The 72,089-nt window shown below is 38.3% G+C and overlaps 1 protein-coding gene across 1 annotated transcript; it reads right to left on the bottom strand.

Moving 5' to 3' along the window:
- Window positions 1-24,210: 24,210 nt before the first annotated feature.
- Window positions 24,211-47,904, bottom strand: HNF4G (hepatocyte nuclear factor 4 gamma; the record flags this gene model as incomplete). The annotated part of the gene is made up of 10 exons (XM_081111662.1): window positions 24,211-24,332; window positions 28,211-28,333; window positions 29,680-29,916; window positions 30,045-30,197; window positions 31,711-31,798; window positions 34,988-35,143; window positions 36,794-36,900; window positions 39,986-40,080; window positions 43,827-43,998; window positions 47,769-47,904. 10 exons carry the CDS (start codon window positions 47,902-47,904, stop codon window positions 24,211-24,213), a joined length of 1,389 nt encoding a protein of 462 aa, XP_080967788.1.
- Window positions 47,905-72,089: the final 24,185 nt, after the last annotated feature.

The following is a 72,089-nucleotide window of genomic DNA, read 5'->3' as shown; positions in this document are numbered from 1 at the left end:
AAAAGCTTTTGCTATATTGTGATGGTTTGGTGTGAATTAGTTACAGTAGTAACCCTTTTATAAAATTCTCCAGAATCTCCTTGACTAGTTTTGGCCATTCTGTCAGGAAATGAATGGAAAAGACAGAACAGAGGAAGAGCATTTTCTTGATATTTTATTCCAGGTCCTGCAGGCTAATTTGAAAATTTCAAAGTCCAACATTTCCTGTCTGCTCCATGCTCATAGAACTTTGGCATATACGGCATATACCCTAATTCCAGAAATTTGAGATCAAAATTAATTTTCTTTCATCCATCTTTCTTAAAACATAGCAATAAAATACAGTGATAACATAGTGTCATGCATGTTTTAAACTTATAACAAAATTCAGTTTTCATCAGTTTCTCCTCATTTGTCATGATCTTGCCGGTCAGATTATTGAACAATGTCATGACACTATTAAATCACTTAGTTGTGTTTGCCACATAAAACCAATATCCGAAATGCCCAGGAACTCAAGCGTGGATAATACACACTGGCTTCAAAGAGCTTCGCAGTGTAAAATGTGCTTTCTCCTCTAGAGTGGCTCTCAGCCTTGTTCTCTCTCTCTCTTCCTCTCTCTTTAGATCAGCAACAGGGGCACTGCAACAGTTTCAAACAGCAACTGTTAGAAAAAGTAAACTATTCTTCATTATACCTGGGCAGTGTCTATAACTCCTGATTATTTAAACCCCTAACCTTTTGAGACAAACGTGTCTCCTGCTCATGACCATGTGGAAGACGATATAATTCTCCCGACCCTCCTCCTTTATTCCAACAGGGCCCGAGGGCCGGGGTGTGGGCAGCTCTGCTCCTTGACGAGGCTACGGCAGAGGCTGGAACCTGCTCCATGGCGTGCGTTCCCTGCAGCAGTTCCCATGTATTTCGCTTGAAAAGACAAAATGCACTCTCGAAGCTGTGCAAAATAGGAAGCCTAAAACAAGCAGACACTGACCTGATTTGAAAAATGCAAAGCAAAAGCAAAAATTTGGAAAATCTCTGCAGAGGCACGTGCTGGTTGGATGGAGCCGGGCCATGGGGGAGGCATGACTAAGTGGGGCAGAGGACCTTTCAGTCATTTAGAAAAAGAGAGCTGGGATGAGGTCGGACTGTTTTGCACTGAGGAGAGTTGTGTTCAGGCAGCGGCCAGGGCGGCAAGACAGACAACAGTGAAATCCCGACACCTGGCGACTGTGCTTGAAGGGATGATTGACAGCCAAGGTGGGCACACAGCTCTAGAGAAAGCAGCAATATGGCTACCAGGCAGTATTTTGGAACATGTGCAACAAGAAGTGCAAAGCTGTAAGGCTCACTAAAAGAACTTGTATAAATCTGTATTTGTCATGGGAGTTCGTGGAATTAATAGTAGGGTTTTTTTCTGCATAGATTGGATAAGGGTAGCTGAGGATGGAACAGCTAGCTGAGATGGTGGGTCATATATTGAGCAGGAACAAAAGCTTTTCACTTGTTTAGATACCAAAATTACTGTCTTGGTTCCTTATACGGGCCGAGGATACTCACAGGAGGCTGCCAGTATAATGGTTGGCTGACTTCTTCCACCTTCACACGGAGCTCGTTTGCCCTTCCCAGGCTCTGTCCAGAAACATGTCTTGCATTTAGTTCACTTCACTTTAAGCTCCTTTCATTCGCTCATAAGCTTGAGATGATGGTCTGGGTCCTCAAGGGTCAACCTTCTCAACATTAGCCAAAAGGCTTATGTATATCCACACATGGTTTGGGACCATAAAATGTTTGTAATAGAAAATGGAAAAATGTGCCCTGACTGGTTTGGCTCAATGGATAGAGCATCGGCCTATGAACTGAAGGGTTCCAGGTTCGATTCCTTCCGGTCAGGGGCATGTACCTTGGTTGCGGGCACATCTCCAGTGGGAGGTGTGCGGATCTATGTTTCTCTCTCATCGAAGTTTCTGACTCTCTGTCCCTCTCCCTTCCTCTCTGTAAAAAAATCAATAAAAAATATTTTTTAAAAAAAGAAAGAAAGAAAATGGAAAAATGGAATAGGAGTTCTATTCCCCCTACACCCCCCGCCCGCTGGGAAAGAACATCAATTTTGACCATCACCCATGGGCAAGATGACTTTGTGGAAGTCTGGAGTCAAGTGGAGAAGTTACAAAAAAAACCATTGGAGCAAAATATCTGAGATTGGACTAATTGATAAGATTAAAAGGAACAGTTTCACTTTACCTATGTCACCTCTCCACCCTCACCCCACCCCCACCCCCAACCCAAGACAGCAGAACCTAATGCCAAGGGTGGTCTCCCAACAAAGAATAGTGCAGGATCTGATTGTGTTACTGGTGAATTCTGCCAAACATTTAAAGGAGCATTAATGCCAAGCATTCCAAAATGTTGAATAGAAGGGAACAATAAATTCATTGTATGAGGCCAGCATTTTCCTTATACCAAAGCCAGACAAGGATACCACAAGAAGAAAAAAATAGAAGCCTATATCGCTGATGAACATACATGCAAAAATCCTCAACAAAATACTAGCAAACAGAATATAACAGCACATTAAAATGATCATACACAATGATCAAGTGGGATTTATCAAGTAGGATTCATCCTTGGAATGCAAGCACTGTTCAACCTACACAAATCAACCAATGTGAGACACCAACATTAATAAAATGAGGGATAAATCATATGTCATCTCAATTGATGCAGAAAACGCATTTGACAAAATTCAACATCCTTCCCTGTTAAAAACTCTCACCAAATTAAGTATAGGAGGAATATATTCTCAATACTATAAAGACAATATTTTAGAAGCCCATAACTAACGTCCTACTAAGATCAGAAAAAAGACTAGGATACCCACTCTTGCCACTTCTATTCAACATTGTACTAGAAGACCTAATTCAATCAATTAGTCAAGAAAAAGAAGTAAAGGTATCTAAATTGGAAAGAAAGAAGTAAAATTGTCTCTGGTTGCATATGACATGAATTTATACATAGAAAACCCAAAGATTCTACCAGAAGAATTGTTGAAAGTAATAAATAAATTTAGGAAAGTTACAGGACACAAACTATATTACAAAGCTCTAGGAATCAAAACAGTGTGGTACTAGCATAACAACAAACACACAGACTAATAGAACAGAGTAGAGAGTCCAGATATAAACCCAGATATACAGTTTACTAAGATTTGACAAGGGCACTAAGAATACAATAAGAAAGGAAAGTCTCTTCAAATGGTGTTGAAAACTGGATAGCCACATGCAAAAGAATAAAACTGGATGCTTATCTGATTCACTCACACAAATTAACTTGAAATGGATTAAAACTTAACTGTAAGACCTGAACCATAAAACCCCTAGAAGAAATCATAGGGAAGATGCTCCTTGACATTGGTCTTGGCAGTGAATTTTTGGACATGACACCAAAGCACAGTCAACAAAATAAAAAATGAATAAGTGGATCTACACCAAACAAAAAAATCATCTGCACAGTGAAGGAAATAATCAACAAAATGAAAAGGCAATCTATGGAATAGAAGAAAAATATTTGAAAATCACATATCTGATAAGGCATTAGTATTCAAAACATATTAAGAACTTAACAGCAACACAAAACAACACCAAAACACAAATCCTAGTTAAAAATGGCCAAAGAACCTAAATAGACATCCTATATAATAAAAGCCTAATGTGCAAATTGTCCCCTTGGGTGGTCATTGACTGGGAGTTTGACCACTTGCTATGACATGCGCTGACCACCAGGGGCCGGTGCGGAACATGGCAGGCATCAGCGACACGGCGCTGGCAGCAGGTGGCAGTGGGGGCGCTGCCGGCCCTGATGGGTTCCGATGGGCCCAGGACAGCAGCAGGATAGTGGAGCAGGTGAGCGGGCAGCGTCAGGCCAAGGCGGGGTGCCAGGTGGGGCTGTAGGGTTGCGAGCCTGGGGGCGCAAGCTAGGGCCCAATCTCCAAGGGCCACCCCAGGGACCCCACCCGTTCATGAATTTCGTGCACCAGGCCTCTATTTTTTCCATAAAAGATACACAAATGATCAACAGGTACTGAAAACATTCTCCACATCACTAATTATCAGGGAATGCAAATTAAACTACAATGAGATATCACCCCACAATGGATAACAAGTTCTGGCAAGGATGTGGAGAAAAGGGAACCTTTGTATACTAGTGGGTGGTAATGTAGAATGGTGCAGTATGGAGGTTTCTCAAAAAATTAAAATTAAACTACCATATGATCAGCAATTTCTGGGTATATATATTCAAGGGAAACAAAATCAGTGTACTGAGGAGATATCTGCACTCTATGATCAGTGGAGCATCATTCACAATAACCAAGATATCGAAACAACCTATGTTCCCATTGATACATGAATAGATAATGAAGATAAAATTATATATACTAGAAGCCCGGTGCATGAATTCATGCACGGGTGGGGTCTCTCCGCCTGGCTGGTGATCAGGGCCAATCAGGGCCATTTTGCCCAGTCTGTGGGGAGGGACTGCAGGAGGTTGGAGGGCCCGGGGGGGGGGGCGGGGGGGGAGGGGGGGGGAGGAGTGAGTGCACTGACCACTAGGGGGCAGCTCCTGCGTTGAGTGCATATCATAGTGACTGGTCAACTGATCGTTTGGTTGTCCGGTTGTAACAGTCATTTCGGCATATATATTGCATTTTATTATTTCATATAATATTGCATATTATTCATCCATGAAAAAGTAGGAAATCCTGCCATTTGCAACAACATGGATGAACCTAGAGGATATCATGCTAACTGAAATTAACCAAATAGAGAAAGATAAAAACTGCATGATCTCATTTATATGTGGAACCTAAAAAAAAAAGTAGGACTCATAGAAATAGAGAGTACAATGGTGGTTACTGGGAGCTGGGGGTGGGTGGGTGGGGAGGTGTAGGAGATGGCAGATGCTGGTCAAAGGGTTCAAGCCTTCAGTTACCAAATGAATATTCCCTGGGGATCTAGAAACTGCACAGTGACTATAGTTAATGATAGCGTGTGGTACATATATTTGACATTTGCTGAGAGTAGACATTAAGCCACACACAAAAAGAGGTAAGTATGTGAGGTGATGGATGTGCTACGTAACCTGATTGTGGTCATTTCACAAAGGCTATATAAGTAAAATTTTCACATTATGCACCTTAAGTATGTGCAATTTTGTCAATTATGCCTCAATAAAGCTAAAAAAGAAAACTATCTGATTAACATTCCCATGTAAAGCATTTGGGGAAAAGCGGGGGGAAATAAAGCAATGGGAGAACATAGAAGACTAGCAATTATTGGGCACAGCGCTTAAGAGTCAAGGAAAAATTATCTTTATAGATATTTTTGGAAAAGCAAAGATTGGGATGTTTAGTCACAAATAAAAGCCATTTAGCTAGTTGATGTATTGTGACTATCTTACATAACAGGCAGAAACAATTAAAAATATTATGTGCCGAAACCGGTTTGGCTCAGTGGATAGCCTGCGGACTGAAAGGTCCCAGGTTCAATTCCGGTCAAGGGCATGTACCTTGGTTGCGGGCGCATCCCCGGTGGGGAGTGTGCAGGAGGCAGCTGGTCGATGTTTCTCTCTCATCGATGTTTCTAACTCTCTATCTCTCTCCCTTCCTCTCTGTAAAAACTCAATAAAATATATTTTTTTAAAAAAATAAAATAAATAAAAATAAAAATATTATGTACTGAAATACCCTTTAGTTAGCCTATTAATCACACACTGAATCTAAACATTTTCATCATAGACACCCTCCCAACAGAATAACACAAAAATTATTCTAACATGCAAATTAGCTTCCCATTTCCTCTAATTGATTTTGTTCCCACCCACAAATTTTAGTTAAGCTCGGAATAGTCCTAGTACATTTACTCCTCTAAGGGAATGCAGCTACTAAGAGGAAATTTTTTGTTGGCTTGGATTTTGTTTTTATTTTATTTTGTTTTCAGCAAAGGTTGGGAACATCTGTGAGTTATATTTAGGGGTTTAGGCATCTCTTTGCAAGCTAATATGAAACACAACATTTACATCTTCAAGGTTCCAGGAAGACTATACCTAACTCAGAAGTACATGGCATGTTAGAGCGTCTGAGGCTTAAATGACTAACTTAAAATGCTCTTTGTTTCTCAAAGAGTATTCTAAAAGTTCCAAACATTCATTACATTTCTTTGGTTAGTGCTCACCATGATGTTCTTCAAGAGATGTTTTAATAAGATCTCGCGATTGTGAATGGACACAAGTCTTTACAGACGGTAAAGCAACAAACTGTGGTTAACTGTGATGCCGCATGTGGCTCACTCACCTTGTTGTTGCAGGATATTCTACTCTGTTCCCTTTTCTCCACATCCTTGCCAGCACTTTACAATGGAAAACCAGAATCAAATACAGTAGCGCTCACCCATTAAGATTGGAGACTGAGTTAACTCTTCTGTTTCTCATGCTTGAATTGTTACCATACTTAATTGTTTTCACTGATATGCCCATTCATTTACTGAACTGCTTCGGAAGACACAGAAACACTATTCTAGAGTTGATACATATCTCAAGTCCCCAAATAAATATTTTATGAAGTAGGATTGAAAATAATTTTCTAATTTGTAATTTTCCATTGTCTGTATTTTCTTATTAGGCTCTTCAATGTCAGTATTACTTGTTTGCTTTGCTTCTCTTTGTGAAGATCTGTTCCCTCTCCCACCCCACCCCACCTTCTCTCGCTCTCATAAAATAATCACGATTACCATTTATAAATGAACAAAACTGAATTCATTTCCAACTATCAACCTGTTACTATATCCTATTCCTATGAGTCCTCATGCCTTTTTCTGTGTGAGGATCAATTGGCATACTCTGCATTTTGATGGAAATAAAATTTAACTCTACCTTTCATCCTATTGTTATCATTCCCTCTAGTTACTTAATTATTACTCTCTAGTTTAAATTAGGAGTTTTAAATCTATTTTCAAAACTTTGATCACATAAATTTTGTATAAAATTGGGGGGGTATGGTCATGTGTAGGTTACTATGGGTCCATTGATTTCATAGGATTTTCAGAATTTTTAGTTGGTTAATCTTTTATGAATATCTTAAATAACAGGGGCAATTGGCAAAATTATGAACTAAAATGTCCCTTTATTAGCCATCTGATAACACACTGAATCTTAACTATTTTATCATATACATGTACTCAAAACCCCCACAAATGATTAACCTAACATGCAAATTAGCTTCATGTTTCTTTTTATTGATACTTTTTGTTTTAAAAAGTTGAAAATCACAGGTTAATACTCAATGCAACAAGTATTACTAGGAATGATACTGAACACATAAGAAATAATTGAGAATATAAATAGTGAAGATGACAGTGAACAGAAGGAAACAAATATTTCTCTACTTGATTTTGCTGAAAACTTTTTAACGATTTATATACCACCATATAAGCTTTTTTTGGTCCACATATGAACTATTAATGGTTGCCACATTTTTAAAAAATACGACAATCTCGCGGAGAATGTTATTTTTTCCATTAGAACTCAAGCCATTAAATCCATTATCCATTTTTGTTTCCTTGTCAACGCGATCTGTCTCTTTGCTTTGCCCCTATTAACGCCATATTGAAAAATTGAATCTATTCCTTAAGTTAGTCTCTAATCTCTTTTATTATTTGAAAGAGAGTTTAGTGCTTGGAAACTTGCTCAGGGAAATAGAAATCCCTTCCTAAAATTTCCCACAGCACAAACATCAGTAGTGCAAGGGTGTACACCAGTGAGCCCCTGGCGTGCTTTTGAAGAATTGTTGAGCAAAATGACTGAGGTCAATACAAGGCCTCTCAGAGGCTCAGCTAATTCATGTGTTACAGTTGATGCTGATCCCTCAGACTACAAGAAAAAGCCATTGCTGTCTAAGACCCACCGCATGCACAATTACGGTATCTGGGAGGGTGTTTGTTCTATTCACCTTCTGGACCCAAAGAGAAAAAGCTTAATAAACTCAATGTGAGTTTCAGATACCTTAAAACATATTTCCTTTTTAGTCCAAGGTAGAGTCCGTCTTCCCATATTAAATCATGTTATTTATTGCTTGACAACATTAATGAATATCATTATACGTGATTTTTACATATTGGATAAACTAGAATAATTTGGATGCTCAATATTGAACATGTATTGTGGATGAGGTAATCGAAATAACAAATGAAGTTTCCCCCCTCAGCTGTATGGGAAGACTAATGAGCAAATTTCAATCACCTCAGCCGCCCTGAATTCTGTTCTGTCTCCTGAACTCAACTCGGTGAAAGCACATGTGTCTGTTTCAAATTCCTCTCCCCACACCACTGCCTACAGAGCTAGACTGTCCCCAAGGAAGGAGTCGAGGAGATTGTAGGACTCACATCATTTTCCCCCTAAGGAATCATAATCCTGCACTTTCTGCTCTGAAGCCAGTAGTTTCATTTATTTTGTCCAGTTTTCTGTCTTACTGTGGGAGAGTAAGTCCGTTTTCTCAGAGTCCCTCATGACAAGATGTGGCAACCCCTTCATTCATTTAAGAAGTACAGCAGGTCCTGGAATAATTAAAATGTTGATGAGATGGCTAGGAACTTATCTGTATCAATGAGCCCTTTGGTGAAATTGGTTTTATTATATATCATTTTACTTAAATTTGCAGAATCTATCAGCAACGTTAAGTGAGGACTTTCTATATAAACCTTCTAGTTAGATATAGCTCACATACACAAAGGTGCGCAAACCATGAACACAAAGACTAATTTTCATAAAAGAAATGTATCAGATATAGCATCCAGATAAAATATATCAGCGCCAAGCCCGGCCTGCCCCCCTCCAACCACTGTAGCCACTATTTGTCCTTGAACACCACTGGTGACCTATGCTTGTCTTTATTTTATTTATTTGTTTGTTTATTTAAAATATATTTATATTGATTTCAGAGAGGAAGGGAGAGGAAAGAGAGAGACATCAATGATGAGAGAGGATCATTGATCAGCTGCCTCCTGCACACCTCCCTAGTGGAGATCGAGCCTGCAACCGGGCATATGCCCTTGACCGGAATCAAACCTGGGACCCTTCAGTCCACAGGCTGATGCTCTATCCACTGAGCCAAACAAGCTAGGGCTGTGCTTGTTTTTAAAGTGACGTGCGGTACATGCTCTTTTATGCCTGAGTTCTTTTGCCAGGCATATTTTTGTGGTTAACTGTGATGCTGCATGTGGCTCATTCACCTTATGGTTGCAGGATATTCTGCTCTGTTCTCTTGTGTATCTACATCGCAGCTGGGCAGTCTGTGCTTTGGAGCGCTCACAAAGGTCCCCTGCCACTATAACCTTCCTCAAGGGCTTGTTTCCACAGCATCTGTACCCAAGGTGTTAGGAATGGACCTAGAAATTAAATCGTTGGGTCACAAGGTAGATATTTATTTAACACAACTATATACTGGAAAATAATTTTACAAAGTAAATTGTTTACACGTTCATTAACAGTGTATACTATTTCCTCAAAAGCACCCTCAATATTTGATCCACACCCTCAAACACACCAAGTATTTCCCGTCTGTTTCATTGAGCTACCAGGGTCGGTGTGCGTGGGACTGCAGGATGGTTTTAAATTCCTTTTCCTGGTGCCTGCTCAAGTTGACATTTTCCCATGTTTCCTGGCCAAGTGGGTATCCCCTTCTGTGAGATCTTGTGTAAGTCTTTTGCACATTTTATAGTGGCTTGCTTCCTGTTTTTGAAAATTGATTTGTTGGAATTCCGTATATATTCTTCTTTGAATCATTTGGCAGGTATATGGATGGCAGATATCCCATTCTATAGCTTGTCTCCTCCCCTCCCCCCGTGCCACACACACACACACACACACACACACTATTTTAATGTTCTTTTGATGCAAATATTTTTTTCTTTTAATTCAGTGTAAGTTGCTCTTTTTCTCCTACTGGTTGGATTTTATATCTTTTTTTTAAAGCTTTGCTTAAACTAAATCATTATTGTCACTCTCGTTTTATTTTCCTAAAAAAGTTTTGTTGCTTTACCTTGAATATTCTGATTTTGATTTTTCATACGGGTCAAGTCAGGCTCTTGATTCATGTTGTTCATAAGACTATCCAATTACACAACACAAGTTATTGAAGACATCATTTCCTCACCATTCTGAATGTTACCTTGTGATAATATAGATGCGTTAGTCTGTTTCTAGACTCTATTCTGTCCATTGTTTTATTTTTCTATCTTTTCAGCCATCTCTGCACCCTTAATTTTTTGACCTTTAAAGTGGGTTGGTACTATGGTGGTAGTATAATCCCCAAAAGTAAGAAGCTTAGTTGTACCACATCCAAGCAAATTAGACTTCAAGGCAACAAGCATTGGGAGAGGTGAACAAGGCATTTTCCAAAGATGAAAGGTTGGCAGCTGAGAAAGGCATTTGGCAGAGAAAGGTCTCTCATTTTGTGCTTTAAGTTTGTCTTGCTTGTTGTTGATCTTTTGCATTCTTGAGAGCATGTTTGGAGGTTCTAGCAGGGGAGTATAGCTACTCATATATCCTTGACCCTTGACCAAAGACCGGTCCTCTCCTCTGGGGGGAAGTTCCTCTTCTCTGACCAAACTCCCAGCTTGGGGAGGGATGCGCATGGATCGGTAAGGGAGGAGACGGACACTTGCCTAGCCAGCCAGGCCAGCCCTGGCTTCAATGGGGTGACAGATGTCGCAGCCAGATCACCCTCACAGCCCGTTTGCATTTCTGTATAAATTTTAGATTCATCTTATCCAGTGCCAGAAAAATATTTTGTGGGGATTTTTATTAGAATTGAATTGAGCCTAAACATATTTGGGGGGGAAACTGATTTCAATTATTTATAATACTGAATCTTCTAGTCAGTGAACTCAGTATAGGTTAAGTTTTTCATTTCTATTTACATTTTATGGTTTTCTATATGTGAATACAAATGAATCCATGTGTAGGAAAGCACCCAAATCTTGGGTAATACTATAACCCAAGTGATACTATTTTTACAATCACTTGCATCAGCAAATAAGTTGTTAACTTGTAAAATGGATTATATTTGGTAAGCTTTGTCTTCTATGAACTTTGAGACAGTTTTAAGTTTTAAGTTGATATGACAATATGAAATCCCATTTACTCATGTGTGTGGTTTCAAGCTGACAGGCTTAACTTCTCTCTACCCTTCCTTGAAAGATGCAAAATTACAAGTTTGTTGAAGTCATTGTGTGGAGGTCAGTAATAGGGCTGGAGGGTTACCACAGGAGTGAGGAATCTCACAAAGCTGTAACACTGTATTTTGATGTGTAAAAGTAAAAAGAAGGTTTTATCACATTGTGATGTTGAAAGTGTGATGAATACGTGGCTGTTTTTGCACCGTCTGCTTTCAGTCCCCTTCCCTTTATGTGACTCACGGGAACAGACATAGCTGAGCACTGGTACAAAGCTTAAATATTAACTGGGCCGAACGATTGTTTCGGTGGATCTAATTGGCCAACAGGGATTATGGAAGAAAATGTTCAGAAAGTTGAATGTGATCAATCCAGGTCTCTATTTGGAGATCACTTCTGTTCCTTAAACTCTTCCCCTACTCCACACTATCCAAGACCCAGACCAGTTCTCTCTGTCACTTTGCTTTTTGTGTATAGATATTGCCTCAGTGTTTTGCAGTACCATCTATGCAGTTACTAGGTAAATGATGATATATGGCTATATAATTATATTTATAAAATTATGTAAATAAAATAATATAAATATATAGCTATGTATATAATCATATATGACCTAAGGATAACTCCGATATTCTGTGTCATAAATAAAACCTTAATTGAACCCTATAACCCACAGGTTTCTGATTGCACATTCCCAAGCCCAAAGTCCAACCCAACAAATGAGTTACAACTAACTACCAAGAAATACTGTTGAAAGTTTCTATATAAACAAATTAGTGCTCATATTTTTATTCTAAAATTGCCAATTCACCCTAAAGATGGTCCTGTTTATACACTAAGTAAACTAAGGAAAATATCTGCTTGGTAAAGGAAAAATGCTGTTCATGTATTGGTGTAGATATTTTCAATAAGTCCTATTACGAGGTTGAATTGCCATGGTGATTATCTAGGTTGTCTAATCGGTTTACCTAATTAGACATCCAGTTCCTACTCTGGGCTCCTCTCACCTATCTCAGATCACTCCCCTTCCTGTTCCTGGTTCTTACTATAACTTATATTTTCACTCCCTGATTGGGAAATCTCCTCTTAGGAATCAGATTGTAATTAGAATTTTTCAGCATAATGTAATACAAGTAAACGTATTGACATTTCACTCGGTCAGACTCTTGCTGTGAAAGGTTTAGCCTCAAGCACAAAGTAAGAGATGATTACAAATGTGTGTACCTTAGAGTCTCATGAAGGTTCTTATTTGAGAGGTTGGCAACATCTCACTGGAGCTACAGAAGAGCTAGGTCACCAGGACCCAGTGTAGGTCATCAGGGTCCCAGGGTAAGACTCTGTACCTCAGTCCCCGGTGAAAATACAGATGGATCTGGAAGTGAACACTGGACTTCAGAAAAGAGAAAATTGTCAATTGAAGAAACAGTCATGGAAAATCAAAAGGATAATATTAAGCAAATTTTAAATTACCTGAAAAATATTTCTACTAGGCAGTAATGTCAGGAATTATATTTAGAATACAGTTTTAAGAAAAATTTTCTTTCGTTAAAATATTTTTATGGAAAAACCTTCAAACTATTCTTTTGAAGATTTTAGTTTTCTTTTTCTTCTCTTTTTAAATTTAATTATAGTTGGTATGCAATCTTATATTAGTTATATTAGTTTCTGTTTATATTATTTTGACATTTTTATACCTTACAATGTATATAATCACATAGTCAGCATTCTATTGGCTTTATTTTTATTATTTCAGTTGCTTTTCCTTTCCTATTTCTTGTAATTTTTATGAATAATATATATCTTTGTCTTTACCGCTCGTTGCTTCTCTCCCTCCTCCTCCTTCCCCTCCCCCTCCTCCTCCTCCTCCTCCTCCTCCTCCTCCTCCTCCTCCTCCTCTTCCTCTTTGTCTTTCTCCTTTTTCTCATCCTTTCCTTTTCTTCCTCTTCCTTTTCCTTTTTTGACTAGTATTGCATACAATCTATATAGCAGTATAGGGAGAATTAAAATTCTAACACTATTGAATATTCCAGTTTTCAACTTGGTATATTTTCCTCTCTACTTTTTCTCAGAAAATATTTTGTAGCACTCATTATAGAGGTCTTGCATGACTTTTTTTTTCTTTTTTCTCTTTATTGATTAAGGTATTACATATGTGTCCTTATCCCCCCCATTCCCCCACCCCACCCCCCACATTCATGCCCTCACCCCTCTGGTGTCTGTGTCCATTGGTTAGGCTTATATGTATGCATACAAATCCTTTGGTTGATCTCTCCCCTTTACCCACATCCTCCCCTACCTTCCCTCTGAGGTTTGACATTCTGATTGATGCTTCTCTGTCTCTGGATCTATTTTTGTTCATCAGTTTATGTTGTTCATTATATTCCACAAATGAGTGAGATCATGTAATATTTATCTTTCTCTGATTGGCTTATTTCACTTAGCATAATGCTCTCCAGTACAGAAAACTTCCCTGATGTGGGGAAGAAAAAAGTCACACAAGCTCAGAGAGTCCCAAACAAGATGAACCCGAAAAGACTCACACCAAGACGCGTAGTAATTACAATGGCAGACGTTCAGGACAAAGAGAAAATCATAAAGGCTGCAAGAGAGAGACAGAAAGTTATGTACAAGGGATCTCCCATTAGATTATCAAGTGATTTCTCAACAGAAACACATCAGGCCATAAAGGAATGGAAAGAAATTTATCAAGTGATGCAATGCAAGGTGGCTGAGTCCAAGAATACTCTATCCAGCAAGGCTATCATTCTTGTATGACTTTTGTTTGATTTATGTTTCATTAAGTTTTGATGCTATCATAAATCATATTTTTATTTCATTTCCCAACTGTTACTTGATTATTATATAAAAGTAAATTTTTTGTTTATATTATAATGACAGTTTTCTTTCTTTACCATCTTCATGTCACTTTTTATGGACTAGAGGCCCGGTGCATGACATTCATGCCATTCGGGAGAGGGGGCCCCTCAGCCTGGCCTGCACCCTTCTCACAGTCCGGGACCACTCGGGGGATGTCTGAATGTCTGACTGCTGGCTTAGGCCCACACCTCGGGGAGTGGGCCTAAGCTGGTTGTTGGACATCCCCCAAGGGGTCCTTAGCGCTCCTGCCACTGTCACTGTCCTTGCCAGCCATGTGCCCGGCTTCTGGCTGATCAGTGCTCCCCCTGTGGGAGCACACTGATCACCAGGGGGCAGCTCCTGTGTTGAGCATCTGCCCCCTGGTGGTCAGTGTGCATCATAGTGACTGGTTGTTCTGCCATTTGGTTGATTTGCATATTAGCCTTTTATTATAGGATTTAACTTCCAATGCAATTTTGAATAGAAGTGGTGAGTGGATATTTTTAACTAGCTTCTTTCAAGAGGAGAATGACTGATATTTTATCTTTTTTATTTTTTTCAGATTGAACAAGTATCACTTTTTTTCTGAGATTTTAAGAATAAATTTTATTAGTTTTTTTCTGCACCATTGAGATTATCAAAGGAATTCCTCCTTTATTCTGTTAATGTGCTTAATTACATTTAATGAATGTTGACACAACCTTGCATACCTGGGATAAATTGCAAATAAACAAATAAAATAATAGTTATAAATAATAAACTAGTTGAGATACATTTTTAAAGGCATTTATTGTAGTGATGGGAGAAAAGATAACTCAAGGAAAGTCTCTCTGAAAAGGTGGCATAAGAGCTGAGAGTGGTCTGTTAGCAACATGTTAACATGAGAAAAGTATTCAGAATAGAGAAAACAGCATGGTCAAAAGCCCTAAGTTCCACTAACCAAAATGACGATGATGACGATAATGATGATGATAATGATGATGATGATGCCAGACCAGTCTAGTGAGTCAAGAGGGTCCAATGTTAAGTGATTAGTTTAGAGAGACAAAATGTATACATTAAATAGGGTCTGGGGGGCATATCATGGAATTTAAATTTTATTCAGAGAGTAATGGGAAGCTATTAAAGCAGTGGTTCTCAACCTTCCTAATGCCACGACCCTTTAATACAGTTCCTCATGTTGTGGTGACCCCCAACCATAAAATTATTTTTGTTGCTACTTCATAACTGTAATTTTGCTACTGTTATGAATTGTAATGTAAATATCTGATATGCAGGATGTATTTTCATTATTACAAATGGAACATAATTAAAGCATAGTGATTAATCACAAAAACAATATGTAATTATATATGTGTTTTCCGATGGTCTTAGGCAACCCCTGTGAAAGGGTCGTTCGACCCCCAAAGGGGTCGCAACCCACAGGTTGAGAACCGCTGTATTAAAGAGTTTTTAAAAAGGAGGCGGGGCATGATCATTTATATTTGATTATGACATGCGAATACAAACTTCCAACAGAACTCCTTTTCTCATTCTACTTTAACATCTTAGTCCAGTTTTATGGTTTACCAAGGCATCTTTCTGAGCCAAATAATTTAAAAAATGACTACCTCTTTTAAAAGATAATTTTAAAAAACCAAAATATTTTCACTTGCATGAACTGTAATTTCATTGATTAAAATGTAAATTTAAGTAAATATCTTCTTTTTATACTTACTACTACTGAAATGCCATGCTTTTTTAGCTGGGAAAATATAGAAGTTGAAGAATCACTTTGCAGTTTTTCCAAAGTTTTCCTAAGAACGGCTATGTATGCTGTGTGTCTGCTTTTATCTGAATCCACTTGGGAGTCAGGAAACGGTCATGGCCCCAGAGTGAATTGCTGTAAATACTTGGCCAGATCTCAAAAGCCATGTGTGACAAGCACTTTGAGCTTGCTGTGATTACAGAAAATTCTCAACCTTTAGGAATTAGCTTAGAGTGATTCTCATTTATAGCACTCTTGCAATTCCACCTGTGTAATTATTTACGGGACTTAGAGCAGCAAGAGCACAGGCTATGTCACTCAGGCTGTCTGGGTCTTAAGTATTGCCACATAAAACCTGAACCCCTGAGCTCTGCCTCAGGGTCACTCCCACTACCTGTTTCAGGCGCATCATCAATTCCAGGATGAGAGTTAACCATTTCTTTGCATATCTATCATTCCCTTTTCAGCCAGGTATTTTTTAAATAGTAATAAAAGTATGTATTAAAGCCATATATATATATATAAAATTTATAAATTTAAAACACTTTTTGGTATATAATATATAGATGTTTGTTTGTCATTTTATAGTTCAATAATGATAATGTTTCTAGTCATATTTATAAAATGTTGGTCAGTAAGTCCTTGGGAAGTATAGGTAGCACACTGCAATGCTTTATCAGAATATAAAAATAGCATTGTCATCTTAGACTACCATCTAAAGAAGTAATAATCAATATGTTTCAAAATTCCTATGTATACTCGTTATAATCAATACCCGACTATGTGGATTACTTTTAGAAGGTGGGATGTAACCCGAGAATTTGTTTAACTGTTTAAAAAGCCTGGCAGGCATGGCTGAGTGGTTGAGCATTGACCTGTGAACCAGGAGGTCATGGTTTGATTCCTGGCTGGGGCACATTCCTGGGTAGCGGGCTCGATCCCCAGTGTGGAGTGTACAGGAGGCAGCTGATCAATGATTCTCTCTCACCATTCATGTTTTTATCTCCCTCTCCTTCTTCCTAAGCAATAAAAATAAAAATATATAGATTTATTCATCTAAGCTCTTAAAAGTAATCTGACAGCATTAAGATGATTTATTATAAACTAGGGGCTCAGTGCATGAATTTGTGCACCTTGAAAGAAACTGTGGGCCATGAGGCTGCGGTGGGTACAAGGGTGGGTCTTGGCCCATCCTCTGCGCCCCCACCTGGCCCCTCCCTCCACAGCCCCTGGTCCCCCGTCTTCTGGCAGCCCCACTCCCACTGCTGCTGCTCCCATGCGCTGATGGCGCCAGCCCTGCTTGCACCCACTGACGGTGCGGAGCAATTGGGGCCAGCACAGTCAGTGGGTGCAAGCAGCGGCTGCTGCCCCGATCACCCCTCAGGAGCAGGGGGAAGCCCCTCAGGAGCAGGGGGAGGTGGAGAAGCCCTGAGGGGTGATCGAGTCCAGCAGCCGCTGCTTGCACCTGCTGATGGCACCAAGCGATCGGGACTGGCGCCAGGTGCCAGTAGCAGGTGTGAGTGGCAGCTCTGGCGCTGACAGTGGGTGCAAGCGCTCAATGGGACTGCAGTGTGCGGGAGCAAAGAATTTTCAGTAATCACCAGAGGCTCACCCCAATGACAGTGACTGGTGCCCCGCCTTGGTCTGGCGCCCCGCTCACCTGCTCCACCATCCCTCCATGGCCTATGCCAGTCATGTTCCATGCTCTGTCGCCTGCTGCCAACACCCGCCATGTTCCACGTGCACCCCTGGTGGTCAGTGCATGTCATAGTGACCAGTTGTTTGGTTGTTCTGCCTTTCGGTCTATTTGCATAATAGGGTTTTATATATATAGGTAGCCTGAAAAAGACTCATTATTTTTCAAAATGACATCTTAAAGAGAAATTTCTCCAAAATATGTTCTAAGAAACTAGGGGAAGAGATACATATGTTAAAATATAATTGAGACAACAATCTAATATCTACATTAGATCATGACTTTGAAATAACATCACAATACTTAATATCAGAAATCATTGATTTTTAAAAAATGTATTAGAGAGAGAGGAAAAGAGAGAGAAGCTTGATTTGTTGTTCCACTTATTTATGCCTTCATTGGTTGACTCCTGCGTGTGCCCAACTAGGGATCTAACCTGCAACCATGGTATATCAGGACAATGCCCCAGCCAGCTGAGCTATCCAGTCAGGGCAGTAATCATTGATTTTTTAAAATCTGTTCTCTCAGGCCTCACTGTTTATACCTTTGATAATAGTTGCTCATTTTTTTAGTGTTTTCTAAGCCCAAGATCCCATTATAAGCACCAGATTCCAATATGAGAATGACTTGAGTGAATTACATTCTGATAATAAAACCCTTTAATGATTTGATGCCACTTTTCCCATATAAAAATATAATACATTTTGTGCTGCAGAGTATCTTTTTAAATGAAGTTTATACTTTAAAATATGAAAGATAAGTTAATAAAGTGTGTCTTAAAAACATCTATGAGAAAAGAGTTAATAATAATATAGATAGGGGTTAAATGATAATGTTTTCCTTACTACAAATAATTGTCTCTTACAACTTTTATTTTAAAAAATATGATAAACTGTCTTGTTCAAATAGTTACCATTATCTAAATATAATCCATTGACGCTGTAACCGGTTTGGCTCAGTGGATAGAGTGTCGGCCTGCGGACTGAAAGGTCCCAGGTTTAATTCTGGTCAAGGGCATATACCTTGGTTGTGGGCACATCCCCAGTAGGGGATGTGCAGGAGGTAGCTGATAGATGTTTCTCTCTCATTGATGTTTCTAACTCTCTATCCCTCTCCCTTCCTCTCTGTAAAAAATCAATAAAATATATTTAAAATATATATCTATTTTTTAAATATAATCCATTGAATAAGTATATTATTTTAATCTTCAGCACATTTCCTTCTTGAGCTTTATAACAAAAAAAAATTCATAGTTGTGACTAATCTCTTATCTGATTGAGAAATCACTATTGATCACCTATTAATTGCTAGGAATTCTATTGACTCTTGGGAATTCAAAAATGTACCCAATGTGGTATTTACTCTCCTGGGGTTCATTCTAATTAGCAATAATAAAAGTATTGCAATAAATTCTATAAATGGAGCACATACAACCAACAGAGACACATGAGGAAGTCCTTAATTTTACCTGAGAAGGTTGTAAAAGTGTCCATGGAAGGGTGAAGGTGATATGTTAACTCAAGTAGGAGCACTAGAAGATAGAAGAAAGGAAAATGCCCACCAAAAGAAATAGACTGTGGAAAGGGGGAAGCTAGAAATTTGTCAACTGGTCTCTGACATTACAAAATCCTTACCTACCATAACACTTTCTAACTAAAAATCAGATCTAGCCAGCTTTTTTACTTAGTCACTTATTTCCAAACATCTGTAATTCAACTCCATCAACTCATTTAATGCCTTTTTCTCCTAATCCATCAGTCTTCCATGCCTTAATTTCTTTGCAAATAAATTAAACTCTCAGAAATGTTTCATATCTTCAGTGTTTCAATGTAAACATTTTTGATTAGTTTACTGTATTTTAGAAATTTGACTACTGACGGTATTATAATCTACTAGAGGATTCGTGAACTGGTGGGGTCCCTCACACCAGTGCATGATCAGGGCTGGGGAGGGGCCATGGGAGGGCTCCAGGGTGTGTCCAACCTGTCTTGCCCAGTCCTGATAGGCCAGACCCCAGCAACAAGCTAACCTACCGGTGGAAAGTATCTGCCCCCTGGTGGTCAGTGTGCATCATAGCGACTGGTCGAACGGTTGAACAGAGGGTCGGACACTTATCATATTAGGCTTTTATTATATAGGATATTTCATAAGTCTGATTTTATAAATTTTATTTTTATTGATATAGTCCTTATGGTTGGTTAATTTCATCTTACAATTGCATATGATACATAAATATAAATGAGTTTTACATGTTGATTCCCTAGGAATCACACTCCCAAGATTATCATATAGGACATTTATTAGGGATTATTAGGGAATGCTCTAAGGACCTACACCCAAAAAAGAGGATGGAGGTAAGCGTTGGTAGAGAAAGAAGTTACGTTGTGATGCAGACTCAACACAGACCGCAGTCAATCCCATCGTGAGCGCTGAAAATGGGATGGCTCTTTCAAGTTGTCCTGAGTTGGGGGAAGATGGCAGAGCTGTCCTCTTTGGATGTAAGCTGCTTCCAGGAAGGGGCCTGGCAATGGATGAGGTGGCTTTCAAATGAAGTAAATTCCCAGAGATGTCTGCTAGCTGGAGTTCTTAGCCAGTTGCACTCCAGCAATGGGTGGAGTAAGTCCTTCAATCTGTTGACTACAATGTAAGCCTTGTGCCTCCCACTCAGATGCACATCTTCCTATAAACGTAGGTAGCAGCTTCTCCAAGATTCTGGTGAACTGCTTTTTGGGGACAAAATTAAGAGGAAGGTAAGTGGGACAGATTGATGGTCCACCAAGGAAGCTGGACTTGAGGCCATAGCAAATATTTACCTCTTTCTTCTAGAATCTCAACTAGAGTCTCCTCGCCTTCAGCTGAACCTCTGCAGTCTCAGTGGCTCGCCTGGTGGCATGATCCAGACCTTCACCCATCCCTGGGCTCTGAGCCTTCAGTCATCGAGCTCTTTGCAAGTATTTAAGTAACAACTTCTAAGTCAGTAAAATATTGGTTTATTAAGAAATTGGGAGGCTGTCGTGGGAGTTGAGTGTATACATGTAAGGTTTAAAACTAAAAACAATACTGGAAAAATGTGACATAAACATATACTTTCAAACTGTAGAGAAAAAATACGAGCAGCTGCATAGCATAATACTCTCCACGTCCCTCCATACTGAGCAAAATATGCCTTCAGAGAAAGGCAGTATCACATGATCCCACTCATGTGGAATCTAATGAACAAAATAAACTGAAGAACAAAATAGATCCAGAGACATGGAAGCATGGAACAGACTGATGAATCTCAGAGGGAAATTGGGGGAAGGGGAGAGATTAACCGGGGAGAGATTACGCATATATGCATAGCCTATAGGCACAGACAAAAGTGTGGTGAAGGCCTGGGAGGGGTAGTGAGGGGTGGAGGTGGTCAATGGGAAAAAAGGGGGGGGGGTGACATCTGTAATACTTTCAACAATAAACTTTTTAAAAATAAAAATAAATAGCCCTAACCAGTTTGGCTCAGTGGATAGAGCATCAGCCTGTGGACTCAAGGGTCCTAGGTTCGATTCCGGTCAAGGGCATGTACCTTGGTTGTGGGCACATCCCCAGTGGGGAGTGTGCAGGAGGCAGCTGATCGATATTTCTCTCTCATCAATGTTTCTAATTCTCTATCTCTCTCCCTTCCTCTCTGTAAAAAAATCAATAAAATATATTTTAAGAAAATAAATAAATAAAAATAAATAGAGCAGCTGCAACATTTGAATGTTGCTACTGAAGGTCAGAAGGTAGGGAAGAAGGGAATGGTGGGGTGGAGGACTGCACTATAAACTTCAAGCATAATTGTGTTTTTAAATGATGTACTCATATTCCTCTGATAAAAGTAGAACTAAAATAAAAATTAGTAGACTTTTATAAAAACGACTGGTCCTCATAATACAAGAACATTTACAAAGAAGCTTTAACTATGACTACAGAATAACAGAAGTGAAAACACTGAGTTTAAAAATTTACATGCCAAGTATACCTATACAAGGCTGAAACTAGCCAGGGCCATATATTTCATTACTGTGACAAAACTATAAAGCAAGCAAAACTACATAATTAACACACAAATGTGAGGATGGTCCCTTTAATCAGTGTCTAATTCTATGATGATTTGGAAATGTGCTAATTAATTTTGCTCTGGCATCTAAACACCAGTATTATGGAACTCTATGTAAATTTAACTAAATGCCCATACAAAAGATATTAGCATTATCTCTACAATTATAAAGTCATTTTTGAACAATAATGAAGCACCTCATTTCAGTTTTTTGATCTCAATTTTTATTTCGAAACTTCAGTGAAACAACATGGTATCACAGTTTTGAAATATTTTAATCTCACTATAATTTAACATTTTAAAAAATCTAGTAATTTTTGATTTCAAACAATAAAATTTATAAAAATAATTTTACATTTATAAAATGAATCATTATTTCACAATAAATTATTCCATCTTATTACATGAAAAAAGTATTGTGCTATATAAAAGGAATAACTTTATCAATATTTTGAAAATATCAGTTCCTCTCATCAAGCACTGTTGGCAGTTAAGTATACAAAAATATATTACAAAGTCCCTGACCACAGTTATTAAAACAAAATTGTTGGCAATAATTTGTAAAACATAACTGTTTAGTAAATACATGCAGATAAGTTAAAGGGTTTACTAATATGTCTTTGTTTTATATTTTAAAGTTTTTTAATATATTCTAAGAGAACAACACAAAAAAGTAAGCAGAAATCTACAAATAATATCTGTATTTATAACAATCAAAAACATTCTTATTCATCACATAGAGATACCAAAGTAAATATTTAAGCAGTGTAAGAAAACTTTCCTCTTCTCTTTCTCTCTCTCTAAGATTTCCCAGTGACATGAAGGTACCAGCTCTTGAAAGAATTTATTGATTCTATTTAACCAATGATAGCTTCTAAGGAATCATTTTCTATTTTAAGAGTTCAATTTCACTTTAAGAGCCAATGGGTTACTTAACATTTTTATTTGTAGGGTAACTGGGGGTTACACCATTATAAGCTTAGAAACTTTGAAAGGTCCTGAAATTATCATGTAAGTCAGTCTCTTTCAGCTTGGGATACTTCTTTGTATCACTGATAATTATTCAAATGTTTGTTGCCTGCTGCAGACAGAGAGAGGAGGCTGGGGGAGAGAGAGAGAAAGGTCATGGGTTTACAGACAACCCATCATTCATTGTTTTTCAAGAAGCTCCAGCTTTAGATGATATCAAATAGTTTAGGGCGCCAATGAACTGTGCTTCTCGGTCCAGAGTTAGGCATTCAGTATATCCCTGGGTTGCTGGATTGTTGAAAACCTGATAAATTAGTCATTTTGCTTCTGTTTTTGCGATAACCTACCTGGTGTATCTTTTATTTTCTTTAATTTATTTAAAATATTATTTTAGGGGTAAGACTTTTATTCAAAGTACAAAAGTGGTTTCTTATCAAGCTGCCAAAATTTGGCACTCACTGCTTGCATGTAAATATGTGTTATAGGTAACATGACTGATAGTATTCCATCAATAGTCAATTACATATATTTAAAAACCACAGCAAGAAACTCACATTTTTCATCCCACACCAAAGATTTATTCTCATGAAAGTCAACCAGACCCTGGCTTAAATGAAGCTCTCCTACTCTCCAGGTTTATGAATGTTGGTTACATTATTTAATCCCTAGGCTAAAGGTTTCTTTATAACTGAAAGATAGTAAAACCTCATTTTCAGGGTTGTTGTGAGGACTAAATGAGGCAACACGTGTGTGATAGGTGGATGGTTAATTTGTCTCCCAATATGTCTCCCCGAGTTGTAGTCTTGGTTGGCACAAGGCTTTCTTCCTCCCCTCCCAGTCTCCCTGGGGATTGGATGTGGGTATGTGCCAAGTCCTACTCAATGGATGACGACTTCCGGATATTGTTCAGGATGGAGACACAAATGCCTCTCTTGGTGGAGCCACTGTTTTAGGGATTTCTTTTTTACAGTTTAACCTGTAACCTATCTGCACAAACTAACACCTTTTATCTTAACATACATCTTCAAATACAGTCAGATCTGAAAGAATACACAGTCATCCTTGGAATGGCTATTTATATTTTTCTAAACTGAAAATAGGTATATTTAACTGTGGCCCAAAGACACTTCTTAGCCACAGGATGTCCATGAGGAATTGTTCTTCAAAGAACTATGCCCGATTTTACAGTAACTGCTTTATTGTTTTTCTAATTTGCAAGTTTAAAATTTATTATTTATTAAAAACTTGGTTCAATGTATATTCATCTGGGATTTGATATAATAATATTCTCAGTCAAAAACGAACACTTAGTTCTGCATAACATCACCCTAAAGCAATTATTTACAGATTTAAATTAATATGAAGGCAACAAATAGAAATGGTACATAAGATTCCATGGCTTACGGCCCGGTGCTAGGGGAGCTGGGAAAACCATATGGTATAAATGTATGGAAACTCAGATATACAATGGTTGCAACTGAAGGTTTCAGACAATAGCAAAAACAAACAAAATGAGTATAAAAACAAGAAAATAGGTTACCATCTTACAACAGCACCATGAAGAAGCCTTGGCTAAGAGTTTGCCAAAAGCATATCCTGAGATTTTCAAGACTGATAATTTTTCACATTGAAGCAGTGCTGTTCAGAAGTAAACATATCCTTACAATGGCTTTTGTTTGGAGAGAGGCTGGTGTGAAATGACTGAAGCTTGGTTTGCGGCAATTTTGTATTGTTCTTGTCCAGAGCCTTGTGGTGGGGAAGGGAGTGGGGTTTCAGGAGTTGCTAAAAAAGAATCAGAGAATTGTATGTGATGGCCACAGTCACCCTGACCCATCATCCCATTAAGTCCTGCATGACACCAATACACATTGTTTTACTTTTCGTGTGTTTTTAAAGATCACACATAAAGTAGTGCTTTATATAACACTAGAGGCCCGATGCACGGAAATTCGTGCAAGAGTAGGCCTTCCTTCCCTGGGCTGCCGGCACTGGCTTCCCGCCAGCAGGCACCCGGGACCCGGGCTGGCTTCCCTCTGGCCCCAGCTTCATCAGGAAGGACATCTGGAAGACGTCCAGTCTAATTAGCATAATGCCCTTTTATTACTATAGATTATCAGCTCACTGACATACCACTGAAGGTGCTCCTCTACCCTACACCTCACCAAATAGATTTCTATTGGACCAGATCATTCTTGAAAACCTTAAAGAATCCTTTTAAGGTGTGGTCTGTCTTTCTTAATAGCATTTGTGAGCATCTGATTCTCCCACACACCCAGCAGAAAAAAGTTAATGAAAAGAACGAACAGAATGCTAGTGTTTTTTTCAAATCTTAGATCTCAAGTGTTATAATTTTGTAATAAAAGTGCACATGAAATAAAATATGTTTGATTTGGCTTCCACTAATTCGACCTCATTAGATGACATTTTAAAATGAAGATACTTCTCAAGTGCTTTGAAATCTATGTTGTAGTTAAAGGCATCTGAAAAATACTGGCTTTGTCACATCAAGATTATTCTATTATAATTGCTCTTGTTTGTCACTGCCCCTGTCAATGCAAAGAGCAAACCTAGTTATTTCACGGTTTAGAATAGTGTTTCCTTCCACTGCAAACTTTTTTCATATTATAAAATGATCTAGGAGCTATTCTGTAATTTTTAAAAACTCAAAAGTACTTTAGTACTCATTATTATTTCATATATTCAACAGTGTAGAAAATATTTGATGATCAGACTGAAGCATTGCAAACTTTATAGATTTTTTTCCTCCAAAACAGTTACTTAAAATTTTGAAAAAAATTCTATACAAATACGAGGACAGACTCTTTTTGCTTGGTTATCTTTACTATAATAACTTTGGTATTATTAACTATGGATTAGCAATTACTTAGGAACAACAGTTTGAGATAGTTTAATTGACAAAAGAATAAACAAACTGCCTTAAAAATTTATTTTGGGATTCTTAGGGTGGATCTGAAACTGCAGAGGCCTGCTCTAAAACACCAAGAAAATACGCACAAATTAAGTTTTCCTGTGTTTATGTATATGTTTTGTTTTGGATTAAAACTATTCTAAATGAGCACAAGCAAAGCAAAGCTTTCCTTTAAATGAGTCTTATAAATATTGTCAAAAGAGGGGAAAAAATGTGATGATGAGATTCTAAAAATATTAGAGGCAACAGCATGCTTGCAAACTATTAGAAAACTGGCAATTAAAAAGTAAAGAATTCAACCGCCAGCAGAATTGTTCAACCTTCTCGCCAGCTGATGCCTATAATGCTTAATGTGTTGTTAATGTTCTAAGTTTATGAATAACTGAACTTGGAGAGACACAACTCCGAGTATTTTGGTGTGATACTGAGCTTGCCTCTCTTGGCTCTTGACCACCTGTGACATGAAAATGGTCACATCTGCTTTGCAAGGATGGTCCCCAAATTATCACTTCCAAGCACACTGGGACCCGCAGGTTAACTGTGCCACCCTATCTCCAAAAATGGTACTTTTTCTAACAATTTCATTTCCGCCTCTGTCATATACTCAAAGAACTTCTGTTTTAGACACAATTGCATAGGTCGACCAATGCCTGTATACTACAGGGGAGATGTGAGAACACACATTTTTGTGGCCTCTACTTTTCTGGCCGCTAGGTAGCAGTCGGGTGGTGCTCACTGAGTGGTTACATTTCCTTGAACACTGACGTAAAACACCATTATAACGAGATCTGAGCGGCTGCTGCCAATTCAGCGGGTCATACAGGCATGCATGACCACGGCATCACCGTAACTCAGGGCATCTCAGTGAGGTAGCTGGCTTAGTGCTCACAGGCGATGGATCACAGGTAAATCTGGGATAATTACTATCAATTCAGTGGTAACTCTTGATATTTGGTCAAATAGGGATTATTATCTCCAGGACAGCTTATAGAATCGTGTTAAATCTGCAATGATATCAGATTAAGTGAGCCACTCACAATCCTTAGTATTTATATAATTACTTTAGTTTCAAAGTGTTTGCCCAAGCAGCCCTCACTGTGCACAATTCTGATGTGCACGAATCTCAGTCAGCACAGCCAATGGCACCAGTCCTGCAGAAAGCATGGCCAAGTGTCCTTAGCCTGGTAACTCCCAATTAATTGTGAGTACCGCATAACCAGGAACTTCACTGCTAATGTGTCTCCAGTAATCACCTAAGTAACAGATGTCCTGTCATCAGTGACCTAGGGCATCACGCCTTTCGTTCTGTCCGTATTTCCGTATTTTGTTCACATTGGCACATATTTTATTCAATTCACACACTGACAACAGAGTGTGCATTGGAGTTCCCTCCGTGTCTCCCAATGATAAATCCACGTGACATTTTGCAAAAATAGACAATTGAAAGAGAATTGGCTAAAAAAAAAACTCCACACACATACAAAACGACTCAAGTGCAGCAAAGAAACAAAAAGTGATAATCATGGAATCAAAATTCCAATTGCACATGAGTGGAGTGACAGAAGACAGCTGACGGTGGGAATGCGTGCAGGACTGCTGTTTGAGACCCTAACTGTGCTTCTCGGACCTTAGTGAAGGACACTCATCAGCGTTCAGCGTAAGTGAGGGGGCTGGTTGTGTTGGCAAGGACAACGATGCCCCAGGGGAAATGCAACTGGCAAAAACACTTCACATCAAATGGATTCTCTGACATATTTCAGGACATAGAAAATGCAAAGGACTCAGCACAGGAAACATAGTCAGTAACATTATTATAACTCTGTATGGTGCCAGGTGGGGACTGAAAACATCAGGGGGAACACTTTGTAAAGTATATCATTGTCCAACCACTACGCTGCACACCTGGAACTAATGTAAAATAATATTAAATATAAACTGTAATTTTAAAAAAATAATAAAAGGAGGGGGAAAAAAGAAAATGCAAAGGATAAAATGTTAGAAGCTGATCCAAACTTCAAAAGAGCAACATTCATTAAAGCACAGAAAAATCCTCACTTGCTCTTACAAGTTGCAGGAGCAGGAAGCAAAAATACTGTGTAAACTATGCTTCTTAAAATTTTTACAAAGAAGTAAAACTTTAATTTTCAGTGTTTCTAATGTTTTACATTACGGTGCACAAAATAAATATTAGGATTACTATATTTTTCAACTTCCCCATATTTATTTTTTTTAATTTACTTTGTTTTTCAAACTTCCCTATATTTTTCTAACGTATAGTTAAAAGGGTTCTTAATGTTTTGACAGATATTTTTGTTCATTTGTAACTGAGGTATAATTGACTTATAACATGATATGATAGACATTTTTAAAGCTCACAAGTAACCATAATTTTCCAGTGATTATTCGGGTTTCTATGCATGGCCCCAGCCTGCGTAATTATTTCTATAAGCCTGCAGACCAGCAGAGCTGGGACTGCCTCTATATTCTTTTCTGCTCCCAAACCCATGAAGTAGAAAGATTGAGGTACTGTATCTCCACTTAGGGAGCAAACTCATGCCTGGAGAAGACGTGACCTGCTGAATGTCACAGTCTCCCACAGTGGTGCCCTGGAGAGGATAACACCCAAACCTTGCAGTTCTGGGTACGCACAGATTCTTTCCCCCAATTCCTCTTTTTCTCAAGTAATTAAGTTTAGGACAATTTATGGTTGAAAAGAAGCCCACATACTTACAGATCTGGTCTGGATGAACCAGTGTTGACATGGGGCCTAAAAGTATGGTTTGTCCAGTTAATGGGTCCTGAGACAAATGTGGATGCATCGGATGATGGAGATGGTTGCCGTCATTGGAAGCACCTACAGAAGATAAAAAGATGGTGATATTTAATCAGAAATGGCGAGTTTACCTTGGAACAAATCTTTTGATTGACAACTTGAATATTGCTATTTTTGCAAAGTGCTTTTGGGGAGTTCAAAAATAAATTAATAGAACCACTGCTGTATTAAGGACAATGTCAGCTTTCACTGTACACTGGCTAGATGAATGCTGTATCATATTATGTTGTCTATTAATAATGGACCTTGTATGATGTTTCCTGGAATCATTAGGGTGGCTGCCTGTTGTTAAGGCAATTCCAAGAATCACTTACCTCAAGTTTATAGTATTTGGGGTCGCCCTAATAGCATAAACAACTTTTATTTCAGGAAGACATCATTAGGGACACATTAAGCACCAGAAAACTAAAAATAAAATAAAGCGATGTTATCAGGAAATTTAATCTAGATCAAAATGCTTTCCTAACTTTCCTAACTATTCCTGGCATTTATTGCAGTAATGAAATCTCATTTTTCCCTTCTCATTGTCTTGTGTCAATTAATTATTTCAGAAGCAAAGTGTTCATATATATAGGGTGTCCAAAAATTCACGCAAGATTTGAATTTTGCGTGAGCATTAACAACAACAACAACAACAACAAATAAAAGCCTAATTTTACTTGGTTTATTGAATCATATTCTAGTATCTGTTGCCCTTTGATTTCAATCCCTTCAATTTGATAAGCATTACCAAGTACCAATTATGGCCCAGGAGCAGGGACAAGGAAGACCAACAAAGACCACGGCTTTGCGTATGTGCCAGCAAAGCCATGGAGGCCATTTACCCGATGTGCTATTCCATACATAACCCTATACTGTATACTTTATGAATCAATAAAAATTTTACAATTTTTAATTATAAACCTGTGTTTTCTATCAAAATTACTTCTTGCGTGAATTTTGGGACACTATATATATATACATATATATACACACACACGCACATACACATATATGTGTATATATATGCATATACACATATATTTTGGGTTAGTTTGCAATTCTGATATCTTTGAGTTTTTAAAGGAGTAAAGGCATAGAAAAATACAATGATACTTCAAGGACTATTACAAATAGGAAATATAATGCTATTCACCACATTTGAAGGACCTGAAATTTGAGGTTATTGGGACCGTGAGGAGTTAGATGGTGGAGGCTAGTAAGAATGGGGGTTTCGTTGCGTTCATGTATTTTGTCCCCATCCAATGGGTACTGCAGACTTTCTAAATGTAAAAAGAAATTGAGTTCATTCTGTCACAGACAGAAAATAAAAGGGACAAACTTATTCGAAGTACAAGGTGGGATGCGAACAAGTAAAAGAGACTCACCGCCCAGCAGCATCTCCTGGAGCAGGTTGTCGATCTTCACCATCCCAAAGAGCTTCACGAACTGGATCTGCTCGATCATCTGCCAGGTGATGCTCTGCAGCGTGGGCAGCAGCAGGAGCAGCTCCCCGAACCGCCCGCGGGAGTCGTACTGCCGGTCGTTGATATAGTCCTCCAGGCTCAGCTGTACCTGGAACCGCATGTTCTTAATCTTCATGGGGTCACTGAGCCCTTTTGCATCTGGCAAAGGAACAGAGAGGGCAGCCTGAAGATTGGATCTTAACAACGTGCGACGACAAATGTTCCAATATTAAAAAGTAGTCTTATCTTCATTATAATTATTGTTTAAAGGGTCTTTGGGAACAAACCTGGATCAAAAAATACAATGGCCTTCAAACAAGCGTACTCATTGTCATCGATCTGGATTTCCTGAAACGGCCGGACCAGCTCGTCTAGGACCCGGTTGGCCACGCGGCTGATCTCGACCTCACAGCTGTTGCGCTGAATAATGTAGTTGTTTCCTGGGGGGAAAAATAATAAAGTCATCCTGCCCCCAAATTATCAGATACTGCTTAAATTTTTACAAAGCAATATTTTAAATGGCCTTCCCTTGCATTAATAATAATAGTACTTCAATTCTCAGTAGTGTTACGTTAGAAAAACTTAAGAACACTTAAAGGATCAATAACATTGATAATATGATCACATGCATTTTAATAGCCTCAGTCACTGTTGATAACACTAAAGTACAGGCTAATAAACAAGCTAATAATTGACAAGAGAGAAGCAAAGTATAATGATTAGCTTTCCGCTATGTCAGTTTTCTACCAGTGTCTTACTCATTAATCAGCTTAATTCAAAGCCCAAAGAATCTTTCTGGCTTAGAGTGGATTAAAAACACCATCCTTTAGTGGGGTTGGTATATGTAGGTATGACTACGATTGAGAAACTTTTTAACAAACCTAAGTAGATATGTTTTATTCCAATTGATAATGAGAAAGGTACTGTAGGGTCCTCTAAATGCAACAGAGCATTTAATAGAATTTGACAGTATGGTCTCTACAGTCACATTATGTGGTTTAGAATCCTGGCTCTATCCCTCACTAACCTTGAAACCTCAGCTTAACTTTCTCCACCTGAAAAATGGTACCTATCCCTTAGGGTTATTGTGAGGATTAAATGAGATAGTGCTGATCTACATATCAAAAAGTACGTACAGCAATGCATATGACATAATAAGTGCTTGATAAATATTAAATATTATTATATTACATTCAATTTATTCATGTTTGGGGACAAAAATATCTATCACATAAATAGAATAAACAATTTAGTAATCATTTCATACTAGCCAGGAAAAGGTAAAGCTAATAAGCATGAGAGAGATCTTAACTCTTTCTATAGGAAATCTATGTAAGTTAAGTAGGGTGAGAGGTTGGAGATTTCATGAGGACAAAAGCTTTTCCTTTGTGTCATATCTTCTCCACTCACCTTCCCTTCCACCCGCCTCCCTACTTCTGCTTCTTCTGGCACTGTTATTGAATCATCAGAAATTTTCAGACACTGTCACCAAATTATTTTTAACTTGGGATGTTGCACATATCATGGGCAATGATATCATAGGAGATACACATGCTCATTAAAAATGTACCCAATAGCATATATTACAATTACCTATATTATAGTTACTAAGTAGACACAGAAGAATGGGAAACAACACTGAGACTCCCTAAGATGGTTGCACAAATCATTAATTCTTTGTCCTGATGATTTAATGAGACTCAAGAGTCTGTTCATTGAGCAACAGCTTTCTTTACTTTTCATCTTAATACACCCTGAACGCACGCTGAACTTCCCTGCAATCAAAGCAGGAAAAACAGGACCCGGGTGAGGATATCAATTAGACCCAGTCTGTGAAAGGGGAGCACCATCTGTCAGTGTCTCAGAACGCTCGGGACACACAGAATAGATCCTGTGTAAGAATGAAGCAGGCAGATTTTTTTCTTAAATTAAAAAAAAACAACAACAACTTACCCAAAAGCAAAATATCTTTATATATCATGGACCTCTTTGTAGCTCCGAGCAGTAAATGCTCCCCTGCATGAGCTCTCAGCAGGGCCACCTTAATGAAAAATTCCAAGTTGAACAATTAATGATAAAATATGATGATTAACAGATGGTATCACATGAGTTCGTTAAGCCTAAGACTTTTTTTATTTATTTAACAAACTATAATATTCATAGTTGCCATCAGTAAGCCTTCTATTTTTCTACTTGAGAATATCATAAAGTTTAACTTTTCAAAATTTCTAAAACTAATGAGTCAATGTCAGCAAACACACACACAAACAAAAAGATTCAACAGAACAACTAAGTGTTCTGGAATGAAGTAAAATCAAACCAAGCAGTGTTCAAATTCTGGCTTGGCCACGTACTACCTGTCTGATCTTGGGTAAACCAACCATTTATGGTTAGGACTCATTTGTTTTTATCTACCCAGTAGAAATAGGGAATAAAATTTCAAATTCTAGACATGAGGATTACATGAGAAAATACATGTAAATCACAATCTCTTACACATAATAAACTGAATAGACAAGAGTGAAGTGAGGGCCTGTGACATGGTGAAATGAGAATGGTGAGTCGGACTGCTAACACACTCAAGACTGAACCCATAATTCCTTGCACTAAGCTCTGAACTGAGTTTCATGCATATACTTCATTGCCTACTGAATATCACCACTAGAGATAACAGGAAGCGTTTCTAATTTAACACTTCAAAGTAATGCTTCTCCAACATCTTCATCCTTGTCCAACAAGCTTGTTCATGACAAAAACAGGACTCCAGTTTGATTCTTCTCTAATGGCCCAGCAAATCCTATACCACCCAGGCCAAAGCCTTTGCTTTTCTTGCCCTGGCCTTCACAATATACTCCAAGAACCTAACAGGTATTCTTGCTTCCTTCCTGGTTCCTCCATCCTAAGTTCCTCCATTTTAAGTCCTTCTTGACAGAGCTACCAAGATGAGATTTGTAAAATAATCATCACTTAATATCACTCCTCTGCTGAAAACCGCTCACTGGTTTCTTATTGTCCTTAGAATATCATCCAAACTGCTTGACCAAGGCCGCACAGGTTATAGCGCAATGCTTTGTCCCCATGCACCCTGCAACATCTCTGCCTCCCTCAGAGTCTGCGGAGATACTCTTTCTGTACCCAGAAGGCTGTCTTTCTCCTTGATCTTGGTATGATTGGCTTCTTGTCATCCGGGTCTCAGGAAAAATCTTCTCTGATCCCCAATTTAAAGTATCTGTTACCCCTTGACCCCCAGTCATTGTCCAACAATTCATCCCATCTCATTCTACAGGATTTATCCCCACCTAGAATCAACTTACTCATAATCTGTATATCTTTTATTGTCTGTCTCTCCCAAATAGAAGGTAAACTTTATGAGAAAAATGATGCAATCTGAATTTTTACTTGCTGAATGCTCACAGTTCCTAAAACTGAACCCTAGTGCTAATACATGCGTTTGGGTGAATTTACTGAGTGAATTGATGTAGAATTCAGTTTTGAAAACTGTTATGTGGAAGTTATAAAACTTATGGCACAGAGCTCCTGAGAGCATTAAGTACAAGAATCTAATGTATAAGGCAACTGAAAGCTAATGCCCCAGTGTCTTATCCACAACAGACATTGGCAAGCCATGGCTATTAATGCTATATTGTTAATATTAAAGTCTGAGATTGTAAAGAAAAATTGTTTTCTGACAGGTTACTGGAATTCAATTTCCCAACTTTTTTAATCACTATCTTAAGTCAGCAACTTTTAAAGAGGAGTGATAGTAAACATATAAAACTGATAAATAACATAACCCTACTTATATGGCTTGGGGTGAGACAAGGAGGTTTTAGCAATTTAGCATTATTCACCGTGAAACAACCTTCCGAGCCAAGCTATCTTTATGATATGTCAATAACCATGACTCATAACAGGAAGGTAGTTACAGAACATTTTGAGAATGATTTCAGATTTCACAAGATTTTTTTTTTTTTCGTCACCAAGCGTAACGCTCTCCTAGAAATGTAACTAAACTTCCTATGATTCCTTTTTTTCTGGTTGTATAAATATTTTGTCCTTTGAATTTTAAACAATTGCACCTTTCCCTTTTATTGTTTTTGTTTTTGTGTGTCCGTGATAAAGAACACTGGTCAGAGAATGTAAGATATACACGAGATAAACTACATATCCTGGTTTATTCAATGCGCAGGAATTGGAAATTTTCAAATTATTTGCATCTACAAGATATTATATACTGCTTAGATGGAAGAGTTCAAAATGAATCTGAAACTAATAATCTAATCTTCATAGACTAATTAAGAAACTAAAGCTTTTAGCTAATAATTAAAATGTCTTAATGCACGTATGACAAAGCATGGCAATATATGTATTAGGAAAAATCATTATATCTGAATTTTCTCGATTTCTCTGTAGATTTCAGAGCATGATTCTACAGATTTTTTTGCTAGACATATAATTTTTATACAGTAATGCTTGAATAAAATTGTCAATATACAAGGCAAAATTTTATATGTTAATTGTACAATGTGCCCACAAAAACACTAATACACCTGTATGGTTTCCTCTAGAGTGGCCTGGAATTTCTGAAAAATTTCACAGGTTCCTTCACTAAATACCCAGACACAATAGTGCACCATTTACGTCCCAGGCATTTGCTCTGCAATCCTTTGTCTCACAATGGCAGTTACTTGCTATCTCTCTCAAGTTTTTAAAAAAATGTATGTTTTTAATTGATTTTTTTATTTTTTAGGGAGAGAAAGGGGGAGGGATATAAAGACAGAAAGACCGACACATCAATGCAAGAGAAACATCCATTGGCTACCTCTTGTATGCCTTCTACTGGGGATCAAGCCAGCAACCCGGGAATGCACCCTGACCGGGAATCAAACCAGGGACCTCTTGGTTCATGGCTTGACTTTCCACCACTGAGCCACACCAGCTGGGCTCACTTAAGCTTTTTACACTCCAAGAAGGGATAACTGTCCTGCTCAACTTTATCAAGTCAATAAATATGCAAGACCTAAAATAGGAGTTAAACAGCTGTGCCTCTGATAGAACAAGGAGGTGAATGGATAAGAAAACCAATCTTTTTCTCATGAGATAACTTCACCTTTGTCAAATAGGGTAAATCCATTATAAACATAATTAAAAGAACACAAAAAACTGGGCAAAGTTAAAAAAACAGGTGTGTGGTGTTTTTTTAAGCATTCAGAATTTCTTTAACTTCTACCTGATCATCCAGCGGTAACTCGCAGAAGGCAGGGATATATTTTGCCCATTCAACCAAGACCAAGAGCTGCTGTTTCATAGATTCACAGACATCACCAATGTTTGCAATTTTCTTCACATTTATGTCTGTGCTCACACCAGGGCTTGAGGCTGACATCTAGCATGAACAAGAACATTATGTTAACTTCTCATTGAAAACAAGACATAACCAATACTCCTCTTTTCTCTATGAATGCCATTGAAGTGGCGCTATCATTGTCACAGTATCTTGAAATATGCTAAATATTTTTAAATTGAGAACTGAAATACCTTTCAGTACAAGTTTAATTGAAAACATTCCCTGCATAGCACATACTGTGGGAGCACTATCTTATTTTAATAAACACAATTGTAGAAAAAGTTACCCAACTTTTGGGGAGTGCCATAATCTAAACTGACTATACAAAGAAATAACAGAGTATTTATATGAAATATGCTATGTGGTTTCCTTTTTCATTAAAAAGTGATATTTCCATTAAGAAAAATCCATCTTTAATTTGTTGAAAATATTTATAGTGGATAAAGTTTAACAAACTGGGAGAAAGGATTTAGATGAGAAAGAAGACGATTTATGTTCTGCACTAAATAGAAACCCATAGAAATAAAATCAAGAAACCAACCTTTGACTTAGCTTAATCTAATAACAATTTTTATAACTCTATATGATTTTAAACTCTATAAAAATATAAGTGGCTTCAAAATGCCCTTCTGCTGAAGAAGTGACTTTCTGAAAGTTATGAACTTTTCTGCACTTTCTAAATGTGTGTGTACGTGTCTTTCTGTAGTTCGTGTGTCCTTCCTCACACCTCCCCGTAAGCCATTCTCTAAGCACTTTATAGGCCATCAGGTAATCTGCAAGCCATGCTGATGATAACAGTGAGGTTAACCTCATCGTATTACCCTTGTGTTATCAAAAACGAAAGTAGTTGCACTGACTCATTATAGAGCTGGATTAATAGTTAGCTATTTCATAATTTGCTTTATAATAGAAAAAATATCACTAACATTTCTAATAGAAGCAATGTTAAAATAAACTGTCTGAAAGGGTCTGTTTAGTTGATTCTAAAGCCACTGTTACTTATGTAGATAACTAATGTCCTATGAAAACTTTAGAACTGATATTCTCACGCTAGAAACTTCAACTTTCTCTTGCGCTTTTCAAAATCTGGCTCTTCCCTTAAAAAAACCTATTTCCAAAGCAGGTGCCAAGGTGAGTTCTTGAGTCTAGAAACTGTTTGTAAGGAAAGAAGCTCTGATGATCCGTCTCAACCAAATTCCCCAAAAGTTGTGATAACTGATTTTACACATTCAACCAAGAAAACGAGATTCTCCCCCCAGAGCACTGTGCCACACATGAAGTATTTCAAATGAACTTTGTAAACAAATGTATATTTTACAACCCTCCACTGAAATACATTTCATTGTCCCATTCATAAATAGGAACTGGTCCAGAATACATCACAGTGAAGTCAACAGTCCGACCAATATTTTCAAAGTAAAACTCTTGAATTTGCATAAACATGATTTAGGTTAGTAATGAGCACATTTGAAAAAAGTTAGATTATTTCAGCATTACACCTAAACAGCCATTTGATTCTATAAGCAGGGTGGGATGCTGGTGCATTTGATTCTATAAGCAGGGTGGGATGCTGGTGCATTTGATTCTATAAGCAGGGTGGGATGCTGGTGCATTTGATTCTATAAGCAGGGCGGGGTGTTAGTGCATTTGATTCTATAAGCGGGTGGGATGCTAGTGCGAGGTGGGTACCTGGCGAGACCGCATTTCTGCCTGTGCCAGCGTGTTAATGGAGGGGATGTTGGTGCCATCAAAAGTGCTTCTTCGGGTGCTGATTCGATCACGTTCATTCTGCACAGCTAGGGGAGAAAAATCACAATGTCTATTGGTTGCTTCTCTTCACTACGTGTCACAAAATAAAGTACGGAAAGTGAGAAGGGATGTTTCTAAAACACCTGGGAAAGTAGAGAAGTGTGACTGAAGACACTTCTCATTCTCTGTCACCTTTAAAGACAGAGCCAGGCTTGTCACTTGAGCTCAAAAAATATTGCCTGTTGGCATTTCATGATGGCATGCATGTTAGAAGTGCTGGGCCAGCCAGTTCAGGCGTGCTGTATTTCGGTAAGATGGTTTTCCAAACTCTTCAAGTTAATAAAACCGTGAGGTAACTGGAGGAAGAGTATCTATCGCCCACGAGACTGACTAGGTCAAAGAGAAGAGGGTATTCACTATCAGAGATATGAGTCAAGTGGAAACCTCCATTTTCTTATTCTTCTTAAGTCATGAGCAAAAATGGAAAGAAAATTTAGTTTAGTTGCGGTGATTTTAAGATTGCAATCTTATGATCTCTTAGGAAACAATGTTCTTAGAAAAGTTTACAACATGAATCAAGCCAAAGGCACAGCAGGTAGGACGTCTCTCCTGAGAAGAGTGAGGCTGGAAACGCAGCACTTGGGAAGGTGAACCCCCCCGCCCCCCTATTATATAGAAAAGACTTCTAAGAGAGAGCTAGATCAACCTTTTCTCAGTAGAGGGAGAAAGAAAAATGTGTATCCCCAAATTCCTTATTGAAAACTAAAATTTGCAATAAAATTTCCTAAAACTAATAAGGATGAATAGAGGGCAAAGGTTTGACTTGTGTATTTGTCACATAAAGAGGAACAGAGGTCACATGTTAAAAGTTGGATTTCGAAACTTAGGAGGTTTTGAAATTAACTCTGTTAACCAAAAAGGATGGAAACAAGTCCTGTAGCCCCTAAATTATTTAAGTTAATGCTCTGCCCTGTTCTGCTGGGCGGATAAAACATTGAACTATCATAATTTTTAATGCAGTTATTTTTTTTTTATTTAAAAAACTCACTAATTTCTGCCCAGCCAATGTGACTCAGTGGTTGAGTGTCCACTCATGACCCAAGGGATCACCAGTTCGATTCCTGGTCTGGGCACATGCCCGGGTTGAGGGCTCAATCCCTATGTTTCTCTCTCATTGATGTTTCTATCTCTTTCTTTCTCTCCCTTCCTCTCTCTCTAAAATTATAATTATAATAAACAACTTTATATTTTAAAAATTCATGAATTTCTATGCTAAAATCTACTATCTATCCAAAACATACTATTAACTATCAACTCATTAATTTGGAAGAGAAAACACTGAACTTTTTGCCTTTAAGAGTGAGTAGATTTTAAGTTGGAATAAATCAATAATATTTTATTTTAAAATCTTATTTACTGGTAGCTTATCCTTCTCTTTTTTCATTTCTTTCTCTCTCTCTCGTTTTTTTTTTTTTTTTTTTTTTTGCAGAAATTGTCATTGACTTTCAGCCTAAACTAATGAAATACATTTATGGAGATAAAAATAAAAATGTAAGTTATGCTTTTATGAATTGAACTTACATTATTAATCTTTAAAAAAATGCTAAAATATATCATGGACATTTGTAACCTTCCTACTGCTAAAGTTTTCAACAGAAAACCATGTTTATATACATTTCCACCTTAAACTGGATATGATGCTATCATTGTAAATAAGGGAAATATAACCACGCTAAAATCCAAAAGTTACTTCCTAATGTATTTAGAAAATACTAATGTATTATTCTGTGAATAGTAGATGATATAATTTCACTATTTTAAAAAATAATTCATATTAAAAAAGGGTAAAACTCTTAAAGGAAATAAAGGATGGTGATCTGTAAGTGGAGATGGATGAAAATGATGGGAAAAGTATGTAATCAACCCATAAACTATCTGACATGCCACTAGATATAAACTATTTTTTAAAACAGTTTATTGATTTTTAGAGAGAAGGGAAAGGAGAAGAGAAAAACATCGATGTGGATCGATGCCTCCTACACACCTCCTACCAGGGACCGAGCCTGCAACCTGGGCATGTGCCCTGACCTGGAATAGAACCAATAACCTTTTGGTGCAGAGGACGATGCCCAACCAATTCAGTCACACCGGCCAGGGCAGGCATAAGTCATTTCTAAATAGGAAAGTGCCTCTCCTTTAACTCTGGGAACTTTCATTCGCCTTCTTTTTTGAGACTAGCAACCTGAACAAAACTATTGAAACTTTGGTCTCTTTAAAATATTGAGTGTCAAAAGAATAAACTAGCTATGTTCAAGACAGGTTTGATACATCTTACATTTCTAAAGAATAGCGATTTCATTCCATTGATTGCTTAATAGTTTGTGAAATAGTTCTGAAAACTATCTCTGTGTATATGACCGGCACAGGAATGTGGAAAAACTGATATGCATAAATCTTAACAGTGACTATTCCCTGCCAAACATTTAAACGTGTTCAATACCTTTCTAAATTAACCTTAGTTAGGATGTAGGATAATATAACCAGATTATTTAATATGTTCAGGATGAAATTGTTCACACTAAAATAGAGTATTTATTCGATGTCTCTGTTCTTCAATAGAAGATAAGCTCCGAGAGGGGGAGAAATATTCTATTATGTTAACTACTGAAACCTCAGCACCCAGAACAGTGTTGGGAAAGTAGCAGTGCTCAATAAATATTATAAATATTTGTTAAATAAATACATGAATGCATGCACAGTCCTTGTTCAGTTAATGTTTATAAAATAAAGGTATTCAATCTTATTAACAGTAAAAATGTGCTTAAAAATAGTTATAATTTCAACTGATTAATAGATATTGGCTATCTATTTTTTGAACAGGATGTTGGAATGTTACTTAGACAACAGTTTTGTTGACAGGTGTAACACAGCAATAAAAAATGGCATTTGGTTTAGTCATCAGATAGAGACTGGGTGTCAGTTCCTCGGGTAAATCCTTAAACTCAAGGAACCACAGATTCTTCATTAAGAAAAATCAGAACTCATGTGAAAATGTTATTATGGTGAAATGAGAACGTGTGTATAACACTCTTCATTGATAGTATTAAATATCATTAGTATGTTATATCTTACCTTCTTTCTTCATTCCTGCTCTAAAACACTTTCTTAATCGACAATATCTGCATTGATTTCTTTTGTCCTTGTCAACAACACATTGCCGACTGAACCTATAATATTTAAAAAAACAGATGTATTAATTTTTCAGATAATTATTTATGGAAAGAAGCAAAGAAACAGACTTTAAATAAGTATGCCTAAATTTGGCCCAATAGAAAGAATGTATAAGAACAATTAATTGAACACTCATATATAATTCAAAAACAAAACAAAACAAAAAAAGAACAATAAACTGACTTTTCCAGATTGTGAACATTTGTAGCTTTCCTCCTGCTATCATTTCGAACATAAAACCATGATCAGCACATACATGGGAACAAAAGCCTCACCTCCCATGTAGCCTTTAGAATAAAATAAAACTGAATGACAGTGCGCATGGTCATTTCTGTCATGAGTCATGAAAGCCAAACCTAGTTTAAGCATCTTTGACATATAAATCTCAATTGCCTGTTGCTAAAGGTTTTCGGTGTAATGGAGACTGTATCAGAACTTCCTTCCTTTGCACTTTCATGCTTTTCTCATTGTAAATATTTTTCAACTTATTTTAAATGTGCTTCACATCCAATTAAAGTTTACTCTAAATAGATGCCCAATTTCATGCCAAGAACAGCATTGAGTAGTCTCTGCACAATTAGATGTCACCTGACATCCACTAAAATGCCTCTAATCAGGAAAAAAAACCAAACAGACAATACCAGTGTTGATGAGGATGCATAAAAATTGGAACTTTCCCACATCACTGGTCATAATACAAAATGCTGCAGCTGTGTAGGAAGAAAGTTTGGCAGCTTTTTAAAAAGTTAAACACAGAGCTATCATATGATCCAGCAATTCCACTCCTAGGTATCAGCCCAAAAGAAAGAAGTCATATGTTCACACACAAACTTGTACACAAGGGTCCACAGCAGCATTATCCTAATAGCTAAAAGGTGAGGACAACCCTAATGCCCATCAGTTGATGAATAGATACCTAAAATGTGGTTCCCACACACAATGGATATGATAAATAACAATGAACAGGAATGGAGTTCCCATACATGCTAGGACTTGGCTGAACCTTGACTATTTTAAACGAAAGAAGTCAGACACAAAAGGCCACATAGTATATAATTTCACTTATATCAAATGTCCAGAAGAGGCAAATGTGTAGACACAGAAAATAGACTAGTTTGTGCTTCATATCGGTGGAGAGGAAGTTGGTGGGAAAGGGTAGTGACTGCTAAAGGTAAGAGGTGTCTTTATAGGATGATGAAAATGTTCTAAATCGACTGTAGTGATGATTGCAACTCTGGACATACTAAAAAAAAAACCTGAATTGTGCACTTAAAAAAAAGGAGTACCATTTCTGGAATTAGACCTGAAGCTTGATTCCCAGGTCCACCATTCTTAATAGGATTTGGCAATGTAATTGAACACCCACTCACACTCACCCCAGTTAATTTACAATTGGAAGATAGGGAGGGCTTGCTGTAAAAGACTGTTATGTGAATGTACTTTAAAGACTTTGGGACAAATATTAAACATATAGTAAGCAATAACATTTCTTTAAAATTCTGGCTTAATATTATCCATATGTATATCCCTGATTACTTGTGGTTGATTAGGAACGATGAGAATAAAATAATATATTTTGTGACCTATATAAAATATTTCTTCTAGAAAATATGAATGGCTACTAAATATGAAAAGAGTATAAAGCCTATTATAGATGAACTGAGCTGGAAGAGAGACATACTTCCTGGATGAGGAAAAAAATCATTGTTCATTTGAGAATACATGGCTGAGGAGATTCAGGAGAGAGGGCCAGGTTACCAACAATTACAGCAGGAGAACACATTCAATTAACATTAAACTAATGCAAAATGGAATACATATGTATTAAGCACCTACTGTGTATAAGATCCTGGTGTAGGGATTAAACAGAGAAATGTTATCTATCTCTTCCACTCAAGGAAACTATAATCTAGTAGGGTACACATGCAAGTTTACAGACAACCATAATAAATAACCTAATGTGAGAAGTATTGAGACAGTAATTTAAAGTGCTTGAAAGGGCAAAGCCAACTTCAGTGTGATGGAAGAGTTAGAGTGAAAATGAAATTAGTAAATCTAAGAGAACGGATAAATTTAAAACCAGCAAAATGTGAGTTTCAAGAAAACCTTTATGATCCTAAATTTGTATCAGTATAACAATTTTCCAAATGGAGAATTGTAGCATTTGTTTAAGAGCAAAATATGTAAAGAAGGCCAAGGTGGTAGCAATACTCATGACGAGAAAGTGTGAGTCAACTCTACATGTTGGTGGAATCTTTTCTGAATTTCTAAAAGTTGCTATGGTAACACTTCTTTCCTACTTTTCTCAGATGGGAAGCATGGAAATCTTGAAAGCCCTTTATGCTGCTGATAGACTCTGATTCTTAAAAGTTTTTGATGGATTTTGTTGTTTGGATTGTTATTGTTCATGTCTATGGATTTCACCTTTAACAGAACACATGACTCAAAAAAGTACTGTTTACCTGTTATTTTGTATTTATTTTTGTTGATGACTTTGGAAATCTACATTGGTCTACACTTTATCTTTGGAGTTTTGCTGTTTATAAAAGCAAGATCTATCTAAATATTATTTTTTGTTTACCAAAAAGGTGTTAAAGTGAATGATTTACATTTTTTTACATACTAAGGTTTCCTGGAAAAATTACTAGAAAATACTAGTTAAATATTTGGAGAGTTATGTATTAACTTTTCCACGCCCTTGGAAATCAAATGGCATCACACTGGAAAAGAATTAACTTCTTCCCAGGCACAATCTGCACTCAAGAACTGTCATTCTGAACACTCACTGTGACATATCTAACCCTCAACTGTGCTATGACATTGACTAGATATTCAAACAGAAAAGCCAGCCTACTAGAAATGTGGGACACATACATATAGTTTTAGATAAAATGTTAAATTCAATGGCAAAATTGTGGCACAAGAAATAGATTTAAAATTTTAGAACTGAAAATATAAATTCATCCATTAACTTAAAAAGCTAAAAAAAATGCTACCAAAGTCATCCGTTCTTTTATAATTTTATTTGAAAAAACTCAAGATACAATGATGCTTAAAAGAACACCAATTGCCACAACTGGTCTGGCTCAGTGAATAGAGTGTTGGCCTGCGGACTGAAAGGTCCCAGGTTCGATTCCGCTCAAGGGCATGTACCTGGGTTGCGGGCACATCCCCAGTGGGAGATGTGCAGGAGGCAGCTGGTCGATGTTTCTCTCTCATCGATGTTTCTAACTCTCTATCTCTCTCTCCTTTCCTCTTTGTAAATAATCAATAAAACATATTTTAAAAAAATATCAATACTTCAAAAAGGATGCAAACTGTGAAGCCATTGAAATGCAGATTTAAGTATGCCTATTGGCATATGAACATGTGGTAAAACAATAAAGAAATACCAGGAAAAGATAGGAAACTTCCGACAACAGTCACCTCTGGGAGAGAGGGGAGAAAGAGAAAGCCTTCAGGGGCGGTGTCCACCGGGCTACAACTACGTTGGTCTAAGTTGAGTGATAAGTATGTGGAATTTTTTATATACGTTGTAGTAACTCTGGACATTTCATAAAAGAGAACCACCTTGGTGAACGCGCGTCCTGCTCACACACCCAAACATCCTCATTCTTAAAGCAGCTTACAGACTGTGCTCCGAGGGCTACAGAAATAGAAAAGCTCTGAATTGTGTTCCCTTCTTGCATGCCTCTTGAAACACCTGCGCAGATGCCTTTGCTAAAAGGAGCGTTTCGGGTACCTGCAGGAATACACGTGGCTCTTGCGAATGCTGCGTCGGAAGAAGCCCTTGCACCCGTCACAGCTGGACGCTCCGTAGTGCTTCCCTGTGGCTCTGTCCCCGCATATGGCACACAGACAGTTGACCCCGCTGTCTGCGGTATTCATACTTGTCGTCTCTGGGGCAGAACTATCTGTTCAAAAAAAGGGGGTGGAGTAGAGTTTGAGTCAGTATTGAGTTTTTCTAGCTAAATCACCCAACTAAATATTCAGAGGCTTGAAACAGTCCACTCTAGGCTTCTTGGAGGCCCCACAAACTGCTTCCTTTGAACCAGTCTTCATCCATTCTCCCCTCTGACTATTAAACATTGGGACACTACAGGGCTCAGTCCCCCAACCACACTCTTTCTCAAGGGCAGCTTATCTAGTCCAACATTACATATTATCTGCATGATTAACAGACCCAAATTTTATCTCCAGCCCCAATGTCTCCCACAGGCATCAGGCTGAAATGCCCAAATACCTATTTAACAACTTTACTTTGACATTTAAGAGGAATTTTAAATTAATGTATAAAAACAGAACACCTTGATTTTCCTTCTAGAACATGTTCTTCCTTCAGTCTTCCATGTAGGTCTATAGTATAATCCAGAACCTAAGGCCAATAACCTACGAGTCTTCATGGATTCTCTCCTTATCACTCATACCCAATCCAATAGTAAAGTTTGTATTTAAAATACTTAGAGAATCCATAACTTTTCTCCTTTTCAAAATGGCCACCCTTATCCAATTGACTGTAATCATTCCCCTGGGTCATGCAATAGCCTTCTGTCCAAGTTCTCTCCTTTCATCCTTGCTCCCTACTGTTCATTACTCCAAAGCCCCACAGCGCACCTGGTATAAGAAAGCCACATCTTACCAGCCTTCTGCATCCAACCCTTAGATACAGGTAAGTAACATCGTGACTTCTGAAGCTCCATGGATAGAGACCCTCCCACCTCTCCCATTCCACCATCTAGTACTATCTATTTTTCACCCTGTTCACTGTCCACCAGCAAGGTGGCCTTTCTTCTCCCCAAAGTCTTTTTCTATCTCAGAGCCTTTACACTTGCTTTTCCTTCTGCCTGGAAGGAAGTTCTTCATCACAAATATCTTCCAACCGGTTTTCCAGTTTCTGTTCTACTCGCTCATTTTCTGTGAAATATTCTCTGAACCTCCCAGAGTCACTTCCCATCTTCCCTTCAAGTAGAACCTAGAACTCTGATTATTTAAAAATAATAAAAATAACAATTGATTTATTGTCTTAAATTATATTCTGTAATGGTCTGCCCATTTATTATCCATCTCTGTCTGTAGAATACAAACTTTGTGATGGCAGAGCATTTATCTGTCTCATTCACTGCCTCTAGCTCTAAGAACTGTGCCTGGCATAAAGTGGGATCTACTATATAGTTATGAAGAAAGAGGCTTTAAAAATCCACAGATGATTTTACTTAAGTATTTAAATGAGTTAATGTTGTTGACTACATCTTTAAAAATCTGTATGTACTCTCCCTGGTCTGTGTGGCTCAGTTAGCTTCACATTGTCCCAGTCAGGACACATGCATGCGTTGCTGGCTCAATCCTGTGAGGGTGTGTATAGGAGGAAGCCAATCAATGTTTCTCTCTTCCTCTCTCTCTCCCTTCCTCTCTCTCTAAATAACAACAAAAAAATCTATTTTTTTTAAAAAAAAAACACTACATGGGGCTTAAAAAATCTGTATGTACTTAAAAGATACTGAATATATAAGGTAATATTTTTAATTTATATAATTGTATAATATTAACATAACAATTCATTATTATATCTCCAAAATAACAAAAGATAAAATGAATGGTTGTCATGTCCCAAGTACATTCTGTAACAACATATATTTTCCACTTACTAATACTTTTGAGTAGACAGATAGAACCTATATATATAAAAGCCTAAGCAACTGCTATGACAGAACGACCAAATGACCAGTTGCTATGATGCGCACTGACCACCAGGGGGCAGACACTCAATGCAGGAGCTGCCCCCAGCCTGCAGGCCCCAATCACCAATGGGGCCTGCTGGCCAACATCCTGGTCCCTCCCCCCGGCTGGGCCCCCAGGCTGGGATGGGGATCTGGGGGTGGGTGGTGTAGGATGCAGCCCCTTTCCCAGGGAGGCTGAGGGCAAGCTCCCTCCTTGGGGCCGGTGGCCAACCTCCCAGGTCCCTCCCACCAGCTGGCAGGTCCTGATCACCAGATCAGGGCCGGGTCCCGGGCTGGGATGGGGAACCAGGGCTGGGTGGCGGGCCAACTCAGGTGGTGAGGGAAGAAGCTGGGAGGTGGGGAGGCAGGGAACTGTGCAGTGGCGGCGAGAGAAGGAGGAGGCGAGGAACCTGATTGATCCTGATTGCAGGCCAGGCCAAGGGACCCCACCTGTGCATGAATTTCGTGCACTGGGCTTCTAGTTATGTATAATTTCATCAAGTTAAAAAAATAATAAGAACATGCTTAAGGTTAACCATGTGACTTATAGTTCTCAAATGTAAGAATTTTTCTTTTTGTAACATAAACAAAATAGATACTAGAAATAGGCAGCTAGAAGTATTTTAGAATTGACAGCATTCTATGATTATATGAAAATACGAAAAAATTCAACACTCATCATTGTCTTAGAGACACACATCCAAGGCCTCCACAAGCCCGGGCTGTGTGAGGGCTGCCAGGCGGTCACTAGGCGAGTGATAACCCCAAGTGAACTGTAACTCAGTGACTCGAGAGCGGCTGTGGGTGGAGCCTAAAGCTGTGAGCTCCTTCCGCAGCTTTAAGTTTAATGTCATATTCATATGTTATTAACAACATTACTAGAAAAAAGTCCAAAAACATTTTGAAAAGTCAATTATTTTAGTAAATACTTATGGTATGCCTATCTCTACTATTGGCAATCGATAGTCTTTTTTTTAAAATCATGATTCTACTGAAATAAATAATACTCTGTTAAATATCTCTCATCAAATCTAAACATAAGGAACCTAAACAGTGCCTTTCTAAGATTTGCACTATTGGTTCATTTTAACCCTCTTTGTGCTAAAATTTCAGAATTATTCTTCTGACAATTTGTAATACTTGTTCCACCAATAACACAACATGGAAGAACATTAAGATAATCTGAGTATGTTACACTCTCAATTCTGAATTAAACACACAGACACACACAGACACACACACATTTTCCACACTACACATAATTACTAGGTTTTAAGAGTTCTATCAATTATAACTGATCTTAGACAATATTTTTACTTAAAAAATAAATTTAAAGTCAATGGTAAGCTGTATTATAAAAAGACCTGAACCCTAAACAACTCATGTCTTATTTAAAGTTAAAATGTTACAGTAGATGCATACCAAGAGCTTTTGAAGCTAAACATTAGCTTGTCAAGTGGGGTTATAATATAAACCTTTATTTCCTTTCATATTTGTGTGAAATGAAAAAACTTGGTAGTAATTTTCAATGCAGTTTCTCACTGGCAGCAATGAGAACTGGAATAATGAAGTAGGGGGCAACTAGGAAAACTGTCCAGTGTTCTATGGAAACTCTGTCCTATTTGTCATCTAAATGTTGCCTAGAAAATATACTTTACAGCCAATGTTACTTATTACTGTGATTTACAGTAAACAAAATAACTCTTTTTACCTAACTGGGCCATGACAGAATTCTGAGGTTACTTTATTAAGCATAGCTGGCTTTTTCTATCACAAACATGAAATGGGCAGAGCATTATTAATTTAAAATATGTGATGAAGTCCAGAAGCTCAGATGTATGGCTTTAAAATGTGAGTCCCAATGTATCTCGCAGTAAAGCCTGGGACTACCACCCTGGAAAGCTCACTCTGACTTCTCCCACTATACTTACTTAAAAATATATATTTATAAGCAGATGAGAACTCACCATTTGAATTATACAGAATCTGCATGGTTTCAAACTCCAAGGTTGTATACGTTGGGTCCAAAACTTCACTGTAATTTGCCATATCCATGTCCAGGATCGGTTCCGATACCCTCATCATTGACTTAGAGACACACATCCAAGGCCTCCACAAGCCCAGGCTGTGTGAGGGCTGCCAGGGTTTCAATCTGCGAGTGATATCCCCAAGTTAACTGTAACTGAGTGACTCAAGAGCGGCTGTGGGCGGAGCCGTAAAGCTGTAAGCTCCTTCAGCAGGCCAGCTCGGCTCCTGGCTTCTTACTTTATGGCATACGAAAGCAATTTCCTGTGATAATCTTGGAATGTTGCATGAAATCACCTTACCTGAAGTGCTTAGTGGACTAACTTGATTTCCTAGATTGATTTCCAGTAGATAATAAATGATGTCATTAAGAGGATTCAACATAGAAAAGAGAATCGAGTGTCAGGTTTTAAATTGTAATTGAACCAAGATTTATCTTATTGAAGGGGCTGAAATCACATACTACATGTTCCCAAAGATGGGACTTTACCGCTGTAAATGTGATAAGTCACAACGCTAAGTTAACACTTAACATAAGCTCTTAACAATTTCAAGTGTTCTTACCCACACAGTAAAGCTAACTTTGTTTATGTTGTAATAAAACAAGCTTGTAATTTGAAATGACAGGGATTTAAGATATATTTCAGTAGGAACCGGGCATAACCTTAATAAGGCTTTAACATATTCTCTCTAACAATCAATGTATGAGTCCGTGTCCCTTGGGTGTTTGCAAACCTCCCAAGGGCAGAAGCATTGAGTAAATAATTGTGACAGGAATAAGGTTCCATTTCTTTAGACTTCTGATGCCTATTATATTCTAGGTATTAACCTGAAATGGAGCCTTCCCTCACCAGTGTGGATCTACACAATCTCATCACCAACCCTCTATATCTAACTTCCGTATAGCACCCAATATCTTTTATGTGTATATGTGACAAAGAGCATTTAGAAGATAGTATTCAATGATTATATTTTACTTCTCAGAATACACTTATTAATTTTATCTTCTAAGAAAAAGTTCCACCCACGGTTACACTATGAAGTCAGAATTTCGTTTCTACATTTGTTAAAGATTACTATAAGGTACTATTTCTTACTCAATTTTTTAAAACCATAAAACTTGTAAATAAATTAGTAAAGAAATTATTGTACTCTTCACCTGGGCAGGCTAGGCTGGCCTCTTAAACTCAAAACCACATGAAGAATTGTGAAGACAATGGCAGAGTCACCTTAGCCGCAAGTCACTGAATTAAACAGTGATCCCGAAATAGCCCTCTGGCCTTCATATTGTGTAGTCTCTTAATAGTGAGAATAGTATTTGCAGGATACATTTTATGGGCTGATTTTCTTTAGTGAAGGCTAACTGTACTAGTAGTTATTCAGTTTTTGGAGAAGTAGACAGCAAGAAAATCCTGTGGCTTTCATGTGCATGAAGTGGTTCTCATTTGTGGTAAACTTACACAAAAGTGTTTCCAGTCTGAACCAAAAGATTGAATTGTGTGCACTCTCTTGTCTAGGTAGTAACTCACTAGTGCTGAGAGATGTCACCAATGGGAGTGTTGCAACAGAAGGAAAGGAAGAAAAATATAAGGCAGAGAGTCCAGCCTGTGTGGCTATGGTTGAATGTTAACCTGTGAACTGGGAGATGGGTCGCCAATCGGTCTTGGCAAGGTTTGTAGCTTGATCCCCGGTAGGGAAGGGCATGGGAAGGCAGTTGATCAATGATTCTCTCTCATCATTGATGTTCATATCTCTCCCTCTCCCTTCCTCTCTAAACTCAATAAAATATAATTAAATATATATATAAGGCAGAGAACCATTCATTTTTTCCTTTTTATTGAACTTATTGGGGTTGACACTGGTTAACAAAATTATACGGGTTTCAGGTACACAATTCCACAACACATCACCTGTACACTGTATTGTGTATTCACCATCCCATCAAGTTACCTTTGAGAACAATATATAATAATAAAAGCTTAATAAGCTAATTAGACCAGACAGCCAATGACCTCCGGATATCATTCTGGATGTCCTTCTGGACAAAGCTGTGGCAGTGGGGGCTGAGGCAGAGGCAGTTAGGGCGATCAGGCAGGCAGGCAGAGTGATTAGGAGCAGTCAGGCAGGCAGGCAGAGGCAGTTAGGGGTGATCAGGCAGGCAGACAGAGTGGTTAGGGGCCATCAGGCAGGCAGGCAGAGGTGGTTAGGGGTGATCAGGCAGGCATGCAGAGTGGTTAGGGGTGATCAGGCAGGCAGGCAGAGGCAGTTAGGGGTGATCAGGCAGGCAGACAGAGTGGTTAGGGGCCATCAGGCAGGCAGGCAGAAGTGGTTAGGGGTGATTAGGCAGGCATGTAGAGTGGTTAGGGGCAATCAGGCAGACAGGCAGAGGTGGTTAGGGGCGATGAGGCAGGTATGCAGAGTGGTTAGGGGCGATGAGGCAGGCAGGCAGAGTGGTTAAGGGTGATCAGAAAGTCAGGAAGGCCAGTGGTTAGTATCCAGCAGTCCCGGATTGTGAGAGGAATGTCCGACTGCCATGGGATCAGGCCTAAACAAGCAGTTGGACATCCCCCGAGGGGTCTTGGATTGCGAGAGGGTGCAGGCCGGGCTGAGTAACCCCCCTTCCCCCCATGCATGAATTTCATGTACTGGGCCTCTAGTCTATAGAGGCTAATATGCAAAGTGTCCCCTCGGGAGTTCAACCAGGAGAACAGGAGTTCGATCACTCATATGATGTGCGCTGACCACCAGGGGATGGCACGAAATATGGCAGGCGACCAGCAGTGGTGGGGCGCTGAGGGAGTGAGGGAAGGAAGAGACAGGGAGGGGGGACAGAGGGGGGTGGGGAGGGGAACCACATGGTGGCAGTGAGCAAGTGGTGAGGGAAGGAGGAGGCAGGGAGGTAGGGAACCTGATCAGTCCTGATCACGAGCCAGGCCAAGGGTCCCTACCCGTGCAGGATTTTCATGCACCAGGCCTCTAGTTCATTTATAAGATTGCAAAACACTAGAAAAATGTGGATGCACTAATCCCTCCTTATCTGTGGGTCATTTATTCTATGAACCACCCCCGCCCCCAGTGGATGTCTGAAACTGTGGATAGTGTTGAACCCTATATAATACTATGTTCTTTCCTATACATATATACCTACGATCAAGTTTAATTTATAAATTGGGCCCAGTCAGAGATGAACAATAACTAACAATAAAATAGAACAATTATAACAATATACTATAGTAGTTATGTGAATGGCAATGGGCCCATCATCAAATAAAATGAGGGTTACTCAAAGACAAGCAATCGGATACCATGGCAGTCAATCTGATCACCAGGACAGTTACTACATGACTAACTAGATGCTGGGCAAAGACAGAGCAGGAAGGCAGGATCAAAACAGCATGGTTTAAAACATGATTTTTTTTTTTTACTTCTTGAATTTTCCTTTTTATATTTTCAGACTGAGAGTAACTAAAACCGTGAAAAGCAAAACCATGGGTAAGGGGGAGGGGGCTATGTAAAGCTCAGGAGAACAACGCTGTCACAGTGTTATTGTTTCACTTCATCCCATGCCCATGGGCAGAATCACTATGGGCATGGCATTCCACTCACGGTTCATCTTGGCACAGTGGCCAAATGCAGCCACTAGCAATTAAAGCTGCCTTTTAAGATGAAACCTGCTTGCCATTCGTGTTACTGTTATTATTTTCTTCATTTTATAGAGTAAAAACTGGAGAATTTCCAGAAAATACTGAAGATCCAAATAGCAGGCATATCTCCTCAAGTGGACAGTTTGTCTTTTTAATGATATTGGGATCTAGACACACACACAGAATCCAGTCAGCTTCCATCTAGTAAAGGAAAGATTCTCTTTGCCCCCAGCCTGCCTCCCCAACCCCCATCAAATAAATTACAAAGTACAGAAGTCCTCTTTCTCTTAAATTCTAGGATTTGTAATTTTACTTAACTGGTTAAGCCAATAATATAACTAAAATAGCGAATCACGGAAAAAACCAAGATGGCGGCATAGGTAAACACTGGAGATTGCTGCCTCGAACAACCACTTCAAAAATACAACTAAAAGACGGAATGGACATCATCCAGAACCACAGGAAGGCTGACTGAGTGGAAATTCTACAACTAGAAGGAAAGAGAAAAGCATACCGAGATTCAGAGGAGGCACAGTGCGGAAAATACAAAGGTGCGGAGGTGCATGCAGAGAGGGCTGGTAGCTGAGGACACGGTTGTCTTTGTCTTTTTCAATCGGGAGGGAGTCTCAAGCTCTGAGCTCCAGTTCCAGGTGAGTTTCTGGGGACCCAGACTCATATGGGAGGAATTGGACTGTCTGGCTTCGGTCGGAACTCGAGGGCAGCTTTCTCTCGGGGGTGCTTGCAGCGATTGCCGAGACACTGAGAAGCAAGGCCTCTGAGGGCAGGACTGAGAGCAGGCATAACTGCTCGCTCCGCCCTGTTGATCCCCTGGGACCTCGCCCCGCCCAAGCCATGCACGGAGGTTTTTGCATATGAAAGGCTTGGCCCTTTGCAATCTGATAATTACCTAACAAACTGCAGCTGGCCCAAGGCCCCAGGCCAACTTGCATTGTGCCACAGCTGGCTTATGCTGGATAGCCTCAGGCAGAGACTAGATTAGCACCTCCTTTGAGACCCAGGAGCCAGTGTGCCCAGTGGTCTGAGTGGGACCATCCAGATTACAGCTCCTTGGATCCATAAAGGACACATTCAAGGGGCAGACTCAGTGAGCACTAAAGCCACACTGAAGCAAGTCTTGCCCCAGAAGGGTGTCTCCAGCACAGAAGTTCTCCCACTGCAGACCCAACTGATTCTCACAGCCAATTGGCCTGGAGGTCAATCCCTCCCAGTGTTACCTACAACAATCAAGGCTTAACTACAACAAGACTATGCACAAAGCCCACAAAAGGGTGCACCAAGAGTGTCTACCTCAGGTAATTGGGGAGGCTGAGTTACTGGGCCCTATAGGACACCTAGCACAGAAAGCCACTCTATCAACACAGGGAAGCATATAAAATGGGGAGACAAAGAAACAGGACACAAATGACAGAAATGGAGGAAAGCAAACTACTGGATATAGAGTTAAAAAGCACACTTTTAAGGTTTTTCAAGAATTTTTCTGTCTCACAGCCAATTGGCCTGGAAGTGAAATCCCCCCTAGTATTACCTACAACAATCAAGGCTTAACTACAACAAGACTGTGCACAAAGACCACAAGGGGGTGCACCAAGAAAGCATAAAAAATGCGGAGACAAAAAAAAACAGGACACAACTGACAGAAATGGAGGATATAGAGTTCAAAACCACACTTTTAAAGTCTCTCAAGAACTGTCTGGAAGCCGCCGATAAACTTAGTAAGGCCCTCGAAAAGACTGGTGAGACCGCTGATAAATATAGTGAGATCCTCAAGAAATCTAATGAGACCCTCAATGTAGTGATAAGGAACCAACTAGAAATTAAGCATGCACTGACTGAAATAACGAATATTATACAGACTCCCAACAGCAGACCAGAGGAGCGCAAGAATCAAGTCAAAGATTTGAAATGCGAAGAAGCAAAAAACACCCAACAGGAAAAGCAAAATGAAAAAAAATCCAAAAATACGAAGATAGTGTAAGGAGCCTCTGGGACAGCTTCAAGCGTACCAACATCTGAATTATCGGGGTGCCAGAAGATGAGAGAGAGCAAGATATTGAAAACCTATTTGAAGAAATAATGACAGAAAACTTCCCCTACCTGTTGAAAGAAATAGACTTACAAGTCCAGGAAGCGCAGGAAACCCCAAACAAAAGGAATCCAAAGAGGACCACACCAAGACACACCATAATTAAAATGCCAAGAGCAACAGACAAAGAGAATCTTAAAAGTAGCAAGAGAAAGACAGTCAGTTACCTACAAGGGAATACCCATACAACTGTCAGCTGATTTCTCAACAGAAACTTTGCAGGCCAGAGGGAGTGGCAAGAAATATTCAAAGTGATGAATACCAAGAACCTACAACCAAGATTACTTTATCCAGCAAAGCTATCATTCAGAATTGAAGGTCAGATAAAGAGCTTCACAGATAAGAAAAAGCTAAAGGAGTTCATCACCACTAAACCAGTATTATATGAAATGCTGAAAGGTATCCTTTAAGAAGAGGAAGAAGAAGAAAAAGGTAAAAATACAAATTATGAACAACAAATACACATCTATCAACAAGTGAATCTAAAAACCAAGTGAATATATAATCTGATGAACAGAATAAACTGGTGATTATAATAGAATCAGGGGCATAGAAAGGGAGTGAACTGACTATTCTTGGGGGGGAAAGGGGTGTGGGGGATGCGGGAAGAGACTGAACAAAAATCATGCACCTATGGATGAGGACAGTGGGGGGGGGGTGAGGTTGGAGTGGGGGGGGAACCAGGTTGAGGGGAGCTATGGGGGGGGGAAAGAGGAACAACTATAATAATCTGAACAATAAAGATTTAATTAAAAAAATAAAATAGAGAATCACAAAAATACACTTCATAGTGTATTTGGCTTCAATATGTATAATTGCTACCTTTTGTTTGAATAAGAATCCACTATTAGGAATTCTTTATTGCTTAATAAATCCCATACGCTACCTTGATATCTAGTCTGTTTTCTTTAGTGGCTAACAAAGTCAAAGCTATCTGTAAAGCAATCTGAATCTTGAAACCTACTAGAATTTTATGCTTTTTTCAAAATATTTTATGTATTCTAATCAACTTGTTTTTATCTACTTCAAAAGTATTTCTCTTGGTTTTCTTAGGAGAAAAGTATCTTTTTACACTCATATTTCATTGGATTATGCAATATTTAACTAAATTACAAAATAACAGGAACAAATGCATTAACATGCTAGGTGACAAATACTAGTGACCCTAGATCACTATGTGAAGTTGCTGAGATGTCGAGGGACATTGCAGCCATATTCAAGATGGAAATAACACAGAAGTCCATCAGTGGATGAATGGATAAGAAAATGGGCTCTACAATGTAAAATGTTCAGCCTTAAAAAGGAGTGCACTACCATATTACCACAACATGAATGAATCCTAAAAACAATGATAAGTGAAACAGGCCAGTCACAGAAAGACCAAAACTGTGCGTAAGTCCACTAATCTGAGAAATCTAAAGTAGTCAAACTCATAGATTCAAAAAGAAGAACAGTCATTGCCAGGAGCCAGGGGGAGGGAGAAATGGGGAGATATCAACCAAAGGGTATAAAATTTCAGTTAAGCAACAAGAAGAAACCAGGAGATCTGCTGTACAATGTTGCAACAGTCATGAAAACATGTTGGAAGAGCAGAGCTGTTAAATGTTCTTACCCAAAGAAAATCAAATAAAAAGATTGATGGAGAAATAAACTACATCATGGGAAAGTGTTCAACCTTTGTAGTAATCAGAGAAATGTAAAATAAAACAGTTAATGCTCTTAAGAAAAGAAAAGGTGCCTACTACTTAAGGAAGTTAGCCTACCTTGGTGTGCTCCGCAAAGGAAGTTGAGACCCCCAGTTAAACCAGAGTTGGCTTTGTGGAGACTGTCAGAGTTTCTCTAGTATTAATTTTTAACATGAGTTAACTTGTCTTTATACATTAATTTATATCCCTTCTTGTGCCCAACCTCTACTTCTAAAATTAATGAGGCTAAATTTAGAATATTTTTATTAGCTTAAACAAGAGTAGGGAGAAGAATGAAAAAAAAAAAAAAAGGAAGATGGAGAAAAAGAAAATGTCACAGAGAAACAATTTTAGCCATAGTGACTTTTGAATTATGCATCATAACCAAAGCAAATATCACCCCCCAAAAAGATACACTCTTTAGTATTTTTGGTGTTTTCCATTCAATGGTGATTGCAGAATTTTCATAATTTAGTAACTCTGATTTTTGGAAGCATGTCTGTGATGCAACTAAACAAAATAAAATTATACAATTTAACAGTATAAACCATAGGTACATGAGACAGTTAAGGTATGTGTTTACATATTTTCATGTTAAATTTCAGTTATTTTCAGGCAAACAACAGACTGATCTCACCCAGGGTGCTTTCCATTATTGCTTCAAGTACCTTTTATAAGTAAATTCATTAAGACTACATTAGGTTAAAAGCTTAACTAGTTATTAGGAAAACTATATTAATTTTATGCATATGTGATATAGAACCAATTACCCTTAAATAAATGGGACTTACATTATTAAACCTTACATTTAACATAAAGTATGAGTGCTTTTAATTTTATTGCTAAAGGTTTAATTGGGGAAAAACATCATATATTCATGCTAATTCTTTTAAAAATATTTTATATATTTTTATTGACGTTAGAGACAGAGAGGAAAAGAGAGGGAAAGAGAGAAACTTCGATTGGCTGCCTCCTGCTGGCCCCCACCTGGGTATCAAGTCCACAACCCAGCCACGTACCCTGACGGGGAATCCAACCAGCAATCTCTCAGTGCACTGGACGATGCCCAACCAACTGAGCCACACTGGCCAGGGCTCATGCTAATTCTTAAAACAGTAATTTATAATAAGTAACATATACACTGAGTGGCCAGATTATTATGACCACCTGACGTATGTAGGCAAAGTAGCTATAATTTCACGCTGAAGTTGCTAGAGGGCCAGACCATTATAAATAGGGAAACAGGTTGTTTACCACGACAGTAGAAGTGATTTTTTTTCCTGAATATATGGGTAAACAATGCGATTTAACAGCCTTTAAACATGGGATATATATGCATATATATATGTATATACATATACATATATACATCTATATCTATATCTATATTAATTTTATGCATAGGTGATATAGAACCAATTACCCTTAAATAAATAGGACTTACATTATTAAACCTTACATTTAACATTTATCTATTAGATACAGATAGAGATTTGTGTGTGTGTGTATATATATATATATATATATATATATATATATACACACACTGGAGGCCCAGTGCACAAAAATTTGTGCACTGGCAGGGGAGGGGGAGTGGGGGGGTGTCCCTCAGCCCCACTTGTGACCTCTCACAGTCTTGGACCCCTGGGGAGATCAACCACCTGTGCTGGCTTAGGCCCGCTCCCCGGGTGGCAGATGGCAGGCCCGATCTCTCGGTGCATGCCCTGCCTCCGCGAGTTGCACACACGGCAGGGCCGATCCGAGGGTTGGGGCTCCGCCCCAGGTTGAGCCCACAGCAGGGCCAATCTGGGGGTTGGGGCGCTGACCTGGGCTGGGTCGCACACGGGACGCCCCGGTGGGCCGGCGGATCGCTGCTGCCCCTCCAGGCCGCCCCAGATTGGGTCACACACTGGAAGCCCGGGTGGGCTGGCCGATCGCTGCTGCCCCGCCCGGCCGCCCCGGGACAGGTCGCACACGGACGCCCGCCGCCCCGGGTCGCAGATAGCAGCCCGGATGGCGGCAGGGCAGGCGGGATGGTACTGTCCTGCCCTGCTTGCACTATGCAAATTAGCTGCCATCTTTGTTGTTGGTTAATTTGCATATCGTGCTGATTAGCCTGTGGGAGGCGTAGCGAAGGTACAGTCAATTACCATGTTTGTCTATTATTAGATAGGACACACACACACACACACACACACACACACACTGTGTGGCCAGATTATTATGACCACCCATCAGTACTTCGTTGGGCCACCTTTTGCCTTCAATACTGCAACGATTCTTCTTGGCATTGACTCCACGAGATGTTGAAAGGTGATGTGAGGAATCTGACACCATGCCTGATGAATAGCACTGTCCAGTTCTGTGAGATTTGATGGTTGTGGAACCAGCTGCCTGATGGCTCTTTAACTTCATCCCACAAATGCTCAATTGGATTGAGATCTGGTGATTGTGGGAGCCACCTAAGCAAGGTAAAGTCTCCCTCATGTTTTTGAAAGCACTCCTGCACAATACGAGCACCATGGCATGGCGCATTGTCTTGTTGGAAGAAGCCATCTACATTGGGATACGCCATCAACATGACAGGATGAAGCTGATCAGCAACGATACTAAGGTATGTTGTGCTATTCAGACATTGTTCCACATGAATTAAAGGGCCCAAATCATGCCAGGAAAACATTCCCCAAACCATAACACTGCCCCCACCAGCTTGAAGCGTTGTACTCATGCATGTGGGGTGCATGCTTTCATGCTGTTTCTGCCAAATTCTCACTCTGCCATCTGCAACTGGAAACATGATTTATTGGACCACATGACTATTTTGCAATGCTCGATGAAGTACTGATGGGGTGGTCATAATAATCTGGCCACTCACGTTCAAATATATCCCATGTTCAAAGGCTGTTAAATCGTGTTGTTTACCCATATCTTCAGAAAAAAATCACTTCTATTGTGGTAAACAACCTGTTTCCCTATTTATAATGGTCTGGCCCTCCAGGAACTTCAGCTCAAAATTATAGCTAATTTGCCTACAAACGTCAGGTGGTTATAATAATCTGGCCACTCAGTGTATATTCTAAAGTGAAATATATAAATTTAATCTGTGCCCTCAAATATAACATCTATATATATAAAAGGCTAATATGCAAAAGTGTCCCCGCGGGAGTTCGACCAGGAGAATGGGAGTTCAATCTATGAGCGCGCTGACCACCAAGGGGTGGCGCAGAACATGGTGGGCAACCAGCGGCAGCGGCAGGGCACTGAGGGAGAGAGGGAAGGAGGAGGCCGGAAGGCGGACAGGCGGGGGAACCTGATTGGCCCTGATCACCGACCAGGCCTAGGGACCCTACCCATGCACGAATTTCGTGCACCAGGCCTCTAGTATATGATAAACTAAGATCTATTAAAAATCTCTCTTAACAGAGATCACTAAATAGAGGTCCCTGTGCAGGAAGCTGAGCAGAACGTTACAGTTCTTTGGCATGATCTCACAGTTTGTGAGCTAAGATGGACCTCCTTAGTCCTAATCAGGTCACATACCTCAGAAAGAAAGACAATATTACTTACAGATAAAGGGTTGATTTTAAATAACACAACTAATGTTCTTGAGAAATGTCTCTCTCAGACAATGGTTCTCTAAACTGGCATGTGAAATATGGCATTTAAGTTTATTCAGAGCAACATAACGAAAGATGAAAACAACAGAGTGTTTTAAAAAACAACTCAATTTACTATTGACTATTCAATATAATAGCAGAAACATTTCTATCTTATCTGCAAGACTATTAAAGCAGTTAAATTGTTCTAAACTTTATATTTGACTTAATCATTCCCTCATAGCGTGCTTGAAAATAGAAAACAGGCTAATAAAAATCAAGGTTATTTTCAAGAAAATAATTTGAAATGTTAATATCAATATTAAAACATTCTATTTTTCAGTTATAGTTAATAATTTTTTTCTGTAAACTTATTTCTTTGAGATTACTTTTCATTAGAAAACATAAATACTAATTTCAAAAGTGCCTTTGTAGTTTCTCTTATTTCCATATTTCACCTTTTCAAGTGCAAAGGTTACACACATGTGATCACTAAAGTTCAAATGAAAAAGAATGACAATCCAAATCAACCCAGCATTTGTTTCAGTGTTAGCAGGGAACCATTAAGTGGAGAACTCCAACAAATCAAATGGTTTATTAATTCTAAGCAAAGCCTCCTTTCATTTCTAAGATTAAAAAAAACAACCTCAATTTTAAAAAAAAATCATTATTTTCCTTATTGCCACTGTCTTAAGCTAACCAGTATTCCTCTGAAAAAGAAATCTCTACTCCTCTCCATTCTACTTTAGATGAGGGAAAATAAGCATATAAAAAAATTAAAACAAACACAAATAGGCATCTCAAGCTTCAAAGCAAGTTGCTATTACTGACTGACATGGAAAGAAAGATGTTTGAAATTGGCTGTAATAATCGGACTCTATTTTCAAAGAACTTCACAGATCCTTTCTGAAGGCCCAGATGACATATCATTTTTAGATAAACAAAAATAAATTTTGCTTGTCTTTTTCCCCGTTCTTCTAGCTGATGACCATGCAGTAACCAGCAGAACCACTGAGCTCACCAGGTCATTTAAACCAGTCATTCCCAACATTTAAAAAGTCTCTTATTAGTTTTGAAACATACTCCTATCCTATCATTGCTGACCATTCTTAAGTTAAACTGAACATTCATAGACTTATTTGCATATGTTTAAAATCCCCCTTAAATAATTATAATTATTCCATAGTTTATCACTCATTCATATTGTTTTTCAATTAATGTTAAGGCCAAGATAACAATTTAAATCCTCATTTTAGACCCATCTTTAATCCGATCAATGCAAACAAACAACTCACATCACTACTAAAAAAAATGCCATTTTATAATAAAATCTAAACAAGTTGGACAGAAATACACAGCATCTTGCCAAATAGTGGAATTAGTTGAGCTATATGTTACTATTCTTTATAATATTTATCATTTGGCTCATGTTCATATTTATTTGCTAATAAAGCATCAGATTATTAAAACTAGTTCTACAAATAAATGTAAAATGCAAAACTAGTAAGGGAGGCCAGGGGATTGTGAAGGGTAGAAAAAAAATAAAAATAAAAAAAATAAAATAAAATGCAAAACTAAAAAAGATTTGAAACTGTATTATAACTAAATCAGATGCTCTTTGGATAGATAAAAGGAGGATTGCACAGCTGAGATTTAAATGTAATCAAGAAAATACTCTGACTAAAGCTAAGAGGTGATCTGAGAAATCTGCATATATTAATTTAACCTTCAGGGTCAGTTGCCGTGTGACTCTAAACAGACTCTCCTTTTCAGAAGATAAGGAGCTGATTAGCATTAAATTATTAACTGGAATATAGATATCCTGGTAGGGAAAAAACAAGTCTGGATATAAGGAACATGTTAGCATTCAACAGCTATTATTTCTGCATTTCCTTTTACAATGGGCATTATCTTTGTTGCTGCTGCTAGCTCAGCAAAAGTTAGTGGAATATTTAAGATTGTGGAGGCACTCTGATACCAAAGTTGCTGCACTGCGCAAAATGCAGGCAAGGAGGTTTTCAGTTTGGGCCAATGATATACCAAATATGTTCCAAAGAGGTATAATGTTTAATAAATGTTAGCCCAAGCTGGTTTGGCTCAGTGAATAGAGCATGGGCCTGTGGACTGAAGGGTCCTGGGTTCGATTCTGGCTAAGGGCACGTACCTGGGCTACAGGCTCCTCTCCACCCTGGCCCTGGTCAGGGTGCATACAGCAGGCAATCAATGTGTTTCTCTCATATTGATATTTCTCTCTGTCTTTCCCTTTCTCTTCTACTCTCTCTAAAAATAAATGGAAAAATATCCTCAAGTGAGGATTAAAAAAAATAAAGGAAGCAGTTAATATGTTGACTGACAGACTGGAACACTGAAACGTGTATTATGACTGTTAAACTTTAGTATCTGAAGTATCTGGGAGCTAATACATATATACATACCACATGCATACATACATGCATTCATACATACATGAGTTACTATTTCTTCATTTCAAAAATGTAGTAGTAGATTATATAGACAGTCATACACTCAAGAACTGCTCTATGTCCCTCCTAAAGCTTTTTTATATACATACAGAGAACAATATATTAATGTGATATTATCAAACTAAATATTTGCACTCCATTTAATAAAGATAGGTATATGATGGCCTCAAATGAAATGATAAACATGTCATACCCTTATAGATAAGTTTATTTTTGAAAAACATACTGATTGGTTTTTCAAAAATACCATAATAAAATGTTACTATAATTTTATATCCCGAATTTTTATTAATCCTTTCCCCCCTAGAATGCTTTCCTGTCACACACGGTAAAACTTTTCCACAATAATATAAGTGGGGACCAAAAACTTCAATCTCATTACTGTGAAGCTAATAAAATGACCCAAGTCGGCCTATAGAATTAGTTGGCTTAGAGGTGAATGTCAGGGGGCTCAACCATGTTCTCAGGTTTTATACATAAAATGTAACTCATTTACCCACAGCAAACCACAAGGCTTTCTTTTATGATTTCCCTAATTTTATCTTGGTAAAATTATTCTTGTAATATATATACATAATATAAAATATTGATAATCATAGCAAATTCAGTCTACTTTTATCAATTCAATAATCAAGTCATATTGGTTCATCCTAAGTAAACATTTCTTACTTGTTCCTACCTATTCATTCTCACAAGTTCCCTAACACAGATGAAATCACCTCCTGTGTGGGCCATTGTCCCAGTCCTTTCACTTACTGCTTCCTCCTGTTCATCCATATCATCATGTGCACTCTGTTCTGTATGCAGGCTACTGTTCCAAAAGTACTATTTTCTAGTGCTATCATTCAGATATAATGACTGTGACAACATAAAAAGCATAGTATGTAGACATAAATACATAAGGAAGGTTTTCAAAACTACTCGGGATACAAAATGATCAAACATTTTTCATGATGACCATTTTAACCAGTCTGATCTTGTAATTTCTTGAGTCTTCACTCCCACTGAAGAAGAGGTTGCGCATGTAAATATGGAATGTTTTCAACTGTTGACTTGGGTTTCCTTTTACTATGTCTACCAAATTCACAGCAATTCCTTCCAGTTATAATCTTACCTAGCTATTCATATTCCTTACTGTATCTAGGTTTTATAATGTATATACCGTGTATATATGTACACCATAAATTTTTATTTAATAAGTATATTAAAAGAAAGTCAACCCATGTGAAATGTGTGTCCACCATAGGTTTTTCAGAGATACTCAGATCTTTGTGTTCAAATTTTAATCTGTGGATATATGGAAGTGTATAGCTGTGAAATTTTATCAAGCTATACACTTAAGATATGTGTAATTTTCTTTATCTATATTATACTTCAATAAAGAGTCAAAAATTTAATCTGCTAAAAGACTGTATCATAAGGAAATATCACTATTACTAAGAATTCAAGGTAGCCCATATAAAGTGTCTTCCATTAAATGTTCCATTATACAACACACATCAGTACACTAAGAATATTCTTAGAGCCCAGCAAGTGTGCCTCAGTGGTTGAGCATCAAACCAAGAGGTCACCGGTTCAATTGCTGGTCAGGGCACATGCCTGAGTTGCTGACTTGATCCCCAGTAGGAGCGTGCAGGAGGAAGCTGGTCAATGTTTCTCCTTCATCTACGTCTCTATCTTTTTTAAAAAAAATTCTTTATTGTTTAAAGTATTACATAAGTCTCCTTTTTCCCCCATTGGCCTCTCCCCAGCCGCCCCCACCCCCCAGCACATGCCCTCACCCCCCTACTGTCTGTGTCCATTGGTTATGCTCATATGCCTACATACAAGTCCTTTGGTTGATCTCTTTATGTCTCTATCTTTCTATCCCTCTCTCTTCCTCTCTCTCTAAAATCTATAAAACCACATTTAAAAAAAGAATAAACTTAGAGAAGTGACAATTATTGATATTTCTAAGAAAAATGATACAGAATTATTTTTCTGGTCATTATAATCAATGTAAACGTGAATGAAGTGTCTTGGTAAGCTTTTTACTAAATATAAGGCTCTCTTCAAGATTATGGGCTTTGGGAAGGTTTTAAGAAGTGAGTTCCAGGGTTCAGTAGTCCCATGTGTACGCTTATGTAGCACTACTGAGTATAGACGCTCCCTCACACGTTCAACATACACACACAGGTACCTCCTCACATCTTCAACTACTGCTCATCCCTAGGGTTCAAAATATTGAAACAATTGGTTTAGTATATATCTAGTAGTAGGTCAAAAGAAAGTGAAATAAATGATTTAAATTTTTTCTACAAGAAGTAGCCATCTCAGCAATGGAGTTAGAGGCCACTTAGAGAGCCCATCAGATAATGATAGAAATATAATGTCCCAATTCCTTGGTTCTAAAAGGCAGAATGAGCATCTGGAAAAAGCATGAGATAGAAGACTGATCATCCCGGGGATTCAAGGAGGTTCCTATTTCTTTGCATAATTTATAGAGAGCTGAGATTCAACACAGTTTTTTCTCGTTCCAAAAATTTTGCTTTTCCTTTTGTGCCATCTGTGTTGTGGTATGCTTCAGTTCCCTTTGTCCAGCTACTTAGACAAGTAACCAAACTCCAGTGAAAGCTTTTCCCCCCTCTGTGGGCCTGGTATATTCCCAGCTTTACATTAACTTATATGGCAGATCACTCTTGAAATATCACTTCACCTAGATTAGGTGGCATATTAGGAAAACCTTCTAACTATAGCAGCGGTTTTTCCATGAGGGGTGTCTTTCCCTAGGGGACACTTGAAAACATCTGGAGATGTGTTTTTATTGTGACAACTGAGAAAGAGGGGTGATACTGCTATCTATCTAGTGGGTACAGGTCAGGACCACTGCCAACATCTTGCAATGACAGAGCACCCACTAAGACCAAAGAATTCTCTAGGTCAAATGTTAATAATGCTGAGGTGGAGAAACCTAGGCCATGTGTCCTCACTTAAAATTCAACGTATTGTAAATGAGAATCAATAGTGATTATGTATTTAAGTATTTTGAAAATTACCAAGATCAACTGTGATAATAGGCTTCATCGAGCCTTTTGGAAAATACATAGAACTGTCTAATCATTATGCGTTTATTTAAACACTAGAAGCCCGGTGCACAAAAATTTGTGCACTGGTGGGGGGGCGGGGGTCCCTCAGCCCAACCTGTGCCCTCTCACAGTCTGGGACCCCTTGGGAGATAACCACCTGTTGGCTTAGACCCGCTCCCCCGGTCACAGATGGCAGGACCGGATCCCATGCTGGGTTGGGTCTGCCGCCCACCCGGGTGGGGCAGCGCAGCGGGATCTGCCTGCAGTATGCAAATTTAATGGCCATCTTTGTTGATTTGCATATTCTTCTGTTTGGCTGATGAGTGTAGCGAAGGTAAGGTCAATTAGCATCTTTGTCTTTTATTAGTGTAGATGTATTTATTTAAAGTTATAAAATAAAGGTTTGTATAAATATATTCTGGTATACTCTAAACTATTCAGACATAACCTCTTATACATCATATGAACCCACTATCCCATGAGTAAGGCAGTAATATGTGTATAACAAGTTTGTTTAATTGATGAACTAATACAGAAGCATAGAAGTTGTAATTCCTGGTCAGAATCTTTTACATGGAAGTCTGACAAATACAGCTTTTATAGCTTTCAAAGTTAATTAATCACTAAGTATTGGCAAGGGAGATATGAAACAGCATGAGATATGGAGTGAACTATAACTTTAAATAGATATGCAACAGACATTTTAAAAGATAATTTTCATCCAAAAGGTCATGATTTTTATTTAGTATCATTGAAAACACACTGTTAATACACTCTCTGAATTTTCTGTTTGGTGTCTCCTCAAGTGAACTTTCAATCCTACGATCACTTCTGCTCAGTTCTTTCAGTGAGGTCTTTGCTGTTTCAGTTCTTATGCTCTTACGTTTGGCAGTCTCATCCTCCTGGCTGCAATTATGTGCATAGGAATAAAATTCACATATATACACACATATATAAACATACAGAATCTATAGGTATAGATGGGAATAGCGATAGGGAAAGAGAGACAGAGACAAAGAGAGACATGTATAATGAAAACTATAAGATATTTATGAAAGAAACTGAAGACACAAATAAATGAAAATATGCCCATGGATTGGAACAATTAATAGGGTTAAAATATTCATACTATTCAAAGCAATATATAGGTTCAATGCAATCCCTATAAAAATTCCAATAGCATTTTTCACAGAAATAGAACAAACAATTCTAAAATCTCTATGGAACCACAAAAGACCTCGAATAGCTCTAGCCAATTAGGCTCAGATAGAGCATCAGCCTGAGGACTGAGGGTTCCCGGGTTCGATTCCCAGTCGGGGCACATGCTCGGGTTGTGGGCTCGATCCCCAGTGGGGCGCAGGCAGGAAGGAGCCGATTAATGATTCTCTTTCATCACTGATATTTCTCTCTCTCTCTCCCTCACCCTTTCTCTCTGAAATCAATAAAAATATATTTTAAAAAAAGACCTCGAATAGCCAAAGCAATCCTGAGAAAAAAGAAAATGGTGGAGATTTCATACTCCCTTATTTCAAAGTATATTACAAATGTATAGTAATCAAAACAGTATAGTATTGGCATAAAAACAGACATATAGATCAAAAGAATGGAATAGAAAAACACATAAATATACGGTCAACTAATTTAGGACCAAGTAGCCAAGAACATACAGCGGAAAAGGACAGTTTCTTAACAAGCCTGTTCTCCTAGTTCAATCAGGAAATCTAATTTGAATTAGAAAGCAGGTCAAAGGGAATGATAATCTAGTAATCAAGATATCTGCTACCTTGCAGGAATTAAGGGATATGAAAATGAGGTAGCTTGTTAATTATTTTCTCTGATTATGTTACCTATTTTTATCCATGTACATTTAAATATTAATCAGAGATGCACTATAGTATAGCATTATTGAAAAGAATAAAATGAGAGTTCAAGATAAACAGCCACTTCAAATGCAGGATAAGAGTTCCCTACTTACTAAACTTTATATTTAACAATTACCAAAGCTGCCTGTAAATTTTTTTAAAGATAGATTTCATTCTTGCTATCTTATAAACTGAACTTTTATGTTTATGGAATTAGTTTAGTATTTGTTTAAACTTTCAAACTCAGATTCTTAGAAAAATCACTAAATCCTCTATTTTCAGACCTATTATTATACGTATAACTTTGAGCCCGGCTCTACAGGTTCTAATAGACCAGAACAATGTATGCCGTGGTAGGAAAAACAGTACAATTGTCTGTAATATATGCCTGATCTTAAATATTTACATAATCATTTTTAGAAGAACATTCAGGTGTTTAAAATGTAAAATGTCTCATTTTCACTAGGAGAGAAAAATTAGTAAAATGGACCAATTTTAAAAATGCAATTCCACTTCCAAGAATGTTAAACTCTGGGGATGTCTTTTCCTAATTAAGAAAATAATTAAAATGCACTGTGTTAGTTATTACAAACAGACTGTCAAGGGTCATTCCACTTCAATCACGGAGTCCTAAGCAGAGTTAATTATTCAAAGTCCATGTATCTACCAAATATTTAAAATGTAACTGAGAGTTGAATGGATTCATCACATTCTCCCTCAGACCATTTTTAAACTACATGAAAAGGTGGCAAGAACCCTCAAATGTGTACATTCACAAGGCCTGTATCTTTACTTTTTATAAATAATATTCTGGAGCTGCAATAGCACTCTCGCTAGCATCAGGTGCATTTGCATCTGTTTTCAAGTGACAAGACAGTGAAGGCGGTCAGAGAGGCTGCTTGGTAAAACAAAGAATGTTCTTGCATATTTCACTTTAACTTTGTCCATATTTTGGTGAGTGAATATCATTTGAGTACACTGTGGTTTGGGGGTTCCAGACTTTTGAAACCTTTGTACTGTTTTGCTTTGTGCTGGAAGAAAAGTTATAGACAGATAGAGAAGCCAACTCGTGGTTGACCATGAACCACCTCAAATTCATTTGGAAATCCCAAAGGTGTATTTGGAAGCAAGAAATGCCTCCTATGAATCAGAAAGGCGTAGCCGGCATGAAGCCCAGAGACATCTCAGGCTAGCGCCTCATTTGCGGTTGAGGAAACAAAGAGGTTAAAGTGACCTGTCAAAAGTTCACCAACAAGTTAGCAGGAGAATCAGGTTTAGAAATCAGTAACTACATCAAATTTAACCAGTCAAAGCAGTACCTGCACTCCACAGCTCACCTATTTTTAGAGAGTGTCAGCAGAGAAAAACAGAGATCTTCTCTCTAAGCCCTAAGAGACTACTGATAAGATCCCCTGAAAAGAAAATTCCTCAGTGACTGTCATAGTAAGTGCTTAAGAGTTGAGTGTATCCCAGATCCTAGTAGAAATTTCTAAAACCCCTACGTTAGTGAGTGGACTTATGAAATATCCACCCTCCTTTCTACGCATGAACCACCAAATGGAATAGGTGTAATTCAAAATCACAACATGATAGAAGTCGACAGTCAAACTAGCTTCCACAGTTCATAACTCACTTTATTAGAACCGAGGGTTAGGTACATATAAGCTATGAGGCCATTTTAATTTGTAATAAAAACATCAAGAACCTAGTAAACAAATCATCATCAGTGAAATAAAAATACACAATCTAGACAAAGGGAAATATAAACGGAAAACGAACATATGGGAAATGTCCGAATTTAATAATAATCAAAGGACATTAATCTCAAAATATAACTTTATGCCTAGTAAATTAGCTAGCTTATTTTGTAAATAACATTATTTGCTGCAGATAACCAATACCATTCATATGAAGTTGTTAACTATGCAAACTGTCCTCCTCCAAAATGTATGTGTATATGTCGGTGGATATGGACCTATCAAGAGCTATTAAAATGCTTACACCTTTGCCCTAGTAACACCAGTTCTAAGAATGTGTCTCTCTTAGATTTAATAACCAGAGCTGCACCTGGTATTTTAAAAGCAGAAACACTACTGTTTAATATAAAGAAAGGGTAAGGTTATATTTTGTTTTCTTTCCTGATCATGCCCAGAATTTTATTGGCTTTTAGGATTATGGAGGCAATTTAGGCTTGTGAAGTCTGAAAATAGTCTACAGTGATTTTTATGTCCTCAGATCATCTCCAACTTCAGTTTTACTGACTTGAAACTAGTTCCCTTCCGGAGCCAAGGATTATAGCTTCTGATGATGTGATTTTCTCATACGTGGCTCCCTCCCACAGGCACACCCAGGGTTGTCAGCAGTTCTCTGCACTGTGGCTGTAATCCACCCATTTCTGTCTCATTCAAAAACTCAGTTCTTATTTCAATCAAGTGTAAGAGTTCTTATAGACACAGCACTGATTCAGTTCTAACATAAAACAAATAGTCCTCAAACTTTGGTGGAGTATTGTAAGAAGCAAGTTAGTCACAATACACACGATGACTGCAACACATCAGCTTCTCCTGGCACCATGGAGAGGAAGCTCTGATCAAGATCAGCAGCCATTTCAGCTGTGGGCAAACTACGGCCCGCGGGCCGAATCCGGCCCGTTTGAAATGAATAAAACTATTGGAAAAAAAGACAGTACCCTTTTATGTAATGATGTTTACTTTGAATATATATTAGTTCACACAAACACTCCATCCATGCTTTTGTTCCGGCCCTCCGGTCCAGTTTAAGAACCCATTGTGGCCCTCGAGTCAAAAAGTTTGCCACCCCCTGGCTTAGTTGGTTGGAGCACTGTCCAGTATATCACAACATCACATCGATGTTTCTCTCTCTCTCTTTCTCTCTCTCTCTCTCTCAAAATCAAGAAAACCATATCCTTGGGTGAGCATTAACAAAAAAATTCAGTAGGCGCTGCTACATATGTATGTACAATGGAATATGGCTCGGCCATAAAAAAGAATGAAGTCTTACCATTTACGACAGCATGGATGGACATAGAGGGTATTACGCTAAGTGAAATAAGTCAGTCAGAGAAAAACAAATACTACTGATTTCACTTATATTTGGAATCTAAACAACAATATAAGCGAACAAACAAAGCAGAGTCAGAGTTGCAGAGAACGAACTGATGGTTGTCAGAGGGGAGGGGGGTTAGGAGGCTGGGTGAAAAAAGTGAAGCAACTGAGAAGTGCAAATTGGCAGGAGTGTGAAAATGGTCACAGGGATACAAAGCACAGAAACAGGAATACCGTCAACACCCTGTAATCACTGTGTATGTGCCCGGGGCGGGGGGGGGGGGGGGGGTAACGGGAACATCTGGGCCACACTTCGTAAAGCATATGGTTCTCTAACCACTACTCTGTACACCTGAAACCAACACAAACAGGGGGCAGGCATCTGGAATACTCTCAACCATAAAGATTGTAAATAAAAATCATACTGAATGTAAACTGTAACTGAAAAAAGATCAGCAGGCACTGACAGAATGTCTTCACAGCAGCTCTAATTGAAAGCCAAGAACTCCACACATTACCGTTACTATTATTAATAACAATAATATATCGCATTTAATGGATGATTACTCTTTGCCAGGCCCTGAGTTACTTTTCATGTCATCTCATTTAATACTTGGGCTGGCTCTTAGGTGACCACCATTTTCATCTTTATTTTACAGAGAGAAAGGCTTAGAGGCTTAGAGGGTTTATGGAATTGACCACAGGAAATCAGACACAAACATAGGGCTAGCCAGTGTCAAACTCTGTACGCTTAACCAAGCTTTTGTTTACCCTAGGAAACAATATATGTTGGCACAAAGCCGTGGCCAAGAAAATCCACACTCCCCAGGAGCAAACCTTGCTTGGAGGGGATGGCATTGAAAAGGCCTTGAAGCAAAAAGCCGTAACTGCCCCACTGTCCACAATGGCTTATTGGTCCTGTGCCATCTCCTGGCACGGGCTTGGCACAGCATTCTGTCTGCATATAGCTGGCTTCCTCTGCTTATAAACCTTCATAATGGATCTAAAGCTTTGTCTTCTAATGGATCTGTATTTCCCGTTTCATTGAGAATTATAGTGATCTTAGAAATATGTTTTCATGCTCTTCAGATTTCTATCATTAGAAACAACTGCCCACATGATCCCATGGTTCTAATGTACAATTATTAAATGTCTATTTTCTTCATTCTCCACATGTATCTATTGGTATTATATACAAACATAATCATAAAACTATAAATCCTTTAGCAAAAATTATATATTAATAATGTCATAACCATTATAAATATCTAATATGTGCACTTATTCTTCCAATAACTCTTTGGTTAGATATTATTACTACTGTAATGTTATTATTATTATTTCTTTTTATAGTAGGAAAAATACTGTTATTTACACAGACCTAGTTATTTTCCTCAAGTCAAAGAGTTCATAAAAATCCATACTCTTTAGACATAATCAAATGAATTTTAAGGAATAGAGGAGACAAGTAGCTTCTTGGATTTCCAAACTATAAAGGGCACTAAAATAACTCCAACCCTAATTCACAAAGTGTTTACAGGTCCGGAGCCTAATGGTGTAGAAAGCCAGGGAGATGAGGAGGGAGAAACTCCTATTATTAAACACAGATCTCTTTCTGTGGAATATTCATGTGTGTGTGTGTAGTTTCAATCAGCTAAAAGTAGGCAGTCACAATTTCAAAGTGCTTGTGTTTACTGCACACAAAGTACATTTTCATTATTTAAATTATAAACATTAAAAAACTCAGTGTCCACAAAATGAAAGAAAAATCTAAGAGATGAGAATAATTCAGAAAAAAAGCATTTGCAATTTTTTTCAGAACAATGATCCCACTACATCAGTACAACTGAATCAAACATGTACCTCTGCTCTGATAAAGAATATTTTAATAGAAACTGCTTCCTCCATCATTAAATAATGTCCTTCAAATACTTTCACTTTTTAGTTTGAGAATGTGCTGACTGTGTCTAGTGCTCAGTCTGGAATGTGAAAATATATATATATATATCTCCAGCGACTGATGACTGAGCAGGCAGGCAGTTAGGAGCAAGGGGTCCTGGATTGCAAGAGGGCTCAGGCCAGGCTGAGGGACCCCCCCTCCCCCCCATGCATTAATTTCGTGCATTGGGCATATGATATATATATATGCTGATAATATTTTGTATGAATAAAGCAAAAATAAGAGTGACAAAAGACAATTTCAATAAGCTCAGAGCAGATCATATTTTCAAAATAAAGTAGGAAGGAAAGGAGTACCATGAGAAGGCTGTGGTCAGCAAACCACATTGAGACTTTTCAATATATATGAGACCTGAGCAATCACAAGCACGTCAGACAAGAAAAAAAGAGGTCTTTACAAGGTGTCCAAGCAATAAATAATTTACAGAGCAATTTAGAAATCTCAGCAGTCACCACTTACAAGGCTGTGGTGGGGAACGGAGTCTATATTTGTAGAGAAGAATAGAATCAATATAAGGAGTAAGCTGTCAGTTTTTCCTATAGTGTCAATATCTCAGACTGGCTGCTTCCACTGGTGCTTCTGTGGAAACAATTTCCAAAAGTATACTACCGAGTGACATGCAGCATGGATTAAATGATTTACTTTAATCCCCTAACTGCACGTTGGCAGACCAATAGCCCAAAAGGAATATTAGAGGGCCTGAGGACAAAGCAACCTATAATAACAGTGTGATTTTGGAATGGTTTATACTTAAGAAAACCCTAGTGCCACAGCAAGCTCCCTCCAGAATAACAAGTAA

Source organism: Myotis nattereri (assembly GCF_964212035.1).
Source record: "Myotis nattereri genome assembly, chromosome: 17".
Taxonomy (NCBI): domain Eukaryota; kingdom Metazoa; phylum Chordata; class Mammalia; order Chiroptera; family Vespertilionidae; genus Myotis; species Myotis nattereri.
The sequence above is the reverse complement of the archived record's forward strand: the minus strand, read 5'-3'. Positions and strand labels throughout refer to the sequence as shown.